Genomic DNA, 56,988 nt, shown 5'->3' on the forward strand with positions numbered 1-56,988 from the left:
GGTTCAATTACCATGTTTTGTGAGCCCCTACACTTTTATCAATTAATAGACAAGATCTAACACTGGCGATGACTAATATTCCATTTACTGAGATCCCTAACATTTTTGAATAAAACCTGATTAATCTTGTTTGTAACCATGTGTGAATGTTGATTTGTAGATTGTTTAGTGTATTGGGTTTCCATGATTGATCACATCATTAGATTGCTAAATCAATTGATTGAGGATTTTAATAATTAAGCAATTATTGATTTTGGATTTTTTTTGTCTTTTCCTCCTCTACCTTCATTGAATCTTCCTGTTAAGTCTCATTGTCTCAAAAAGAGGCTAGGGATTATCTTAATATATGGTAGACTTGGTTGCTTCAACTCCATCAAGAGTCAATGTGTTCACAAAGCTTTGTTGAAGACACACATGATGCCAAAAATTGTGCTTTTATTGAGTTTGGAAAAAAGGATAATATGAAACTCTACATCCCAATTTGGTGTTGATCTCATAAACCCCATTTGTGAGGTTAAATTAGTGTTTTTATGCAACAAAACTAAATTTCAAGGGGCTTAGTTGCATTTTTAGAAGAAAAAAAAAATGTTTTAGATTTATGTAATTGATATATGTGGTCATTTTTGTAAGCAATCAATTATTTGAAATGAAGGAATTTACAAAAATCATCATTTTTCTAGATTTTATTTGAGTCAAAAGGTGGATAAAATATTGGGTATCGACCGCTTAGAAGAAAATTAAAGAACAAGAAACAAGAGAGACACAAGATTTTTAACGTGATTCACTTCATATTCACGAGAATCACCGTTTTCACTATTGTCAAGAATGAGATACAATGAGTTTCCGAGGTCTTTCAAAGTAATAGCCCATGTCACAATATCGACATTATCCCTCCATAGTCTTTACGAAACCATGATCAGACTTCACACAACCTATTACAAAATTCCATGCACACACGTGTGTATACATATTGAAAAATCATTACATATCATGAAATATTAATGAATTCTTTATCCAAACCCAACAATCTAAGATACAAATTAAAAAATTCCCAATTGGAATCAATTCACAATCACATAAAAAAAATCCATGAAATTCTCGTCAAACCCATGAGGGTTTTGAATTGAACTAGAAATCTCAATCAATCCATTTTGCATAAAATTAATTTTCTCTCTCCCAAATAAACTTCATTAGAGGATAATTACATGTTTGATGCATGAAATGATAAACGTAGATTAGTTTGCATATTATATATATAAAACAAAGACTGGAAAATGAGTTGTCCAAAGAGACTCATTAACCATTAACCCCTATTTTGTTGTGAAACGGGGAGGGAGATTCGAATCCTAATCATCATAATGATATATATCATTCTTATCACTCTAATTAGAACCATTAGCCCCCATTATTTGGCCTTATCATTGCCTCTTCCTTAACCTAAAGGAGTGACCCTCCAAGTTGGACTGAAGTGGCTTGACCAATAAGCAAAGCATCACATACTTTCATAGCTGCTTTTTTTTTTTTTTTGAGAAGATCATAGCTTTTTATAATGTATTGTTTTTATAATAATAATAGTGACAGACATCATTGTCAGAGTAGTTCTTGCAACAATTTAGGGTATTTTAGTAAACAGACATGGTCTTACATGTGATATGTGGCATTTGTGTAGTTAAGCAGAAACTCAAGGGTAGTAAGTTAATTACACAGTTGATAAATGTAAGCTTTCGGGGGAGGCAGGAAACAGAACACTGTTGTTGGCTTCTGCTACTTTCTCTCCTCACTTTCCCTGTATTTGTATTTTTTTTTCCTTTATGTTCTTGATTTCAGTGCTTTGAAGGGGAAAAAAGGGTGATCAGTGATCTAGATTCAGACCCAGAAACCTGAGGTACTTTTTTCCTAATGAAAAAACCCAGACCTCGTAGTCCTCAAAATGGTAATAGAAATTTGGTTTTTTAAAAAAAGACCTGTACTTGGTCTCTGTTTCACTTGGTTTTATTGTTGAAATCATTTTTTATAGCAAAGAAACAAAGTTCAAGAAAGATTCCCGAACTGGGTTTTCTTTTACTTGTCCAATTGTATCATCCTCTGGATTTAGATGCAGTTTTTGTTGTGTAAATGCAAGCAATTTTGATGCCAGTCATGTCTGCAATGGAAGTTTAGTTGCATTGAACGAGCAAGCTGATCTTTCCTTATGTGGTTTTGCAGTGAGGAACAAGCAAGTTTGAGTTTAAGCAAAGTTTAGAAAGGTCAAGTAATCGGGCAATATCCTAAGAGGCATTTTGTCAAACACTTCAGGTATTATTGTCGTTGAATTGTCAATAACTCAAGCTTGCAAAAAACTGGAGAAGAGAGGATAAGCTAATGCTTTCTATGTTCTATTTGTGTTATGCAGTGAAGAAAAAGCAACTTTGGTGTTCAAGGAAAGTTAAGGAGATCAAGTACTGAAGCAAACATTCATTTGGGCCACTTTTGAAGGAATTCAGGTATTGTTTTCGTTGAACACTTCAGGGATTTAAACTCAAAAGGAGAAGAGAAAAGGAATGGAAGAAGAATGATTTTTTTTTTGACATTGATGGTTTACAGGCATCTTCTTCAGAAGACATGAGCAGTAGTCTTTTGTACACTCCTAGTTTCAAGTACCCAGATGGGGATTTTCAGAAAAACCAAGACTTCATGGAATTAAATCACCAGCACCATGTTCATCATCATAGTAATGATCATAATCATCACCAGAAACAACAAATCCACAATCAGAATTCTGGTCAAATGCGATTTCGCTCTGCACCAAGCTCTTTCCTTGAGAACCTTGTCAATGGCAGCAATAGCGGTGGTGTTGGCGAGGATTATCAATGTTTTCAATCTTCAAGCCCTGAAATAGACACCATTTTGACAAGATTCATGAATGGTTCGGGTGTGTCGAGCACTCACGATTTTCGTGAATATGGGGAGAGATCAATGAAGCAAGAAATGCCGGATTCTCCAAAGAATCAGAATGGTTTCTCAAATGGAAGTTCAGAGATGGTTTATCAGAGTTTACCAGTTCAGAACTTGGGAAATGAGACAAAAATGGATTGCTCATTTGGTGTCAGGAATTCTATGATGGAAAACTCTATGCAACCAAAGATGGGTAGTGGAAGTGGCAACAACCTTCTTAGGCAGAATAGCTCACCAGCTGGACTTTTCTCCAATCCAGGAGCTGACAATGGTACTTACCTTTTTTTTTTTTAATTGTGAGAAAGTTGTTAACAAGTTCAGCAATCTAGTTTACTTTGTACTCTCTAAAATCTTAATGGTAGGTTATCCAATTGAGCCGTTTAAGCTTTAAATTACATCCAAGTCAATACTTCAATTGTTGGTTATTATTTTGTATTGATAACTGGTAAATACTTGTTCATGACTAACAGGTTTTTCCATGGCTAAAGATCTGAGAAATTTCGGAGCATCTGGTAGCATAAAAGGAGAAGTCTGTTCAATGACTAGTAAGCTGAACAATCCTATGAACTTTGCATCTGGGGCATCATCTTCACGCTTGAGACTTATGCCTCAAATTGCGGAAACTGGGGATGAGTGCATAGGTGCAAGTAGCCCTGAGAATGAAAGTTTGGGGAATTCCAGAACTACACATGGCCATCTCAACTTTGCAAATGATACTTGGGAAGATAGTTCCTTTAATAGCATGAAAAGAGTCAGAGAAAGTGATGGAAACATTTTCTCTGGTTTAAATCCTTTCCAAAGTCAGGTAGCAGCATTTGCCGATTATCTTTCTTCATCAGTTTGCTTTTACTTCATGTTTAGTCATTGATGGTATCTATCTTTTGATCAGACTACTAAATCCTTAAATGGCACCCTTGGCTTGACTCACCATTTAAGCTTGCCTAAGACTTCTGCTGAGATGGCTGCTATGGAGAAGTTTCTGCAATTTCAAGGCACCGTTCCTTGTAAAATTCGAGCCAAGAGAGGTTGCGCCACTCACCCAAGAAGCATCGCAGAAAGGGTACCATTTTTTTATCCGTGCCATCTCAAACAATCTGTTTGTGATTCATGGACTTATATTTACCCTTTTTCGTTGTGCAAAATTTTAGATGAGAAGAACCAGAATCAGTGAAAGAATGAGAAAACTGCAAGAGCTCTTCCCAGAAATGGACAAGGTAGTTTTAGATTTAGATTGTTTTTGTTCATTTTGTACCAGATCATCCATCACTAGAAACTAAAATTTCCTGTTGCAGCAAACGAACACCGCGGATATGTTAGATTTGGCGGTTCAGTACATAAAAGATCTCCAGAAACAGGTCAAGGTAATTTGGAAGCTGATAGCAATCTTTCCTTTAATCAAATTCACACAACCTTCTACAAGCTTTGCTTATCTAATTTTTCACCAATTTCCCCCTTTTTGATGCAGGCGCTCACGGATACGAAAGCCAAGTGCACATGTTTAAGTAAGCAGATGCAATATTCAAATGCTTCAGTTTGATTTTGTCTGTGTACAGATAGTGAGAGGCAGATTGGGAAGAAGAAAAAAAAGGAAACATAAAGCAAAACCAACTGAACATGTGAAGAAGTTTAGGATTGTAGGGGACTGTGTGCTGTAGAATGTTGTATTGCTTTTACACCTTTTATTGTGAGATCTAAAATGTAGTAAAGGCTAATGCCTTTTTGTGTAATATCATTGAGAAATAATGTAAGAAGCAAAGGCTTTTTCCTCCCTCTAATATTTCTTCAAAATTAGTGTTTTGGGTGGGTGATGAGAATCCCACACGGAAGATTGTGGGTTTGGAGTTTAGCTTACAAGGGAGGGCAAACCTCCTATTGTCAACCTAAGTTTTCAATAGAGAGTTAAGTTTAAACTTGTGATACGAGACTTGGGCCCCCATCCCATGTGGCGGGTATTCATCATTGATGTTTTTATTGAGAATGCACGTGTCTGTGGGTGGGTAGACTCACGTGTCTATGGGCAGGCTTGTGGGCTAATACTGTTGTAGGCGGGTCTACCCCAGAGCCCATCCCTTGTGGAGTTGGGTTAGCAGACAGTGAGTTAAATCCATTGTGGACGGATTGGAAAAGAGAAAAAGGTCATTAAAAGGGAAAACAAGAAGAGTTGTTCAAGTAAATGGGAAAGCCCTTATCGATTGGATTGGCAAGGTTATGTGATCTTGACTCACAAGTCTGGGGCGGTAAGTGGGTCGACGATTGAAATGGTCCAGCATTGATGAGAATCTCACATCGGAAATGGTGAATCCCATATCAGAAGATGGTGGGTTTGAGTCTAGTTTATGACAAATTTTCTATTGTCCGAAGTTTTTAATAGAGAGGTAGGCCAAACTTGTGAAACTAGACTTGGACCCTCATCCCGTGTGACGGAATTCTCATCAGTGAATTCTTTCTAAAAAAATAGGAAAGATAATTATCTTTTTCTGGTTGTAAAAAATAATTATATTTAATTTTTTTTAAAGTCATTTTAGCTTTTAATTTCCAAAAAAATTAAAAATTAAAACATCTAACCTTTCTCATCTCTTTTGATATTTACAGTTGTAATAACTATATAACAAAAGAAAAAAAAAAGGATTTATTTTCATGTTGCATGAGTGATGGGAATGAATCGTTGATTCTGGGATTGGTAGAGAATTACAACTTGGTGGACGCAAAATGGGCTTCATCGGCCCAATTATTTGCCATGTGGGCTCTCAGCACCCTTTTTCGTACCCCCTTTTTTTTTTTTTTTTTTTTTTCTCTTCTTCTTATTTTTTTTTTTGAGAAGAAGACTTGATTTCATTAAGGAAAATTAGACAGTACATACTGTAGAACAGATAGAGGACATTCCTCAACTAGATAAACATCATTAGATGAAGAAAAAACCAATCTAACTATGTGATGAGCCACATAGTTGGCTGATATTTTAACATGAGAAAATAAACTGTTATGGAAGAGCCTAGCCTAGGCCTGAATATCATGAACCACCATCCCACATGGGTGCAAAGAAGGAGTCGGATCCTTTACTGCCGAAATCACCTCCAACAAGTTACTTTCCACCAGAATATTTGTCACCCCTAAAGAGGTAGCAAACTTCAAACCAAAAAGAAGGGCTCTAGCTTCAGCATGAAAGACCCCCAAGCCCACTTGTCTCCTACCAAAGCTCGAACCAGAATTCTTCCATTCGAGTCTCTAATAATCGCCCCATATCCATATGAATGAGTAGACAACACTGCATCATTGTTAAGCTTGAAAGTCCCTCTAGGAGGAGGACGCCACACTGCATTAGATAAATTCCCAGAATGAGCTCTGGGTTGAGGGGACCGTAGCACTAAAAGGAACTCCTATCTTGAGGATTTGGCCATTTGGACTATTTTCTTAGGCAAAAAGCACACCTCTTCCCAGATGACTCTATTCCTATTGAACCATAAAAAACCATAACACTCTGACAATAAGGGCAATCTTCTCCTCATCATACATATTGCAAACTTGTTGAAAAGCCTCCAAAAAAGATCTCCCAGTACCGCTCGACAGATGCGGCAACAATCCTAATATAGACCAGTATTGACTAGCCAAAATACAGTCCATCAAGACATGGTATATCGTCTCGTTAGCCAACCCACAAATCGCATAGGCCGGATCAACATCAACCCCCCTACGCACAAGGCCAACCCGAGTTGGAAGACCATGTGAATTACATTTTTTTGATAGCGTGAAACCCATTAACTGCCCACCATATAACTGACTGATAAATCTCAAGCCACATTGAAGACGCTGTAACTCCCATGGACAAGTTGAGACTTGGGCCGAGCCTAATGCGAGAGATAATGTAGGATGACATTAGCACACGCTAGGCTGAGCAATGATCCATCTCGCAAATTACGACAATGGAAGCAACCATAAGACTTGAAGTCACGACATCTTTCTTACACTAAGAATTAGCACGTTCAAGTTCACCATCTCAGTCATCGACCCATTGTTCATGTGAATTACATAAATCATATTTAAACATGTGAATTACATCCTCAAATATGATTTTCTGAAATGACATTCATAATTTAAGCAAATAATTAAGAAGAATTATATTTGCTCATAAAAAGAAGAACAATTATATTTATTTTATCAACAGAATTTGCCTAGTTAAAATATATACTCTTTTTTTTAAGAAAAATAAGTTAAGAACATGAGAGGAATTCAAATTAATACATAAGGTTGAACAAATTCAGTGGCGGCCCTGACGTGGTGTGGCCTGGGCCGCTGCCCAAGGCATTCAAATCCTTAGGACTCCAAATTTTTGTTAAACTAGTTGCATGCCCGTGCTTCGCGCGGTACATATTTTGATTGGAAAATAGAGATGTGTGAAAATTTTTCGATACTTTATTAACATGAAGAGCAGTAGAGCTTTAATTGTAGAAAATAGAGATGATTGTGAGATGAAGATAAAATATGTACAATACTTGTTTTTTAATTTGCTAAGAAATTTTTTTTTCTAGTAGGGTGTAAGAAATTTGATGCATAAGGAATAAGTATGCTAAGAGTTTATCAATTTTTATTTGCGTCGCTAGTATCTACAAAGTGTTATGGGTCACCAAAGACATGTTTATGAGACAATATTGTATGGTTAGTACAACAATCTCTACAAAGTGACATTTAATATCGAGAAGTACAATGTAGCATAAGTAGTATTTTTGAAATGATATTTTTGGAATAAAATTCTTAATATTTTTAGAATAAGATTTTTGAATTTATATTTTTGAAATGTTATGTATGATTGGTAGATTTATGCCTATAATCACTTTGACCTTCAACAACTTATTGAATTCTACCGTGCTTTCCTGTCACCACTTACATGTTCCAATACCAAATGGGCTGAATTTACTTACGCATTAGAACAATATAGCATGAGAAAAGCCTCTCATGTTGTGTATGTTGCAATCCAAACAGACTACTAAACCTGACCAAACTCTAAACATGCACAATACATCAACTAAATACTACAAAAACACACAAAATACATCAAAAACACACTAAATGATAAAAACACACAAAAATTCCCACAAAATGATGGTAATTAATGTCAAAAACACACAAAATGTTTTCAAACTGAATACTACAAATGAATTTCATTAATTGAGTAATATCAAAAGACTTTCATAATTAGCAATACATGACCTTTGAGAAATCAAAACAACATCAAACCACTCCTATGAAACATTAAATTCCCATACAATTCAATATAATTTTAAAATTATTTGAATACTATTAACTGTATAAGTGTGGTTGTGGGTCTTAAAGTGTATGAATGTGGTTGTGGGTATTAAAGTTTTGCAATATATTTATGTGTGGTTGTGGGTCTTAAAGTTTTCTAATATATTTTAAAATTTTCTTTCGTCTATGGAGGTTTTTTTGTAAAGACGTCCACGTGGCACCATGAATTAAGGAGAATCCTTGTGGATCCTTAGTTATATATATATAGATTGATTGATGATATTAATATTAGTGTAGCCCAAAAATACTAACACTAATATTTGTGCAGCCCCAAATCTCTAGGATTTCGTTTTTAGAGTTCGTTCAGAACCTTCGTAGATTTAGGAATGCTACTGAACACATCCATAATATTGTAAGATATTTCAGGAAATAACGTGTAGTACGTGAATTATTAGAATGTGAATGAAAATTTGAAAGCAGCTTATACAAGTCAAAATCGTTAAAAGTCCATACATCATTATAAGGGAAAAAAAATCATAAATGTATATAAGATTTAAGTTTGATTATCAATTTTAATTAGTCCCATAGTTTAAAAGTCTTGTGTCAGATCAGTGACATACCTGAGTCTTCAAGAACCCTAAGCGAATTTTAAAAAATAGGCCATTTTGAGAAGAAAAAAATCATATATTACTTAAAAATATGAATCTTATAAATATTTTGAACTGTAAAATCACTAATTATATTGATATAATTAACTTTTTTTATCAAATCACTTTCAATAGATAATATAGCTAAATTATTTAGTATTTTTTGTGACTATTATAATATTAATAATCTAATACTTTTTCAAAAATATGGGGTCTAAGCAACAATTCTTCTCAGCCGCCTCAGGAACGCCTCGGTGTCAAATTGTAGAAAAGACTTGGCAAATGCGACAAAACACACATCCTTTGCTGTGAAAATTCCCTCATTGGGGCTTGGAAAAGTCAATGTCACGTGTCATCATCACGTGCCAATATGCTTTTCATATGAGTAATGGCTGTGACTTCACTAGTATATATAAAATGAATTATCTTCGTTAATTTGTTTTACTAAGCAAAATACAAATGAATGAAATGATCAATCACAATCACTACACCTAAATCTGAATTTGGAGCTCTGTAATTAGTTTAAAATTATAAAGTTTACGATTGAAATTTAATGGTTTGAAAGGTGTGCCACATCACATCATTTTTTTTTAAAATTTTTAAAACTTGTTTAAATTTTTCTCCACTATTAGATATGAATTGTAGACTCCAAGGAATTGCGCGCGAAGCTCCCAAATCCTTTGTAAATGGGTCTTGTATTCTATTTTGCATGATAAAAAACCCGGAACTAGTCTGAAAAAATCCACACCATCAGCTCTTGTAAAGAATCTCTAAATTAAAGGGTGGCTATAATGCTTGAGGCCTCCAATTTTTTTTTTACCCCCAATGCATGTGGAGTGTTAAATATTAAGTGGGGTCCTACATGTATACTTTTAATCAATGATTATCACACATAACACGTAGGATTTGGTCAAAAACTTTGAAGAATTTGAGAGGGATGAGAATAAGGAGGTGAGAAGTAGAAGAAGCATGTGAGAGAGATTTGGCCCAATCCACTTAATGTATTGTCCACGTTTTGGGCATAAGCCCCAAGTGACTTTGTCCTTTAAAGGTCCTCAAGTGTTTGAAAGGTCCTCAAGTATTTGACGTTAGACTCACACTTATAAATCATATCGTTACCTTACACGAAAATCGATATGAGATTTTTTACATGTTTGAATAAATATCAACATGTCTGCCTCTGAAAAATCAAATTAACATGTTTTAAGATTGTTATTTATCAATTACGTATGCATGCACGTCAGTATTTGAATTATATATATTAAAATTAAAGAATGTCAAGAAAATATTTGTGGATCTATTATCTCTAATATTTTTTCCTCATGAACTTTGAAGAGATGATAAAAAAAAACAATCTTAGTCAATGAAGAGTTGATGAAACATCTTCGTTAAACAATGTCATCATCAATGGAGGGCAACCTACCATTTTGGAGAGAAGAGAAAAAAAAATATCAAAATTTGACTTAATTTCTCGGTCAATTTAATGTTGATTTGTACCAAGGTAAATAATAATGATTTTTTAGCAAATTAATCAAAGATTCCCCTTGATTAATCAAGTTGAAATTAATTTTTTAGTGAAAAAGTTTGGTGGGGTTGGTGGGTATGAAAACATACAATGTACATATACATGTAAAACTAATAACAATCGATCATGTACAAAATCAAAATTAGGTGTACATATATATATATATCACTGCAGAGTTAGTATAATCGTCTGTTTAATGTTGGTGTGTCACCACCAATAATGTAACCAATTTCATGTGTGTATATAACTATATATATGTATAAAACCGACCGTTGACATCCCTACATATCAATTGAAATTTAAAACACCAATTCTTTTATTAATTTAACATACATACACAGAAGCATGATACAATAACAAAACACAACTCATCTCCAACCATCCCCAAGTATAGAGACTAGGACTTCAAGTGGAAATTGAAGACGTAAATTTAGTTAAGTACATGATATGAAAGAGATTAAAAAAAAGAAGAAGAAGAAAGAAAGACAAACAGTAATTAACGTCTTGTTTAGCAAGAAAAGGGATGGAATCGGAGAATTGGACGGCACTGAAGAGGCTCGGCGAGCTTCAAATGCAAGCCGGCTTGCGGTTCCATATTCACTCTATCTCCATCTTTGCCAACCTTCCAATCAAAGCATTGAACCATTGATGCAACAGTAGTGTTCATCAAGGTAAGTGCTAGGGTTGCACCAGGACACATTCTCCTTCCAGCACCAAACGCCACGAAATTGAAGTTTTGATGCGCCTTTTCTTTATTTGAAGACAAGAACCTTTCAGGGATGAATTCATTTGGATTTTCCCAAGCTTCAGGGTCTCTCATTATGGCATAGAAATTGAAAACTACCATAATGTCTCTTGGTATGTCAAAGCCTCTGAGTTCACAAGCTTCATGCGTTCTTCTTGGTAATAGAGGCCCTGGTGGGTATAGTCTTAGTGTTTCCTTCACAACAGCTTGTAAGTATGGAAGATTTGGAAGATCTGTTTCTTCAACAAGTCTTTTGTTTCCAACAACTGAATCTATCTCTTCTCTTGCTTTCTTCATGACTTCTGGGTGATTGATTAGATTTGCCATTACCCATTCCATTGAATCTGTAGATGTACTTGTTCCTGCAAGGAAGAGATCCTGCAAGAGCCAAATTAATAATCAAATTTAGTCCCAAATAAGTATAAATCTCACAGTTGTCATGTTTACTACTTCAACTTTAAACAAGAAAATTTAATTTCATTACCAAAATGAAGGCTTTGATCTGGTTCTTGTTGATCTTGAACTCAGCTTTCTCATCATGATAGGCTTCCAATAGAATATCCATCAAATCTTTATCTTCCCTGTCAACACCACCATCTCTCTTTGCTCTCTCTTCATGCTCCTTCCAAATCCTCTCCAACAACTCATCACACTTCCTATTAATCTCTCTATCCTCTTTTCCATACATCCAAACACCAAGTTTCTTCAAAGGCCCTGCCATGTTTACCATCGCCAACTTCATCCCCAACTCCAACGACCCATCGATGAGCTCCTTAATCTTCTCAGCCTCATTATCTTCCTCAGAACACCTTGTGCTCAAAGCCATCCTACATATAGTATTATTCGTCAGCTTCATCAACTCCGTCCCCAAACTAAAAACCTCGCTTTCCTGTGCTTTTTCTAATACTTTCTTTAAGTATCGGTGTAGCTCCTCTCTTCTAACGTTGTGAGACCTCTGGAGCTGTTTGGATCCGAGAAGTTCAGTCACAGTCATTTTCTTCATATACCTCCAATATTCCCCATATGGAGAAAAAATAAACCCTATGTTGGCAAATATTAACCGGTCCTCGAAGACCGACATGGGTTTTGATGCAAAAGCCACATCGTTGGACTTGAACACCTCGGTCACCACGGAGGCGGATGAGATGAGGAGGAATTTGAAAGAGCCGAAGCGTAGGAATAGCAACGGGCCATACTTTAGGGCAAGTTTTTGGAAACAAATATGGACGTATTTGGTGAGAAGGTGGATGTGACCGACAAGCGGAAGAGCAGGTGGGCTTGGCAGGGGGCGGAGATGGGTGGCTCCGGCGGGTTTAGATTTCTTGAAGAAGAATTGAAGGAGAAGTGTTGAGGAGAGGCAGAGGAGGAAGAGAAAAACATAGTATTGGGCGTCAATGATGGTAGTGGTGGCCATGGCTTATTAGAGTACTGGTTCAGGCTTATGGTACAACAATATTCATGACACGCATGTATTTATAGTAAAGCGAATGATTGCATTCCATATCATATTTTTCAAAGGTTAGTGCCGGCCGTCAAGGTCGTGTTCTGTTAAGATAACACCAAATTAGTTTTAATAAAATGATATACTCTTAGTTTATGTTTTGAAGTAGTATGTATATATGCCAGCAAAACATTATATATATATAGTGCGTGAAGGTCGTGTTTTGTTAAGATAACACCAAATTAGTTTTAATAAAATGATATACTCTTCGTTTATGCTTTGAAGTAGTATGTATATATGCCAGGAAAACAATATATATATATATATGTATGTATGTATGTATGGTGCGTGAACAGGGCCGGCCCTGGGCAAAAAATTATTTGGAGGTCCTTTATACTTAAAAAGCATAAAATATAACACATGAAATTTTTGATGCCTGGAACCTAATTTTGGGAGGCTAGGCCATCACGCCTTGAATTTTATTGGATAAAATTTACAATCAATCATTACAAAAATTGGAAAAGAAAAAAAATTCTACATTTTTAAAATTACATGACATCACATAAATATCTTAGACCTCACAACATTTTGAGATGCAAAATCATCAATAGCAACCTCAAAGTCACACTTATTCAACATATGTTTTTCGATGCATAAGATGGCCAATCCATTCGATCTCTCTTGTGATATAGTTGATCGCAAAAAGATTTTCAACAATTTTGACTTAGAAAAGCTCCTCTCTGCTGATGCAACAGACTGGAACAATTAATAAAACTCTATAAACTATATATAAACATTTGATATACACTTACATATATATAAAAATATATATATTGGGGCCCCCAGATTGGGGGCCCTGGGGGGTCGCCCAGGCCGGCCAGTGCTCAGGGCCGGCCCTGTGCATGAAGGTCGTGTTTTGTTAAGATAACACCAAATTAGTTTTAATAAAATGATATACTCTTAGTTTATGTTTTGAAGTAGTATGTATAATGCCAGGAAAACAATATATATATATATATACATATATATATATATGTATATATATATATGAAAAGTCTTTGAGTCAAGTTGTAGAAAACACTGCACACATCTACTTTGAGCATTTAGCAAGCGTGAGAAATTAAAACACATCATTTACTTTGAAAAGTCGAATTCAGGTGTCCTCTAGTGTATGCATCAATATATTTTTCAATTGCTGCCCTTATTATTTAATTATTAGAATTCAAGGACAATTTGACCGTCCTAATAAAATAAATTATATGTTTTACATAGGCCTGGTAAGGTTGAACAGGAAAACAGATAACGACATTTATGTAATGAAAATATTAATCTAGCCAAGGGGGACTGATTTTTCTGCGAAAGTGTTTATCTATCACCAAATTCCATGTATAACTTGACAGATGACTTAGAGATGTCGTGTCAAGGATTATTTTATTTAATTACTTGACAACATTGACATTTGACATACGTGCGTCCAATTTTCGATTCCAATGAAAACATATTTCTTAACGATATTTTAAAAAAAATAAAACTTATAGGTTTCAAAGCAATTTATTTATTCTATATGTTGAATATATGTGTGTGTCCAGGTGAGGAGGTGACACATATATATATTAGGTATTTATGTGCAATGCATGATTTTTAATTAGTTTAAGGAAACATATATAAATAGATATTAATTTTCAATGCTCAAATAGTATCACCTAGAGATTTTGACCATTGGCAATTGCGACTCGAATTCATACATCGCTGGAATTCCGTGGGACCAACATCTCTCGATTTGAATCCCATGTTTTAGGACCAACTCTCTTAATTCCTTTTTTAGCGGAATATGCATATATATATATATATATATATATATATATATATATATATATACATATAGAAATTCTCCTGTGCAGATGTAAAATGTGAATCACTCTTTAACTATTAATTTGGAAATGTGATTCCCAAAATACTGAGTCCCATATCCACACCTTTAAAAAGTGGTCCGCATTTTAAACCTGCGTAGGAGAATTCCTACACTACAAGAAACAAGACATTTTGCGGCGGAAAATTCCGTCACAAAACGAAGAAATTCCGTCGCTAAATTCATTAGTGATGGAATTGGCGGCGGAAATTATGTCGTTGCTAAATTGTTCGTCTCAAAATTTTAACGACGGAATTTAGTGACGGAAATTTATCGACGGAATTCGTGACGGAGTAGCGACGGAATAATTTTGCGACGACATATAGCGGCGGATTAGTCATTGCCAAATTAGCGACGAACTATATTTCGTCGCTAATTGGCATCGCCTTTATCGACGGATATTCTGTCGCTAATCAATTAATAATTTTTTTCCTTATATTTAATATTATTACGATATAATTTTAGCGACGGACATTCAGTCGCTAAGTAATTAAATAATGTTTCTTTTATTATTTTTAATAATAATATAATATTACTTCAACGACGGAATTGTAACAAAATTCCGACGCAAAACTATAAATTTGATTTTCTAAAAAAGTGTATTTATTGAAAATTGAAAAATAGAATCAATTTTGTGACAAAATATTTCTGTCGTTAATATTTTTAATTATTTTACAATATTTAGTTTCTATATTTTAATATTTTCTAAATTATTATCGATAATATAATTAATATTATTAAATTAAGATACTTATATTAAAATGACAAAAAATAATTTAAAATAAGTAAAAATTATATAAAAATATCTCCATAACAGATTGTCAATTATCTTAAATTAAAACAGGTATAACAAAATAAATTCAACCAACCAGGTTGAACAAAAACAAAACAAATTCAACCACTTAGGCTGAACAAAACAAATTCAACCACTTAGGCTGAACAAAACAAATTCAACTACCCGAGAATCTCATTCTTATCCTCATCTTCATCTTCATCGTCATCATCCTCAGCATCATCCTCGTCATCATCCACAGCATCATCATTATTATCGCGGTTTTCGACGGGGCCAACACCAGGGGTTTGTTAGGTGTAAAATACACCTAGTTTTATGGGCTTAAAAGTATTATTTTTCTATGTTGATTAGTGCAAAATACTGCCCATATTGGTATTTTTATGAACAGGTACTGCTGGAGAATAAATTCATTACTGGATAGAATTTGTAACCTGTTCGCAACATGTGCGGCCGCAGATCGCGGGAATCAGACTTGTGTGATTGAGTTGCTGACGTGGCAAGAATAGATGGGCCAGTTTAGGGCTTGCTAAAGACTATATAAAGAGTGTTAAGCTGAGACAAAGAGGGGACTTTACTTTGCGCAGCCGAAGACCAAATATTGAAGAGAGGGTGTCGGCAGGAAGGAGGAGAAGCAACATCAAAGCTGGGCACATCAATTCTTCAGTAAATTTCTACTCTTCCATTGATTTGAACATTGTCCATGAGTATTTATACTGTTTTAATTATGAGCATGTGTAGCTAAACTCTTTTCTAGCTAGGGTTTGGTGATTCTTCTACCATAAACCTTGTGCACAGATTTGATTGACAATCAGACTAAGTTTAATTCTTTGTTCTCTGGATTGATTGCTTATTTCCTATTTTTATGCATGCCTGATCAACATCATAATTTTAGAAATTGTTAGTTAAACATATTCGGCTGACCATGACCCGGTGTTTGACGAAGTAACAAGAACTTGCGTAAGATCCAAGTTTTGGGAACATAGGACATAATTGATTGGGTAATAGACCATTATCCTAGATTGTGCAACTGTCGATTTCCTAGTGCTTATGCTTGTCTTAGGAAACTCTTAGGATAGACCAACCAAGACTCCTTTGATAAGAAAAGATCTTGCAACTGGACCAAAGTCAGGATCGTTGTTTAGGGAAATCTAATTGACTGCAGCTGGACCAAGGCCTTTCAATTGACATTGTTAGACTTTTAAATTGTGTGATTGCATATTAATCTGTGTGCACAGGTGGAGGTAGTTGGCAAGCCAAACCCAAGCTAGTTTTTCATCAATTGATATTTAGTTAAATTTTTATTGCTAGTTAATATTAGAAGCTCTGATATTTATTTACACTATTGTTAGCAGTTATAGTTGGTAATTAATACAGTCCTCGTGGATTCGACCCCTTTCACTATTATACTGTCAGTTGGCACGTACACTTGCGATTGGGATAAACCCGTTGGTATTGAGTTGCAAGTATTTCTTGCAATAAAAAGTATCGAACAAGTTTTTGGCGCCGTTGCCGGGGACTGTTAAGTTTATTATCGGTTGTTTCTTACGGCAATAGTGTGTATTTACTTATTTATTTAGTTGATTTATCCTACTGAAACTTACTTTAAAAAAAAAAAAAAAAAATTTCTTGTGCAGGTCCAGAATTGTTGCTTACATTGCATGGTCAATACTCGTTCTCAACATCAACCATTAGAAGAATTTGACCCAGAAATTGAAAGAACTGCTAGAGCTTTGAGGCAAAGAAACATGGCTGAAAATCCACACAATAGAGAGATTCAAATTGCTGGTGGTGCTGGGAATGCTGGGGGTAATGTGCGTATACCCATGATGAACAGATATATCCCGCAGAACATTGCCCAGCCATCATGTATTACATATCAACCTACGGGAGCTGCCAATGTCAGCCTGTCGCCTCAACTGCTGAATTCTGTACCACATTATGAGGGGCGGTTTGATGAAGATCCACACCAACATCTGAAGGATTTTACTGATCTTTGTCGAACTCAACACATGACAGGGATGTCTACTGACAATCTGAAACTGGTACTCTTCCCCTTCACTCTTAGAGGAGGAGCCAAGATGTGGTACAACTCTATTGAAGCAGGTACTATTGGCACGTGGGAGCAGATGGCAACTAAGTTTTTAAGGGAATTTTTCCCAGCCCATAGAACTAAGCAGCTGGCGCGAGAAATTCAGAATTTTCAGCAAAAAGATGGTGATTTATTCTATGAGGCTTGGAAAGATTTTAAGAGCCGCTTAACTCGTTGCCCAACTCATAATCTGCATAAGGATGATGTTGTGCTGCACTTCTATGAAGGGTTGAATGAGATTAATAGAATGAAGGTCGATTCAGCTTGTAATGGAGTGTTAATGAGGAAGAGTAGTGAGGAAGCGATGGAGCTATTCGAAGAATTGAGCGAAGACTCTCAACAATTTTCTACACGAGGTAGAAGCTCAACAAGGAAGCAAGGCATGTACGAAGTCAGTACCGACACTATGGTACAAGCTGAGATGGGAAATATCAATCGAAAAATTGACATGATTGTTGAAGCCATGAAGGGAATGAATGTGAAAGCTTCGGTGCCAACAAAGCCAGTTACTGTGTGCGCTATTTGTTCAAATCATGATCATGTGACTGAAGCCTGTCCATTGACTTCTATGACGGACCAAGAACAAGCCAATTACTTGGGGCAAGGCAATTTCAACATGAGGAATCAAGCTTATCCATGGCGTAATCACCCAAATTTCTCATGGAGGAATGAACAAAATATGGCTGAAACAGTAGCTCCTGCACAGCAACCAGCAAAGAGGAGTGACTTGGAGACCACAATGATGCAATTCATGCAGCAAACAACTCAAGCCATTCAAAAGTTGGAGACCCAAGTGGGACAAATGGCTAAGGAGATGAGTGAAAGAAAGAAGGGAGAGTTACCTTCACAGCCCTTGAATAACCCAGCTGGGCAACTAGAACAATTGAAAGCTGTCACTACTCTCAGAAGTGGCAAGCAAATCAACAAGACAGAGCAACTGCAAACAGAGTCTACAAACTGCAGTAAAGCTACAGACAGGGTACAAACGGGCCGCAAAACTGCACCAGTGGAGACACAGGAATGGGAAAGAGATCCTCCACCTTTTCCGCAAAGGTTTGCCAAAAAGAAAACAGATTCTAAAGCATTAGATATTTTTGAGAAATTACGTAAGGTGGAAATTAATATTCCATTGCTTGATGCTATTAAACAAATTCCATCTTATGCTAAATTTCTTAAAGAATGTTGTACTCAAAAGAGAAAATTTGCTGCTCATGAAAAAATTGCTTTGAAAGAAGAGGTCAGTGCTGTGTTGTTAAATAAACTCCCACCAAAGCTCAAGGATCCTGGTAATTTTACCATACCATGTAAAGTGGGAAATCAATTTTTTGAAAAGGCATTGCTGGACCTAGGGGCCAGCATTAATTTGTTACCTTACTCTGTTTATGAAAAACTTGGGTTAGGAGAGCTTCAAGAGACTTCTATAACACTGCAACTAGCTGACCGTAGTGTCAAAAGACCCAAGGGGATTTTAGAGGATGTCTTGGTAACTGTGAATGACTTGATCTTACCTGCTGATTTTGTTGTGTTGGATATGGAGGATAGTCCTAGATCCTCATCTTTACCTATTATTCTTGGACGACCTTTTATGGTTACCGCTGACATGAATATTAGTGTGAGAAAGGGGACTGTAACTATGCAGGTGAATGACAAAGAATTGGAATTTCGTGTGTTTGATGCTCTCAAATCTCATGATGATCATAGTGATTGTTTTAATAGTGATACTATACATGATCTTGAGAGTGAGGTGTTTCAGGTTACTAGTATTGATCCAGTTGAAGCAGTGGTGGCGTCTGGTTTGAATGAGAAAACAATTTCTGAAGGAATTTTGGAGAATGATGACCATATAGAGGAGGTTATCCAAGCATTCCAATTGAACCAGCCCTATGGTGGTAAGATTACTCCTCCTTTTGAGCAACTGACGCCTACTAATACATCTTTTGTTCCTTCAACAGTTAAAGCACCTAATTTGGAGCTGAAGCAGTTACCTAGTCACTTAAAGTACATCTATTTGGGTGATAACAACACTGTACCGGTGATAGTAGCTGCGAGTCTAAGCTTGGGGGAGGAAGAAAAGTTGATCCAAATTTTGAGGAAGCATAAGACAGCTCTTGGGTGGACCATCGCTGACATAAAGGGGATTAGCACATCTAGGTGTATGCACCCGATTTTATTGGAGAATGATGCAAAGCCCACTAGAGAGGCACAAAGGCGATCGAATCTACATATGAAAGATGTTATCAAAGCTGGAGATAAGCGTCGCTTGCAACTAAACGAGCTTGAAGAATTGCAGCATGAAGCCTATGTGAATGCAAAGTTATATAAGGAGAGAGCCAAGAGGCACTCTGACAAGAAGCTTGTGCGGAAAAAATTTTCTGTTGGGCAGAAGGTGCTGGTGTACAACTCTCAGTTGAAACTTTTTCCGGGAAAGCCCAAATCAAAATGGCATGGCCCGTATGTGATACAAGCTGTGTTCCCTCGTGGTGCATTAGAGTTAAAACATCAAGATTCTGATCACACATTCAAGGTTAATGACCATCGAGTGAAGCCTTATTGGGAAAATGTACAAAGTACCGTGGATGAAGTGGTATATCTCCACTCAACTGATCTCTGACAGCGTTCAAGACTATGTCCGGCTGAAGACAATAAATTTAGCACTTCATGGGAGGTAACCCATGTGGAAGGGAAGCATAATTTTGACAAGTAAATCAGCTAAGTCTCTCTTCCTTTTCGTTCACTTCATTTTGTTATTTATTTTCGTCATCACAAATTGTCGTTTTGTTCTTTCTTTTTAAACATTGAGGACAATGTCAACTTCAAGTTTGGGGGAGAGGGAATTTGCTTTTGCCGAAAATTTTCCGAAAGTTTTTGAAATTGTTTTGAGAAGAGAATTGGCATACTTGTGCTTAATTGTTATGAAGTGCTTTTGAGACTGATGGTGTGATTATTTGCATAATCTTTTGCAATGAATGTCTACTTAGTTTACACATTATTTGCATCACCAAGTAACTTGTGAGGAGCCTTCAGAAAATTTTGTGTGCTATGAATTTCATGACTGTGTATAGCTAGAACTTGCATTAGACCATCTGAAGTAAATACTATGTTTTTGTTCTTTGAAAGTGATGAAGGCATTCTTTGTCAATTTTGGCCTACCTTGGACCTTACCTCTGTTCTCATTCCTTTGATTGCATATTATTCTCTTGCAATAAACCTTCCCATCTTTGTGATGTGTTATGCATCTTTCATAAGTCATAAAAATAGAATTCATCATGAGACTATCGTTTGGAAGGTGATTGATAAGATGAGGAGGAGTTTAAGTGTGGTGTTTGAAAGAAGGCAGTTCTGAATATTAAAAGATGTGTATAACAGAGTTCTGGGGAATTTGCAACCTGTTTGTAACCTAAGTGCTACATGAAGCTCACACAAAAATTGGAGACTCAAATCTGAAGCAGCCAGTTAAAAAAAAAAAAACAAAAAAAAAAAAAAAAAGAAAAAAAAGAAGAAAGAGAGAAGCTGAAGTCTCTCAAGAAAAAAAATTCTAATAAGGTTTGCTCATGATTCAAGATCTATCTATGGTTACTAGAGGTTGAAAGCAGCAGAGATTTGAAGCTCAACAGAGGGAGATGTTTGATTTGATTCGTGACAGGACCTCCTTACTCTGATTTTATTTGGTTGATATGTTGATGATCTGATTAGTTTTGGTGATACTCTGACTTGTTAGTTTGGAGGAGTGGAAGCTCTTGTTATTCTATTATGTTGGTTGGTTAGATGGAGTTAGGATTAGTCTTATGATGGATGCCTATTTTTGAGACTCTATGGTATATGGCATGATCATCACATGTTTTGTTTGAACCGTACCTTTATCTAGCCTATGCTATTCCTTGAAGTTTATCCTTGTTACATTGAACTTACTTGTGATTGGATTATGATGACTTTAGTTTGAATCCAATTTATATTTATTTTGTGCATTTTTGAGCCTTCCTTAGCCAAATTTCTTGCTCCCAATAAAGTCCTTCTGATTCATTGAATGAGAATTTTAGTGTGAAGTAAGGTTGGTGGACATGCAAGCATATGACTGCAGGTTATGAGTTCATACGAGAGTAAACACCACCCTTATACACTTGAGTGAAAATTTTCTTCTATATATTATGTGTGTACCTTGGTGAGGGTGTGCGAAAATAATTGTGTAGACTAAAGTGGTTGTGAGCAGAGTTGAGGCGGTGCAACTTTCTACCGGATGTCAAGATTGCATTGAAATAATGAGAGAGTACTTGTAGTGCCAATTCTTGATTGAAGTTTTTCAACTGATGTTTAAAGGATTTAAACTTTCTTTTGATTGATTGCTTGCTTGAGGACAAGCAGGGTTGAAGTTTGGGGGATTTTGTTAGGTGTAAAATACACCTAGTTTTATGGGCTTAAAAGTATTATTTTTCTATGTTGATTAGTGCAAAATATTGCCCATATTGGTATTTTTATGAACAGGTACTGCTGGAGAATAAATTCATTACTGGATAGAATTTGTAACCTGTTCGCAACCTGTGCGGCCGCAGATCGCGGGAATCAGACTTGTGTGATTGAGTTGCTGACGTGGCAAGAATAGATGGGCCAGTTTAGGGCTTGCTAAAGACTATATAAAGAGTGTTAAGCTGAGACAAAGAGGGGACTTTACTTTGCGCAGCCGAAGACCAAATATTGAAGAGAGGGTGTCGGCAGGAAGGAGGAGAAGCAACATCAAAGCTGGGCACATCAATTCTTCAGCAAATTTCTACTCTTCCATTGATTTGAACATTGTCCATGAGTATTTATACTGTTTTAATTATGAGCATGTGTAGCTAAACTCTTTTCTAGCTAGGGTTTGGTGATTCTTCTACCATAAACCTTGTGCACAGATTTGATTGACAATCAGACTAAGTTTAATTCTTTGTTCTCTGGATTGATTGCTTATTTCCTATTTTTATGCATGCCTGATCAACATCATAATTTTAGAAATTGTTAGTTAAACATATTCGGCTGACCATGACCCGGTGTTTGACGAAGTAACAAGAACTTGCGTAAGATCCAAGTTTTGGGAATATTGGACATAATTGATTGGGTAATAGACCATTATCCTAGATTGTGCAACTGTCGATTTCCTAGTGCTTATGCTTGTCTTAGGAAACTCTTAGGATAGACCAACCAAGACTCCTTTGATAAGAAAAGATCTTGCAACTGGACCAAAGTCAGGATCGTTGTTTAGGGAAATCTAATTGACTGCAGCTGGACCAAGGCCTTTCAATTGACATTGTTAGACTTTTAAATTGTGTGATTGCATATTAATCTGTGTGCACAGGTGGAGGTAGTTGGCAAGCCAAACCCAAGCTAGTTTTTCATCAATTGATATTTAGTTAAATTTTTATTGCTAGTTAATATTAGAAGCTCTGATATTTATTTACACTATTGTTAGCAGTTATAGTTGGTAATTAATACAGTCCTCGTGGATTCGACCCCTTTCACTATTATACTGTCAGTTGGCACGTACACTTGCGATTGGGATAAACCCGTTGGTATTGAGTTGCAAGTATTTCTTGTAATAAAAAGTATCGAACAGGGTTTGCATAGCAAACTGAGCACATATATTCTGCATCATCTGACTTTGTGCAAGCATCTTTTTTTCTTGTTCAATCATCCTCTGGTCTTGTGACTCTAACCGTTGCTCCAGGGTAACAATCGTATGTCGCTGATCTAAAAGTTGTTCATGTAACTCGGCGTTCATCCGAGCCACGCGCTCCTCCATCTCCTGCTGGCTATACTGAGACTGTGATCCGAAGGAGGGAGATGATGAGTAGCGCAAACGACGCGACTCTGATCCAAGACCGTAAACACGACCTTTCTTGTTGTACCCCCCAACCGCCTCTATGAATATTGAAGTCTCATCCGCTGGCTGAAAAGCTGCCTCGCTACCAGCATCAGAGCTCAATGATCGAGAAGCCATCAACCTATTGTAGTCATCCTATATTAAAAGTAAAAAATTAATATAATATTTAATTCATGATAAGGGATCGATAACAGTGTGTGAAATATACAATATCTGGTGAAAAAAGTTACTAGCATAGCTTATGCTCAAAGATCATCACAAAGTAAATATTATATTATATATATTCAAATTGTATATCTATCTTATATATAAGTTGAGAATGAAGGTACTGTAAATTAAAAGAAATCAAATAACAGAATTTTACTTAAAATAACGTGAGTCTACAATAGAAACAAAGATCAGTAGAAAATCAAGTAATTAAGTAATGTGAGTCTAAGTTTATAATCAAGTAATAAAGTAACGGGTTGTTTTTTTCTTTTGAAAGCGTTAAACCTTGAAGTTCAATGCACAAATAGTATAGTGAACACAAACTACTCACCACTACTCACATCTCCACATATAGTATAATATTTTTATACAAACAAACTCCCTTGCAACATAGCAGACAACTCTAATGGATCAGACAAAGAAAAAAAAAATATGCATGCTAACATTATAATGCACCTGCCAGAAAGACTCAAAGCTAATGTTGGGCTTCTTTGTGACCATTAATCGGTGCAAACAGAACATAAAACACATATCATGCTGCAACAAATATAAAGTGCATTGATTTTTATTTATGACAGCAACTGATGATAAAATATATATTACTTACCACAGCTTTTGTTGCTCGTGTATCGACGAGATCTTGCGTACCCTTTTTCTGATGGGTACGAAGAAAGAGCTCAATACTGGTGGGTTCCCGACCTAATTCTTCTAGCTGCAATGCAAGTTAAAAGGTAAGTCAAATTTTATTTTATATTAGACTCATCATTGAAATATAAACTTTATTAAAAATTTATAATTTTTACCAATCTCTTATAATGCTCTGAGTGTGAAATAGAGCCGCCAGTATGAGTGGTCCCACCAGCGCTAGAGGAGCGGTTCATCTTTCCCTTCTCCCTTTTCTTCACATACTCTGGATCCGCCCAAATCTCGCGAAGTTGACCTCTAATGCTCTCAGGAATCCATTCACCAATGTCATCCCCCTTCCGAACCTTCTCCATCATTCCCCGGAATAACCCCGCATTCTTCATATTCCACACTTTTATTACTTCACACTCATTTGCAGGATCCCATCTAAAATTTTTCTGCAAAATATAAAAATTCAGTAAACATAAATTATCATATATTAATTAAAGGAAAAAATTTTGTAAGATATTTATACTTACTGTGAACTCCTCAAAATATATATCCTTTTGCTCTTGAGGAACACTCTTCCATGTGTTGCAAAGATGCTCGTACTTGCTCTTCAAAATCTTAGTCATCCTCCTATGAATGGAAGAAGGCTCAAAACTAAAAATTAAAAAGAAGAACATATTAGTAGCGTCAATATTTATGTAATTGAGGTATAAAAAATAAGCTAGGTAATGAAAAATGTACTTACGCAGAGTCGGTATATGGTCGTATCCAGATTTTATGATCCATATCTGTCGCCCCAGCCTGCTGGGATGAGGCACCAGCTGCTTGCGTGTCTGTTGGCGGGATATTGGTGGTGGGTGTAGGTGGGGTAGGGGGCATGTTTTGAGGGAAGAAGGGCGATGATGGATGCTGCGTCCACATCTCAGAGGTGTATAAATGGGGAGGTGATATCCTGTGTGGATAGGATGCGATATGCGGGTGAAGTGAATTGACAGAGGAGGGAGATGCGGATGTGCTGTGAGGCGAAGTATGATCCACTGACAATCTATTGGATCCAGGTTGATGATGATAACGACCTCGACCTCGACTAGATGGAAGATGACTACGATCGCTGGTCTGCTCCCTAGACATCTACAGTTAAACAACACCAAAATTTAAAACATGGTAAGAAAAGATGCCGCTACTTGGAGTGCAATGGCTACTGTATATAAAAATAACAAAATGCATCAGAGAATTGTTGGCATGACTTTTGAATCATATTACCAAGTGTTTTTTTTTACACAAAATTATGCTTCTTTGTAACGCATTTGCAAACAAATATTGGATTCTAAAGTCAAAGCCCTTTTCATAAATTGTTGACATGACTTTTGAAGACTCAATTCCAGCCATTACAAAAGCTAGAATCCAAACTTCAAAACAACAGCAAAAGGGCCCAAGGAAGGAGGCGCTGTAATATAAGGAAGGCACAATAAGAATCCAACGAAAAAGTCATACAATATGAATTAGATCGAAAGAAATAATTTATCAGTGAAAAAGGCACAATAAGAGATTAGATCTAAAAATCCCTAAATATGACATCTAGGAACCCTAGCATAAAGAAACTCCAGATATGATATTGTAGAAAGAAATTGGACCAATTAGATTCAAATGGTCTATAATCTCAATTAATCAGTGCATAGGATCATGAAAGCAAGAACATCGAACTTTCACTTACCTCAACCAACAAAAGTAACACAATAATTACCGTTCGTTCTCTGGTTGTACACGGTCGGTGGTGGACGGTGATCTCAGTCGTGGGTGGTGGCTTCAGTGGTTAACCGTTGCTGCAGTGGTGAATGGCTGTGGGTAGTGGTGGGAGGTGAGAACAGAGAGAGAAAAGAAAGAACAAGGACAACTTCGTGCGAAATAGCTTATTTTTATTGCCTCTGACCTTTTTTTTGCTTAATAATAGCAACACAAAATAGTTCGTCGCCATTCAAATTTCATTCGTGACGGAAATTGATAGTTCGTCGCTATTCGAATTTCATTAGTGACGAAACTTTTGTCCGTCTCTATTCAAATAACATTAGCGACAAAAATTGATTCCGTCACTAAATTAACAAGAGTATAATATTTTTCTTCTAAATAAGATTTGTTGTTGTATAATGATTTTAAAATTTTTTGAATTTGTACAAAATAAATTAAATTATAAGTAAAGAATTTTTTTAACTTCTAAATTTTCATTTTTTATTATATAATGATTTTTTAATAATTTTCTCTTTATCTACAAGAAATTAAATAATAAGTAACATACAGTAACGTCTTTGTTTTTACTTCTAAATTCATAAGATAATTATATAATGATTTTTTTAATTTTTTCTTTGTCTACAAGCATTTAAATAATAAGTAAAGTATTGAAAAATAAGCAAATACACATTATTAATCATCTTCATAACATTCTTCACAATTTTCTGACTCTTCCTCTGTCTCCGAATCATACGATTGCAATTCTTCATCATCTTCATCATTCTCTTCCTCAATCATTAATTGTCTTGTAGAGTATTCGTCCAGAACTTCCTCGAGTTCAGCTTCATTGTCTACTAGAGAATCCAATTGGTCAGTGTCTAGTCTAACTGGCTCAACTGGAACTTCATCATCTTGAAAGGCATCATCGACTTGGTTTGATTGTCCAGTAATTGTGTGCTTGGCTTTTGTCTTAATCACGGCCAACCAATCTTGTCGATCACGTATCCCTTCTGGATAAGGATTAAAGTAAACTTGCTCCGTTTGTTGTGCAATTATAAATGGATCAAACTTGTTGTACCTTCCTCTATGTTTAACCTCGACAAGACCATTATGTTTATGGATTCGCATACCTCGATTAGGAGTTGGGTCGAACCACTCACAATTAAAAAGAACAATTTTCTTTATCGGTAGTCCTGTTAATTCCAATTGAACAATCTCTTTCAGTACTCCATAGTAGTCATTTTCTGATTGTCCATAATCGGTCCCCCGTATGCATACACCGCTATTGATTGTTGACTTGCCTTCGCTCCTCACATCGGTGTCGAATTTGTATCCATTGACATAACACATATGCCAAATCTCAACACTCCTCAATGGTCCTCTTGCCACACTTCGTACTATGTCATCGGTTATCCCATTCTGTGGCTCATGAACCTTAAACATGAAAAATATAGGTTAATCAGCATATATTATTTTATTTTATTAAAACTATGTCATGTTATTATAATAAGCTAATATTTACGTATTGTCTGAACCATGATGCAAAACCTATCTCAATTTGATAGTCGATTGCATCGTCATTCAATGCTGGCGCTGATGCTCGCACGAAATTCGTGTACATGCTACAACAAATTAAAAATATCATTTAGAAATTCAGTTAGAGTATGATTACTTAACAAATTTTTTTAACAATTTATAATAACTTACTTGATAAAAGGTTGGACAATGTCACAATTCAGAAATAAGTATAATGTTGCTGCACTGTATTCTCTGTCAGTGAGGTAGCGCCTACCAGCTGGTCCAACAAGACGACCAGGTTGATTGAAGATTGAAATTCTAGGATACTCCTGATTGAATGTACCCCAATCTTCATTTCGAGGAACTCTGGATCGTCGAGAGCTCACATTTGGTTCAAAATAATATGAACCAAACATCGATGTCTCTTCGACGATATATGCTTCACAAATGGATCCTTCCACATGAGCTTTATTTTTAACCTTCTTCTTTAAGAAATGAAGGTACCTATTGTAAAATTTAATTGAACGTGTCATTAAATAATTGATACAGTAATAGCAATACGAAGTAAATAATACCTTTCAAAAGGATACATCCATCTATATTGTACTGGCCCACCCATCCTTGATTCGAACGGTAGATGTACAAGGACATGTTCCATAGAGTCAAAGAAAGATGGGGGAAATATACGTTCCAATTTGCAAAGGATCACAGGAATGTTGTCCTCCATGATGTGCAATTGATTCTCCCGCAGCATGGTCGAACATATATCTCTAAAAAAGTGACTCAGCTCAGTAAGGACAGTCCAAATGGGCTCGGGCAATGCCCGAAATGCAACTGGAAGTAGGCGCTGCATGAACACATGGCAATCGTGACTTTTCATCCCAAATAACGTTCCCTCCCTCATGTCTACGCATCGACCAAGGTTGGATGCATAACCGTCAGGCAACTTCAAACTCGAGACCCAAGCACAAACAGCTCTTTTCTAGTCCATGTTGAGACAAAATTGTGCTTTCGGTTTGAATGATTTACCGTTGTCATGCTCCACCAACTCTAAAGCTCTGCGTTTACAATAATTCGAAAGATCCATCCGGGACTTAACATTATCCTTGGATTTCCCCTTAACGTCCATACAAGTGTTGAAAACGTTATCAAACACATTCTTCTCAATATGCATGACATCAAGATTATGTCGTAGCAGATTGTTACACCAATAAGGCAGATCCCAGAAGATGCTCTTCTTTGTCCAATTATGTTCTTGGCCATATCCCGGTAATGATAATGGCCCAGTTTCAGTAATCTTTGGATAGTTCCAAACTCGTGCAAGCACTTCTTCACCAGACAAACAAGGAGGAGGTTCTGATTTCTCCACTCGATTCTTGAAAAATGCATCCTTGTTTCGTCTAAACGGATGCTTCATAGGTAAAAACTGTTTGTGACAATCAAACCAAGAATTTTTCCTTCCATTTTTCAAGGTAAACGCCTTTGAACGCTCCATGCAGCAAGGGCATGCTAACTTCCCCTGTGTCATCCATCCAGACAGCATACCATAGGCTGGAAAGTCATTGACAGTCCACATCAACGTAGCTCTCATGATAAAGTTTTCTTTCATGGCCACATCGTAGGTTATTACACCCTCGCACCACAACAGTTTCAGCTCGTCTATCAACGGTTGGAGATAAACATCGATTCTGCTCTTCGGATTTTGGGGACCTGGAATGATTACTGTCAGGAACATAAACTCCCTTTTCATGCACATCCCAGGCGGTAAATTATAAGGAGTCAAAATGACTAGCCAACATGAGTAGTTCTTTCCAGATTGTCCAAAAGGAGTGAAACCATCTGCACATAAACCTAATCTTATGTTCCGCGGTTCTGAAGCAAAATCTTGATATGTTTGATCAAAGTGCTTCCATGCTTCTCCATCAGAAGGATGACACAACATGTCGGCCGCACTTTGATGCTCATAATGCCACCTCATCTCTTTTGCTGTCACTGTTGAACTAAAAAGTCGCTGAAGCCTGGGAATTAGTGGCAGGTACCACATACGTTTAATCGGAATCTCCTTGAAATTTCCACGTCCAGTTCTCCGAGGTTTGTAACGGTCTGCCTCGCAAAATTTGCACCGCTTCTCATTTGCGTCGTCTTTATAGAATATCATACAACCATTTGTACAACAATCGATTCGTTGATACCCAAGTCCGAGCTTAGACACCGACTTCTTGGTTTGATAGAAATTTGCAGGCATCCTATTATCTGTAGGCATCGTCTCTTTCATAAGGTGGACGACATCATCGAAACAACCCTGCGGCATATTGTAATCAGCTTTAATGCTTAAAAGCCTCATCGCAGCAGACAACTCTGAGTGCGACTTGCATCCATCCCACAATGGAGCTTGGGCAGCAGACAACATGTCAAAGAAACCTTGCACATCGGGATTAGGAGGTTCCGGCACAAACTGTTGGTTGTAATTATCTCCTTGTAATAACTCATCCCTAACCGATGGTCCAGCAGCATCCATTACCATCTGCTCGTATGGATTGAAATTAGCTTGATCACCATCTTGCCAGTAATAATTTGCAGCATCTTCTGGCACATCAACAGCCGCTAGATGGGGTATGTTCGACATTTCTTCACCATGAGAAGTCCAATAATAATATCCGGGCTGAAAACCTTTTTTGTATAAGTGCATCCTTATATCATCCAAACTCCGAAATCGAATGCATTTGCACTTCATACATGGACACCTTATCTTTCCTGTATTTTCAAATTCTGAATTTTTTTTACTTGCATAATCAATGAACTCCTCCACCCCACTCAAGAACTCATCAGTAATTCCCACCCGACCGGGTCCAATTCTGTTGTACATCCACGTCCGATACTCAGGCACTTCCATAATAAATAAAAAACAAAATGTGAAAGGAAGAATAAGAAAGAGGGGTAGCAAGGAAGATGAATGGGATGGAGAGATTAAAAAATGAGAGAGAATGGAGCTAAGAAAATGCAAACATGAGAGAAGGGTGCAACTGGCAATGAAGACATAAAGAAAGATTTTCTGTATAAAAAATTAAAGACGAAATTTAGGGGTAGCAAAGAAGAAGAATGGGATGGAGAGATTAAAAAATGAGAGAGAATGGAGTTAAGAGAATGCAAACATGAAAGAATGGTGCAACTGACAATGAAGACCTAAAGAAAGTTTTCTGTATAAAAAAATTAGTGACGGAATTTCAATTCCGTTGCTAATTATGCAAGAAAAAAATTTTTCTGAATATTGTCAGAATATTCAATGCTGAAGAATCAATTTTTATGTCCTTACGTCCGTATAAAGCAAAATTTTATGTCCTAGATGTCAGTATAAAGCAAATTGATTTCTTTAGATAAAGCTGATTTAGCGACGGAATCTAGTTTCCATCGCTAACGTTAGTGACAGAAAGTACAATCCGTCACTAATTCAACCAAATATGCCAAAAAAACTTTTTGGCAGAAGTCAGTGTACGAAGCTTTAGCAACGGAAATTATATTCCGTCGCTAATGTTGGCGACGACTATTGTATTCCCTCGTTAACTTCGTAAAATTGAATGATATTTTTAATTCAATTGTCAGTGCACGGAATATTTGCGACGGCAAATAAGTTCCGTCGCTAAAATTGTGACAGAAATCCAATTTCGTCGCAAATATTAGCGACGAAACATATTTTCCGCCCCTAATTTTACAATGTTTTCAATTTAGCGACGGAATAATATTTCCGTCACCATATTTAGCGACGAAAGAAAATATCCGTTGCCAACTAACGCGGTCCGAATTTGTGAGGGATTTGGCGACGGAATATATTAGCGGCGGAATTTTCCGTCATTAATTCCGTCACTAAAATGCCATTGCTTTTTTTGACTTTAGCAACAGCAAGTCAATGATTTTCTGTCGCTAATTACTAATTTAGCGACGGAATAATTTCCGTCACTAAATCTGTGTTTTCTTGTAGTGCTAATCTATAGGTATATGTTAGGAAGTCTCTAATAATGTCGTTATTTATCAAATTAACATGTTTTAAGATTGTTATTTATCAAAGACGTAAAATATTTACAATATATAGTTTAAAATTAAACAGTGTAAAGAAAACATTGTTGGATCTATTATCTTTGATTTTTCCTCATGAACTTTGAAGAGATGATAAAAAAAAAAAACAACAAAAATTGGCAACCTAAAAAGTTAGGCTATGAAGAATCACAAAATGATAAAGATTTCAATAATAATCACGTCCCAAAAAACATTTCAACAGTGTATGACACTCATTCATTGGATGTGATTTTTAATGGGCCCTTTACTATGACGATACCATACCCAATAAATGAATGTCACACACTACTGAGATGCTTTTGAGATGATTATCACTGGGATCCCTAGCATTATTGATGAAGAATCAATCAAAAATCTTCGTTAAACGAGTTGTGATTGTTGCCTAATTATGGAAAACCTAGTATGTGAAAAAAAGGTTAATTATTATGATATGTTATCATCAATGGAGGGCAACCTACCATTTTGAAGAGCAAGAAAGGAAACAAAAAGAGTAATCTATAAAGTATTTAAAAAAACAAAGTGATAAATTGACTTAATTTCTCGGTCAATTTGATGTTGATTTGTACCAAGATAAATAATGATTTTGTAGCAAATTAATCAACATCGATTAATCAAGTTGAAATTAACTTTTTAGTGAAAAAAGTCTTGCGGGATTGTTGGGGGATGAAAAGATACATTGTACATACATGTAAAACTAATAACAATTGATCGTATACAAAATCGAAATTAGGTAAACATGTTGGGGTGTCTCACCACCATTAACATCTAACTAATTTCATGTGTGTCTATATATATATATATATGTGGGGGGACTTTATTAATGTGGTGGAATTTTCCTAGGTCCAAGCCCCGTCCACACACAATAAGTTATTGTGCACTTTGGGTTGTGTCCACACGTATTTTATTTCAAGAAATAATTTTGCCTTCCCCACTAGAATCATGATCTCTTGGTGATGAGAAAGTTACTATCTAGACTGAATGGTAATTTGGGTATTCACTTTCGACGGTTTATTGATTTTCTTTTGGTTGCTTGCATTTTTTTTTCCTGATTGTAGAAATGGATCGGCTTGGTATTTCTGTTTTGGACCCATTGTTTCCCTACTCTAAAAGGCAAAAACCCTAACTGATTTTGCATGAGAAAACCCTAAACTGGTCATGCAGGCCCATCCTGTAGGGTTGCCCTTTGTTATTTAATAAAAGGTGCTGTACAATGACTTTTATCTTTAGTCTCTTTGGGGTTTTTTTTTGTTTTTAGACCCACATCCCAATCCATTGGAACTTGAGAGCATCTGAGAAAATTCCATAGGCAAGTGGAACTTTGAAATTGTTCGAAGGACGCCGCTACTGACCAAGTCAAAGGTCAATAAAATTAAAGCCACCTCCAGCCAAGCCACGTACTGCCAGCTTAAACGAGATTCAGAATATCTTGATGCGTGTGTTGAAAGTAGTTGATGAAAGGGAGAGAAATTGACACATATAAATGAAACACTTGTTGAGGAAATATCTTTTCATAGAAAACATGTATAGTACTCAACAATGATATACACATCATTTAAGTGTTGAATTTTGATCAAAATAAACAGTACTGAAAAGACAAAAGAAAAACCTACCTGGCAGACGAGGAACTATCCGGACAGTTTCAGGCAAAACGCAGATAGAAGACAAACTGGAGCATAACTAGTGTTCGGATAGCTCGAGGAGCAGTCCGAACAGCTGACGGGCTGAAATAGTTCTGGACAGTTTTAATTGCTATGAAAGAGTCCTGGTTGCGACGAAACTCGTTTTTCAAGTTGGTCAATAATTAAGAATGTGATTGATATCATATTTGTAATCAGCGGCGAATATAGAAAATAAATTAAGCGGACTTGGTTTCGTTGAAATTTTTTTAGGGTTATTTATTGTAAATATCTATACAGTCATTAAATTAATGAAATATCTATATACTCATAGAAAATGTCTAGATGGTCATTAAATTAGACTTCACAAATTAACATATAAAAATGTTCAAGAAAACAAAAAACAATAATTTAGATTGTGTTAGACGATTTTTTATTAAGTAGAAGATTTTTCATTGAGTAGAAATCTATCATCGTGTATGAGTGAGTATCAATCAATAATCGTTCTCTGCTATGAGTGTCTATGAATTAATAATTATAATTTCTATATAAATCATATATATTATATAGTTATTAGAAGGGTTTTGTTTTAAATTTTAAGGTTATCAAACTCTATCAAAAGAGGAATAAAAAGTTGTTATTAAAGCCCACTATTTATAAAACCCACTAATAAAGTCCATTGTTTTTAACTATGTAAATAATTTTAGATATATAAATTACAAATATAGAAGTAGTTTTTTTTAAAAAAAAAACAAAATTCGAGGGGCTTGAGCCCCCTTTGTTATATGTAAATCCGCCACTGTTTGTAATTAGAAACATCTTGGGAGGGATTCCTATGTAGAATTGAATTAAGAGATTTTGCACTACTATAAATACTAGTGGTTTATTAGTATTTTTGGTAGAGAGAAATCAAAGGGCTATGTGCGGTGAGCATTGAGAGAGAGCAAAGAGGGTAACTTTGTGATAATCTCTTGGGTTTACGTGGGTTTTTGTTGTGAGAGAATGAGTGTATGGTTTCATAAATTTTCTACATAGTGAATTTTTTTTTGGTTGTCTTTTGACAACACCCATGATTTTTCTCCAGCTTTGAAATTTTCCATGTAAATTTTTATATTGAAATTGTTGCACTTTTCTATTTCATTTTTCTCTCTATTCGTGTGTGATATTTTTTAAGATGGGCAAATTTCACAACATTAAGATCAAAGACTGTTTCTTGTGATCAAAGTTGAATTTAAACCCCCAACAGTAAACATAGCCCACTTGAAAGGGCACCTGCATGACCGAACGAACCCCTTCCCCCGATAGCTGCAGCATTTGCTATGAACACCAAGAGGATAACAGCTCTTCATTATACTTTATCTGACGCCAACCTGTACATAAAGGAAGTTCTAATCTCTCACAGGAGGTTGAGACCCATGTACAACAACAAATGCTCAGCCTGTGGAATATTACTATGATTTACTCTTGCTCATCAATGTAGGGGGAACATAGACGATTCCAATATTAGGAACAGAGTGGCAACTGAGCTAAAGTTATATAGATCCCCAAGTGATTGTAGCTCACTTGAGCAGCGAACCCCCGCTAAATTTTTTTAGACGAATCAATATGCAGTAGTCCATCTCACGTTCAGAATTCCTAGCTCCGCCCTTGTCTGGACTCTTGAGAGTCAAAAAAACAACGTTGACACAACTTAAAAGAAATAGATAAAAGACTGAGGGAATAGACACCAATTTACCTCCTATTCAAATATCCTTTAAGTTTGTCTTGCTTTGCTTTTTTTGTATATTTCATTGAAGAATAAAACCATAACTTAACAAGGCATCACTTGAAGACGAGCCCAATATGGCAGAATAATGAAGGCCTAACATGAATGAATGAGGCCCAAACAAGAGAATTAATGAGCTTCACCTTGATCATCATATTGAAGGGAAAGCACGATTGAAACCTAAAACCAAAGAAACCAATTCTGCTTCTCAATGATTCCATGCTCATCACCCCCCTCAAGCTGATCATGATTTTGAATCATGTTCAGTTTGCGAAGATTTAAATACATCAAAGTAAAAATTTTAAAATTAATTAATTGGTGTCGTTTATAAAGAAGAGAAAAAAAAAATCTCTACACGTACAATGACAAGATTTTAAACTGATAATTAACTATATAACATGCACTTAGATAACCAACGAGAGGTGGTTCGGTTAACAATTAATTGAGTTAGGCATATGTGTACTCAATGTTCGATTCTAACTGCAAACATATTTCAGTGTGGTATTTCAAAAAAAAAAAAATGCACCTACATAGATCATGCGTTAAAAAATTGACTATTTTCCCTCAAAAGAAAATATGAAAATTTAAAAATATTTTGATTTCCTTGAAACAAAGTCGGGTGTTAACTGACTGGTCGTAGGTTCGAATCCTCTCCTCTCTCTCTCTCGTGCCTGCTTGTACCTCAAAAAAAAAAAGCAAAGGAAATAAAAATAACTAAAAACTGTGTAATTCTTTTCATTTTTTTAACATGGGAACATGCAACTACTATGGAATCGCTCCCGCATGTGCAATTGCTCTCCCTAATCACACATTATCAGCATCTTGCAAACACAGACTTGAACTAGATATCAAACTCACAGCCTGGACCATGTTCTCGATCTCTTAATAACGTTTAGTTGGAGTAAACGTATATACGCGAACCACGATGCATTGACCTAGCTAGCTTCTTCTCACAGTTCACGTCACTCAATTCCTAAATAATATTTGCAGACACCGTCGTACTCGTTGAGGGTGCATGTCGGCTCCGTCTTCAAGTATGTCCTCAGGGCTGAAAGTCCTCCCCGTGCTTCGGGACGTTATGTCGAGCACAACACAAGGGTCTTTCTAAAAACCCATGCACATGAATCGTGATTCGTGAATCACTAAATGTCAATGGTTGTGAGGGTTGAAACGATCCGTTCTCTGCGGTCTCTCCTTCAATACCGTCTCGACTTTCGAATAATCTTCTAAACCATGCTCCACGAGTCACCTAAACACCACTGGAACTTGTACACGAAAGTGGTGAGGGTTATACTCGTATATATTTTTCTCACAAAAATACGCCGTGTGTTTCACAGAGTAAATTCCTACTCATGTCTCATATTCCCTCTTCACTAAATAAGCAGTGTTTCATAGAGTAAATTTCTACTCGTGTCCCCTATTCCTTTTTCTAAAATAGGTAGTATTTCACTGGTAAATTTCTACTTGTGTCCCTTATTCTTCAATTTCTCATGGATTAATTCCCACCCGTGTCCCATATACCATGACCGAAATAATAGTTTTTCGGGTAAATCCCAACTCAGTCGTATCTGTCTCATTTCATTTTTGTACACCCATTCAGAGTTGCATCGTTATTAAAGGGCGTCATCTCTTATATTCGAAAGTCAAAATATATCCTCCCATCATAGGGTAATGTGAACTTGAGGTGAAACATTCGGAATACAACCATATTTTGATTTTTCTTTAAATTTATCTCACTTTTGACTCTAACGGTGTACATGTTGTCACATTTTTAGTGGTAATGGAACAATAAGCATCCCTTGATCTTTAGATGGCAACTATCCCCTTGGGACAGATGACGTATATGGGGTGTCTAACACCTTCTCCGTGCATAAACAACCCCTAAACCCACATGAAACTCTAGACCAATAGACCAAGCCTTACCCTTAAATGTCCAATTATGTCTATAAATATCAATTTAAGCTGTATAGATATATACACACACCCATATGCATGTATTGTGTGTATGAAAATATCATCGTACTCTATCAAAAGAGGAATAAAAAGTTGTTATTAATGCCCACTATTTACAAAACCCACTAATAAAGTCCAATGTTTTTAACTATGTAAATAATTTTAGATATATAAATTACAAATATAGAAGTTAAAAAAAACAAAATTCGAGGGGCTTGAGCCCCCTTTGTTATATGTAAATCCGCCACTGTTTGTAATTAGAAACATCTTGGGAAGGGACTCTTATGTAGAATTGAATTAAGAGATTTTGTACTACTATAAATACTTTAGTGTTTTTGGTAGAGAGAAATCAAAGGGCTGTGTGGGGTGAGCATTGAGACAAAGCAAAGGGGGTAACTTTGTAGTAATCTCTCAGGTTTACGTGGGTTTTCATTATACTTTATCTGACGCGAACCTGTACATAAACGAAGTTCTAATCTCTCACAGGAGGTTGAGACCCATGTACAACAACAATGCTCAGCCAGTGGAATATTACTATGATTTACTCTTGCTCATCAATATAGGGGGAACAGAGACAATTCCAATATTAGGAACAAAGTGGCAACTGAGCTAAAGTTGTATAGATCCCCCAAGTGATTGCAACTCACTTGAGCAGCGAACCCCCGCTAAATTTTTTTAGACGAATCAATATGCAGTAGTCCACCTCACGTTCAGAATTCCTAGCTCCGCCCTTGTTTGGAGAGTCAAAAAACAACGTTGACAGTTGACACTACTTAAAAGAAATAGATAAAAGACTGAGGGAATAGACACCAATTTACCTCCTATTCAAATATCCTTTTAAGTTTGTCGTACTTTGCTTTTTTGTTTATTTCATTGAAGAATAAAACCATAACTAAACAAGGCATCACTTGAAGACGAGCCCAATATGGCAGAATAATGAAGGCCTAACATGAATGAGGCCCAAACAAGAGAAATGAGCTTCCCCCTCGATCATATCGAAGGCAAACTGGGAAAGCACGATTGAAACCTAAAACCAAAGAAACCAATTCTGCTTCTCAATGATTCCATGCTTATCACCCCCCCTCAATCTGATCATGATTTTGTATCATGTTCAGTTTGCGAAGAAGGTGATCGATGCGATGCACAACTAAAGGCTTCGTGAGGAGATCTCCTGGTTGGTTCGTTGAATTGAGGTGAGTGAGTTTGATGATGCCTTGCTGCAATTTTTCTCTTGTATAGTATAAATCTAGTTGGATGTGTTTCGTTCGTTCATAAAAAAAAATTGGATTTGTTGCTATATATATAGATAGAAAACTGATTATCACAATGTAGCGTCAATACGTTATGGCTGGATTATAATGTTACTGTTTTAAAATAGTAACATTAGACTTATGTTTACCTGAGTCGCACAATTAATAACATTGTGTTTTCTTAAGATCATTTGCTCCAATAGAAAATATGACACGGGTATTATTGTTACTATTTTTTTTTTTTTTTTGAAAAAGTAACATTATAATGTTGGTCTTGTTGTACAAATGACTTGTAGCAGTGGTGACCAGCCAATTATTCATTTATCAGGAAATACTTGAGTTTGTTACAAGGGATACAGAAACCTCAAAAGCCCATACAAACCTACGCCAAGTGTCGTTGAACACTTAAAAGGCCATACAAACCCAAATCATGTGTGGTTGAACAATTAAAAGCCCATACGGTCCAAAATACTTTTCAAACTCAATATCAAAATTGCCAATATTTAAATACATCAAAGTAAAAATTTTAAAATTAATTAATTGGTGCCGTTTATAAAGGAGAGAAAAAAAAATCTCTACTCGTACAATGACAAGATTTTGAACTGATAATTAACTATATAACATGCACTTAGATAACCAACAAGAGGTGGTTCGGTTGGTAATTGATTGGGTTAGGCATATGTGTGCTCAATGTTCGATTCTAGCTGCAAACACATTTCTGTGTGATATTTCAAAAAAAAAAAAAAACATGCACCTACATAGATCATGTGTCAAAAAATTGACTATTTTCCCTCAAAGAAAATATGAAAATTTTAAAATATTTTGATTTCCTTGAAACAAAGTTGGTTGTTAATTGACTGGTCGTAGGTTCGAATCCTACATGGGGAAATTTGATTCATTCTAAATTCTTTAATTTGGAATGAAAAGGGTTCGCTTTGACCGTTAAGAGTAGGTAACATGTTCCCTCTGTCTTTGTTTCTATTGCATTATATCTCATCGTATCGCATTCTATTATGCGATATTTGAGAATCACCGTCAATATCTCGATGTAGGTAAATCCAGGATAATCCTTTATTACATAGTTTGGGGCTATTGACAACTAGCCAATTAAGAATTCTCAGATGTACTAGCAAGTGCATCTTTGATGCAGTCATTGATTCTCCCGAGAGTCTACAATTACCGCGAGCAAACATATAGGAGGGTGTTTTTTCTATGCTACTACTACTTGTACTTGCTCTGCTATTCTGCCCAAGCTTGGCTGAGGAAGGGTTATGAGTCGTAAAACAAAAAAATATGTTGATTCGGGCCGAACATACTTTATGTAAAGTGGCCCCCAATGGCCATATTAGCGATAAAATATAAAATCAAAATAAAAAGTAAGGTCATTCCATTTCGACAAATTAAAGACCCACACCCAAGTTCCATAGTTTTGGATCCGCTATCCCGATCATGATTTTCCTACCCCAGAGGGAAGGGTCCTTCCCTTTTTGATCGATTGTGGGCGAGGAGGGATTCGAACCCACGACACCGTGGTTCATCGCTACGTGCTCTAAAGTATTTTGCATTGAAGATATTTATTTACATATTCTTACATTATTGTTTTTTGAATGTCCCATTTAAAAGCAATTTTAGACAACCCTTTATTCTTGAATATTTTATGGGTTCACTATCCTAGACAAATACGAATTTAGAGAGGGCTACTAGGACCATCTTCTCCCTTCCTCCAAAATAAGTAATATACATATATATTCAAAAAAAAAAAAGAGTTATGTGGTACGAATCACTCCAATCTTTACAATTAACAAATATTATTAAATTGATTTAGACACTAATTAATATAAGTAAAATAATCAAAAAAATTTGTAATATCAACACCAATATCCTCTTATAAGCTTTGATATTGGTGTTGTATATATGTACTTTTGTAGCCAATTTACTTTTTTGACCTAATATTGTATGTGTACTTTACAATTTACATACCTTTAAATTTGAAAAACACTATTGATATAAAAAAATGCACCAATATTATTACTAAATAACTATATGTTTTGTACTATGAAGTTGATTAAGCATATATATGATAGCGCATATATAACATAAATATTTTTTAAGAATTTAAGCATTACATAACATAAAATTATCACAATGATAAAATGTAATTATATTTAAAGACGATAAGTTAATGGAAGAACATGACTTAAAATTAAAAATTTTAAATATAATATTTCAACAATCTGATAAAATGTCTCAATTTAAAACAAATTCATACGTGCATCAATGTGATGAATTGTTTTTGGTATCTTTTATTTTGAATTCATTTCCGGCCAACTCAATCAGTTGTGTTTTAGAGTAAGAACGACCATTACAATAAAATACTAAAGATTCTGTTCATCCAATATGTAGGGTATATATTTATCCCTCTACAAGAGTTCTCTTATGCGCATTTAAAATACGTATCACTTTTTAAAAGTACGGATGAATGAAAATTATGCAATGACAAGTGGTGTCATTGTTTTGGGTCCCACATGTTTTAAATCAATGGTGAAAACATAGATGCGCAAGTTAGGTGCGCATAAGTGAATTCTTCTCCTTCTCTATACCTATTATTTAAAGTGGGACATTAAAGAAAAATTTTTGGCCCCAATTTTTGTTTATTGTTTTAGATTTGATTTTTACTAAAGATATTGAAATAAAATTTACTATATTATTTTTATTTTTTCCTCAAAATAAAACATTCTGAAAAAGATAATTGATCAATCTAAATTAGTAAATTGTAGTTATTTTCGAATTTAAATTTTCATTATAGTTTTATTTGTGAGTAAAAATCATTTCAAGGGGAAAAAAAACCTAGCCATAGCAGCCCAAACCAAAATTCCCTGTTTTGTTGCAGCAAAGAAGCCCAAATCACTCTCTACCGCTCCCCTCTCAACATATTTTCGCCGCCCCACGACTTCTCTCCACCCCTACTGGCTACTACTAACTCCAACCCTCTCTACCTCCGCACTTCCAATCTTCGTCTAGCTTGCGCTTGCTACACATATATTGGTCGCTATTAGTTATCTATACATATAAGCATCCCTTCTGTTGGTGCTGGACTTGGTATTGAACAGTTGGAGATGCAATTGCAAGCTGTTCTGTGATTGGTAATACATGTCCCTGCTGCTTTGTTTTGGCATATCCGAGAATTTGAGTTTTTTCTGTTTTGTTTTTGCTTTTAATAGAGTAATGGTTTTAGATTATCTGGACACCATTCAATATATACTCTGAACAGCAGTAACCTGGGAAATTTTGAATATGAAGTGAAATGGCTGGGAAATCTAATAAAGGGAGGAACCGGAGAGGTTCAAGTGGCTCTGCCAGTAATTATGCGGAACCAGCGGTCTCGTCTGATGCTTCTGCAAAGGATAATGTAAGTGCTTCAGAACCCACCAGCGTTGTTGCTAATGGGGTAGCAGGTGGGGAGGAATCAGTTAATTGCGTACCAGGTGGGGAAGAATCAGCTATTGCAAAGCCTGAAGTGGAAGAGTCGGAAACAACAAATTTGACCAGCCAACCAAAGCAAGGTGCTTTTTAGTTTTTTCTTATGTGTTAATTTCAAGAACTTGATTTAATATTCTTTAGCATATTGGAATTACATTGAACTCTGATTGTTTTTATTAGGAATCTCAAATGTTGGACTTCTTTATAAATCTGTCCACTCTTGGACAATTTTGGAAATCGCCCTCTGATCATAAACTCCAATTCTTTTGTAAACGTAGAAGAACAAAATTATAAGTTTATGTTTTCCTTTGCGGACAGTGATTTAAAATTCGATGTTAAGGGGGTTGGCTAACTGTAATCAAAGTAAAACCATCATGCAAACTTACAACATTAAGTTTTACTGGAGTTTATGGCTGTTATGCAGTTGAGTTTCTTTCTAATTGATTGCTTTTCTGCTGGTTCTTAAGCATTGTTTTTGTGCTTTTGCTGTAGATTTTATATGGCTTTCCTCTCCATGTGCAGGTGATCTTAATCTTTATCCTGTTCCTGTTAAAACACAGATCGGGGAGAAACTTGAGCTACAAGTGAGTTAACTTGATCATTATGAATTGTGAATGTTATTTCGAACCCGTTTAATTTTGAATTGTAGGATACCCTAATTTTGTTTTTCCACTTGTTGACAAAGAATCTTTTTGATGATCCTTTTTTTTTTCTCTATATATTTCATCTAGCCTTCTTGTGTATTCTTGAATTCACTTATGGGTTTTATTTACCATATCAAATTAATTCTTAACGTAGTATAAACTTTCAGTTAAACCCAGGAGATTCAGTAATGGATGTGAGACAGTTCCTTCTTGATGCTCCTGAAACATGTTTTATCACATGCTATGATTTATTCCTGCACACTAAGGATGGTTCAACTCATCATCTAGAAGATTACAATGAAGTTTCTGAAGTAGCTGATATCACAACTGGGGGTTGTTCCTTGGAGATGGTAGCAGGTATAGTAATTCTACTCGCTTTTTGTTACGCAAAATCTGTTTCTGGTTTCTTACATGGTAACATGTTGTGCAGTACTTTATGATGATAGATCTATCCGGGCTCATGTTCATCGCACAAGAGAATTGCTCTCGCTTTCCACAGTTCATGCCTCACTATCGACATCACTTGCATTGCAGTATGAGACGTTGCTAAATAAAAGTCCAACTTCAGGTTATTTGGATCTGGGCAGGCTACTGTACTTCTTTCATATTTAATTTTCGTTTTGGGATGTGCGGAACCAACATTGTTTGTGGATTTATTGTTTTCCAGATGCCGTTAGAACAGAGGTCCCAGAGCTTGATGGCCTGGGCTTCATGGAAGATGTTTCTGGTTCACTTGGTAAATTGCTATCATCTTCTTCAAAAGATATCAATTCTGCGGAGAGTATTGTATTTTCATCCTTCAATCCTCCTCCAAGCTATCGAAGGTTTGCCTCCTTGTCACCTCTTTTGAACTAATTTGATTAAAAACAAGTTCACTTGTTGTGAAATCAGAATTTCCAACACACTTGGTGTTTTTATCTGCCTCAGGCTTGTTGGGGATTTGATATATCTGGATGTGGTAACATTGGAGGGCAACAAATATTGTATCACAGGATCAACAGAATTATTTTATGTCAATTCAAGCACAGGGAATGTCCTTGACCCAAGGCCTAGTAAAGCTACACATGAGGCAACCACATTGATAGGGCTCTTGCAAAAGATCAGCCCTAAGTTCAAAAAAGGTATGGGGACGATATAAGCTTTCCATAACTTCATCATTTATTGTAAATTTTAATCTAACTTCCTTTGTTTGCTTTTTTAGAATAAAGTACTAACTTTTTTCTCCTGCTTTCTTATTATGAAGCTTTCCGTGAAATTCTGGAGAAGAAAGGCTCTGCCCATCCTTTTGAAAATGTTCAATCTCTGTTACCACCAAACTCATGGCTGGGACTGTATCCACTTCCTGGTAAATGTAATTTTGTCACAATAATTTGGTGTTATTTAATTGATACAATTTAGAATTTTGAAGATGTGGAAGCACTTATACAGGGAAATGTTGGAGGTTTTAGAAACCGTGTTTCTTTTCTTTGAAGCCAGTTTTCTATCCATTTTGGTTCAACAGTTCTCCATCCTTTCCCTCTTGCAAAACAACTTCTGCAGCTTTATGCCAATATGCCATTACCTTTGAGATTGGGCCACTAGAAAAACGTGATGATCTTATGGCATGTTTAGTTGGCAGCCATAGAATGCCTTGGTCAAATTTGAAAATTTTCCCCATATGGTTGGTAAAGTTTACTACTCATGCAACTTCATTATTTGTGGAAGAGATTTTACAAAGGTCTTGACATTATTCTCGAGGTAGGAAGCGAAGTGCCAGAATGCCACTTTCCTCTATCAACCTCGTCCTTTGTTCTGATTCTTTCCTTTATGTCCTAACCTTTTTCTATTTCCAAGTTCCATTTAGCCCACCTTTCTGCCAAAAAGAGTAGAGGAGCTCTCTGCTTTTCAAGAGAAGTTATTAATGTTATCTATACTGCCTATGTCTTACAATCTTGTTTACCCAGATGAGTTCTTTCCTAGGTAGAGAGTAGCGGATCCTCCCCTGCAATTGCGTGATGTATAATTCAGGGATGAAGTTAACTTCGTGATATTAGCTTTAGCACCTTTCAAGTTGTTTGCTTAAATTTATTCTCTGGTTCATTTGTCGTTAATTACTGGTTGCATACCTTCGCCAAGGGGGTAATGGAATGATCATTATTGCTTACTCTTGAAAAAGTGGAGAACTGAGGGTTACGCTGATTTTTTGTTTTCCTTACATTTGAATGGTCACTATGGTGCTTTATCTTCAGATCATAAACGTGACACAGCCAGAGCGGAGAATGCACTGAATCTTTCATATGGTAGTGAGCTGATTGGTATGCAAAGAGATTGGAATGAGGAATTGCAAGCTTGTCGGGATTTTCCTCACACAACTCCTCAAGAAAGGTTTGTATTAGTTTTAGATATCACTTCAATAAACTTGTTGCCTTAAATTATTATTATTTTTTTTAAAAATTCTGATTTTCGGTTTGAGTGCTGCACGGGCTCATGGAGAGATTATTTTTTTCAGGATTTTGAGGGATAGGGCTCTCTACAAGGTCACTTCCGACTTTGTTGATGCAGCAATAGGTGGTGCTATTGGAGTCATCAGCAGATGCATACCCCCAATAAATCCAACAGATCCAGAGTGTTTTCACATGTTGGTGGAACTTGAAAATTCTTCTATAACTTTCTCATATGCAAATATCCTTTCCTGGATTAGGTTTCTTTAACATATTTCTTAGAAAAAATAGTGTATATTCTTCCTTTTGTTTCTAATAAAATGCGTATACTATTGTCTGTCTTTAATTGGTAAATGTGTATCTTTTTTACTTCAATGTTTCTGACATAATTCTCACCGTCTCTTAGACTTGTTTGCACCTGTTCAGTATATTTACTTTCTTGTTCCTACAAACATATTTTGTTGCATAAATGAATTTAAAAGTCTATCTCTTGCAGTTTGGCTTTCCTTTGGAGCAACTCCTCTGAGGCCAAATTGATTGATGAACACTTTTGCACTTTGCCAATGTGGAAAAATTGTAACTTTTGGCAGTTTGATCGATATTGGTTATTTTCTCAATGGTTTAGGCTACACTTTCGTTTTAGTATGTGATAAAATAATAAAGGAAATTAAAGGGAACCAAGGGAATGCCACTACTACATCGAGTACTTTAAGCTCATTTACAACTGACCAAAAGCTTACTATCCCAAATTACACTAATTGTTCGTACTTGTATATGACTTTTATACAGGCGAGCATGTGGGCTAGTGATAGAGTTGTAGGGGTGCAACCTAGAAATCAGAGACTCATAGGTTCAGTTCCTGAAAATAGCCTCTTCACATATTATGTGGGGGTAAGGTCTGCGGACATCCTGCTTGTCCATGACCTTGCCTACTGTGAGAGCCTTGTGCACGAGAGTTTTTTTTTTTTTACCTATATGATATTTCATGGTGTCTGCTGCGTTTACTTTTATACTAGTTAAAACCTACTGCTGCTTAACGTCTGTGTTTCGGCTCTTAGGTATGTTCAGAACAATATATTCTTCAGTTTTGCTGTGGATGGGGACCTTGAGCAGCTACCCAAGAGACATGCATCAGACATTAATTCAAAGACCGAGAGCTGTTGTTCATCTTTTAAGTCATCTGAAAAGGGTTCCAAGAATTTGTTTCAAGGTAACAATGAAATTCCCAATGGGGAAAAATGTGACAAATCAACTGGAGTGGAATGTGTGGAGGAGGTGTCTCCTCAATCTTCTGCCGAGACACCAGTGATGGAGAGTGAGCAGGCGACGTATGCTTCTGCAAACAATGATCTAAAAGGCACGAAAGCATTCCAGGAAGCTGATGTAGCTGGAATTTATAATCTTGCCATGGCCATAATTGATTACAGGGGTCATAGAGTGGTAGCTCAGGTATGTATCATAGATGCAATCATGCCGTAAAAGAACAAATTATTGAACAACTGAGGAAGACACTATTGTGAAATGTTTCCCTTGTTGTTTAGTTTCTGGACTCTATTGTTGGGTTGCAGATTTTTGTTACCCATTTTCATCATCACTTTTTTTTTCTGCAATTGGTCATTTCTTGCACATTCTATCCCCTGATATTTTTGTTCTTTTAATGCGTTTGTTTGCTCATGCTTGCTATTGTTATGAAAATTCTTGTCATGAGGTCATATTATAGGCCAAATTGCTTGTTTTGTTACTTTACAATGTTGTCGATTTGACTTCTCTCTTAAGTTGAGAAAATCTGTCTATGCTTGGTAGCCTAGAGTGTTTCTGGTTGTCCTGTCTTTGTGTCCCTATGCTATTTTGATGCTTTTCTTATGTTATGTTTTATGCTTATGTAGAGTGTTCTACCTGGTATCCTTCAAGGTGACAAGTCAGACTCCCTTCTTTATGGTTCTGTTGACAATGGCAAGAAAATATGTTGGAATGAAGACTTTCATTCGAAGGTGAGGAGCATATGGAATTTGTTTACAATGTTGGCTTACCCACTGAAATAATTTAATGCTCTGTGCCCTCATTTATCTTAGGTACTAGAGGCTGCAAAAAGCCTTCATTTGAAGGAGCACACAGTCCTTGATGGATCTGGGAGTGTTCACAAATTAGCTGCACCAGTGGAATCCAAAGGTATTGTTGGAAGTGATGACAGGTGAGTCAATTCCTTTTAATCAGTTTGTTAGCTTTAAAATCTCTCTCATTACTCATCCCCTTTTCAGCTACTAGGTGTGATTGTATCCTCTTGGCTAATAAGGAAATTGCTTGAGTTTTACCATTCTGGAATATATGTGTTTCATCTACTGCATTAGTTGCTAAAAAAATGTTGAATTTATTAAAGGATACCTTTGAGCATGGCAGTTAATTGTCAGAGGTTGACATTATCTTTGCTAACACAAGTTTCATGTTCTTAGATGACTAATTGAGTTTTTAGACTCCACATCTATGAAATGTGCTTAATGAATTTATGTAAACTTTGTATGACTGTGTCGAGCTTTCTCATATGCCCATTCTCTCATCTAGGCATTATCTTCTGGATCTGATGAGAGTGACTCCTCGGGATGCTAACTATACTGGGCCTGGCTTTCGTTGTTGTATCTTAAGACCAGAGCTAGTCACTGCGTTTTGCCAGGTATGCTCTTCTTTTCTTCTAGTGTCATCTTTGGACTGGTTTAAGATTTTATGTTTCTTATGGTATTGATGTGATGGGACAAGGCTGAAGCTGAGAAGATATCAAAACGCACATCTGAAGCAGAGGGAGCATCTGTTGTGGCCTCTGATTCTTCAAAAGTTGCTGGTGTTGATGAAGAGGTAGAAGCTGAGGTTATTGGAGCTACGTCTGACAACAATGGTCAGGTATGCAGCATTTCTTGCTTTAAATTGGAACATCCATCCTTTTAGCAGGAATTTTGGGTTTCCTAAAATACTTAGCAGGAACTTTATGTGCTGATGTCTGACTTGCAAGGTTTGGACTCTAGAGTGTTTCTCTTTTATATCTTATTATTTTTGCGCATGTACAGATTCATTTAGTTCCCGTGATGGTCTAAGTTATAGTAAGCAATCTTGTTTCTCGAGGCCACATGTGGCATGACATGGTACATGTCCAAGCTCTTGAGTTGGAGATGTGGTTTTATACTGGATGTCGTTAGTTGAAAAGGATAAGGACTACTTATTTTTTTCCCAGTTTGAATTCATTATGTGATAGCTGTCATGTTTCTTGCTTGTATTTCTAAAATACAGTTTTTCATTTTCCATATTTGCCCTGCTCTTTTTTCCCAATTTGCTTCAAAGCTTTCTCTGGCTTTCTTTCTTTCTGTTTATCTTGTTTTTGGCTTTATCTTGTATCTTCTAAAGGGTGAACCTTGGCCTACTGCTAAAGTTGCTATGACACAACCTAGAGGAAACAGCCTCTCTGCGTTGCAGTGTAAGGCTGCATATATTTGCTTTTCTCTAGACCCACCTCTGTTGCGAGAGTCTTGTGTATGGGACTTCTGTAACCTTTTAAAGCTTTCTCTTGCTTTTCGTATGTGCATTTTGCATCCATCTATAGTAAATTTTTACAATTGAAAACCGCAAATCACAACTGATGATTGAGTTGCCTTACGTGTCATGATGAGGATGACTTACTTAAATTTCCAAGTGCTTATTGGTGCCCATAGTTTGAAGAATCATTTTAATATTCCTGACTTTCTCATATTAGTGCTGCAAAGTAAAGGTTAGAGGGATATCCTGTAAGTATGTGGCTGGTTTAAATTACTGAAGCTAGTAATGCAACTTGTATTTTTTTTCAATGTGTGAATTATTTTTATTTTTCAAGGGCTTTTCTGTTTAGAATATTATAGGAACATCATTATTCTCTCCTAGCACAAAAATAATTTGGGTTTACATGATCCTTTGATTCGCATTTTTCTGCAGAAGGTAATCGAAGAAGGGAAGAGTGAGGCAGTTGAAGAATCTACTTCTGATCATGTTGGAAGTCTTGAATCATGCAAACAAATAAGTTTTAACCCTAATGTTTTCACCGAGTTTAAGTTGGCTGACAGTCAAGAGGTAAACTCAATTTTCTGGTTTTCTTGTCCTGTTTATGTCCACCAAAATTCATGGTATTGAGATACATTTTATTTGGTGCTTTCCTCTGCCATTGATCAGGAGATAGCTGCAGATGAAGAGAATGTGAGGAGAGCTAGTACACATCTGGCAAGTGTTGTGCTTCCAAAGTTTATACAAGATCTTTGCACGCTTGAAGTTTCACCTATGGATGGTCAAACATTAACCGATGCTCTCCATGCTCATGGAATTAATGTCCGCTACATCGCAAAAGTAAGATTTTGTTGTCCAGCAAATGCTCTATTTTGCTGTTAAACATCTTGCCTTAGAATAGTTTCTCTTAGGTTAGCCAATATTCATATCCCACTTCAAATTTGTGGACGGTGAGTCATAGTCACAATCTTTCATGAATTTTCCTGCGTTAAAAATCATTGCCATTAACAGAGTATTTCTGCAGGTAGCTGAAGGGACCAAGCACTTTCCTCATCTATGGGATCTTTGTTCTAATGAGATTGTTGTTAGGTCGGCGAAGCACTTCCTTAAGGTGACCGACCTTATTTCCTATTTAAATTTCCATATGGACTATGGAGGCTCTCTTTACAGGCGAACATGTGGCCATTGATAGAGTTGCAGGGGTGCAGCCTAGAGGTCATAGGTTCAATTCTTGGAGACATTCTCTCCACATTATTTGGGGGTAAGGTTTGTGTCCATCCTGCTTGTCCCCGACCCTGCCCACTGAGGGAGCCTTGTGCACTTGAGTAGTTTACCTTATGGCAGCTCTCTTTTTCTAGTTTCATGTGACATGTTAGTGATGGGATTTTCTGCTATCTAATTATCTTTTGATGTGGATCTGGGTGTTGTTTGTGGGGGTGGGGTTGGAGTTCTTGATATTGACCATGTGGTACTGTTTATATTGTCCTCTCGATGCTTGATAATTCATCCGGGATTCCCATATTATTAAGGAGTTCTTGTTTCTAGTTTCATAAGTTTGATTTGGTTCTTGTCTGAATATGTAAACCAAACATGCACCTATTTTTCCCCATACTATCACTATTCAAACTGCATTGATACTCCCTCACTGAGAGTGAGGGACCTAATGCGGAAAGTATATTTTGAAGATACTTGAAATGGACATGTGGTCCCGAGGTAGAGTTGCAGGGGTGCAATCTAGAGCTCACAACCTTTTTGTATCACACACAAACATCCCCAGGGTAACTCTTTCTATCTCCCTTGCGCACCTCACGAACAAAGCCAGACCTGGAAAATAAGAAAAAGAAAAGAAAAATGGAACGGGAGAAAAAAATTTAATGTTGCGGAATGGACATTTACTGATACCTTGACCTTAGGTACACCCTCAAAGATCTCTGAATTATTGTCATTGGTGAATACGGTCTTGATGCAGAAGACTCTGCATTGCAGTTCACAGTTTGGATCTTTAAATTTAATTTGAAGCATCTTGTGCTAGCTTTAAAAATATTATAATGCACAAAGATGAGCTGAGATATCTTTTGGAGCTAGTTTTTGGTGTTAAAGACTACTCAAACTGTTACGCTATCCTGTTTATGTCCTCAAATTAACTTAAATAAGAAGGAATTTGGTCAACTATTTATTGAATGTTCACGCATGAACATTTTTGTTTATAAAAAAAAAGGATTTTTGATGGATTGAGCCTGTGAAATTTCTTGTTCATAGCAGCTCTTGTGCTTGGCGGGTGTGTCTAGTTTTAGAAATTCCATATAAGACAGAACACAACAACAAACTAATATTTTTAATAGCTAAAGTAGTATATGGTTTTCTTCGTTTGTTTAATATGTAGCATCTCTAGTCACTCTATCTGTCATGGTAAAATGTGTCCTTTAAACTTTTGTCATGCAGTGAGTGGTTTGAACCTTTCCTTTTGGCACAGGATGTTCTAAGGGATACGGAGGATCATGATCTTGGGCCTGCGATCTCTCATTTTTTCAACTGTTTATTTGGACATTGTCAAGCTGGTTCGATAAACTGTATCCAGCCAAGATCCCAAAAGAAAGTATGTTCTTGCACGGATGAAGTCATTTGAATTTTTGTTATTTCTCTGCTCACAGTGTCTTGGTTTTCAATTTTGTCTACAAATTCTTCAGGTGATGCAGGCTAATTTTGATTTTGTAGGAAATGAATTAGAGTATATCCAAAACTTGACATATGTTAATAATAAAGAAATTGTTGAATTACTCCTCATCTGCCATTTTAATGAATAATTTTGTCTACTGGCAGTACCCCTTGAGAAGCAGCTTTTACTCACTGTTAACTTTTACAGGACCAACCAGGCCATCAATCTTCAGGCAAGTCTTCCAGGGGACACACAAGGGGGAAAACAGGTGCAGCTGTGAGGAAGAATCTATCTTCATACGTGAATGTTAGCTCAGAATCTCTCTGGTCTGACATTAAAGAATTCGCAAAAGCGAAATATCAGGTATTTCTCACCATTGACTTAAAGCAGTTGCCCACGAGAACCATTACATTGTTTAAAGTTGGATTTACATGAAGTTCAATACTTAGTTTGCTCCTCATGAGAGGAGGGACGAGAAAAGTAGTGCCTTCAAATCCTGACTACTTTGTCTGGTCCTGTGGAAAGATACGAACAAAAGAGTGTGGAGGAGTAGGATCCTCAATTCAGAATCATTCTTGTGTTTTTGTTGAGGGGAAAATTTGATGTAAATGAGAATATGTAATGTTGGATGTAATTGACACTTCTTGTTTTAGATGACTTGGGTATTGAGAATGTTTTGAAATGACATATAGCATGTCATTTGTGGCCAATGCACCACAATGGTCCACAGTGAGCTAGATTGGAATTTCCTCCATTTAACATCAAAGCAACTTTTCCATGATTTTTCTTCTCTTCTCTACTTATACCTGAGTTAACCAGTTCTGGTTCTTTTGATGAATTCCCCCTTTTTTTAATGTAATCGTTACTTGTTTATTTTTGACCTGTGTTAAAAACAAGTCCCATTGACTCACATGTTTTTTGTGATTTATTCAAACTTGTTCTGAATTTGCTATGCAATCTACTGTCTGCTATGTTTTCTAGCATGTTGTGGAACTGAATGATTGCTTATTATACTACTTGACTAAGGATTTCCTTGATATAGTTTGATTTGCCAGAGGATGCTAAATCACGGGTGAAGAAAGTTTCAGTGATACGCAACCTTTGCCAGAAGGTAAATATGAGATCATTTCTCATCCTATTGATTTTAGCTCTCATTTGCAAATGTATTATGTCTCACACTCAATTAGTGAAAATTCACCATCTGAATAACCCTAGCTTCTGCTGAATGCTTTATTTCATCTTTCTTGCTCCTCGTGCTTGTGCAGCTTTTGATGTCTTCAGCTATTCCTTGGATGATTGGACTTGATCACCTTAAAAATTATACTGCTTTGACCTTCTTGCTGCATGATTATTTGTTCTCAAGTTTACTGTTTAATTTTTTTCTGTAGTAATGTAAGATGGATTGGACATGTTTACAGTGTAGTCTTATAGTGAAACGAATGGCATAAGAGAATCCACGTCATAGACTCCAACTAGTATTTTCTTATGGAGTCATGTAGGAACCCCAAATTGTTAGAGACTAGGATTCTGATGATGATGATGATCATGGACTGAAGCTATTGGTGGTATTATATTCTGCCATCCACTTAGTTTGATTTTTATTTTCCTCGACATTATCTTTGGATATCTATATTCTATGGTTGTGTCGCAAGTCGTCTTACATTTATCTTATGACATGGCATTTTCATGAAAAGTTTCTTTTCACTTGATCAACAGTACAAGTACAGAACTTGCATGAGTTTAGCAGTAATAATTCTAACCTAAACTTATCTCCCTGTCCAAGTTCTTACTGAAAGGTCGGTTTGAGATCCTGGAAACAGTTGTAATCTTGCTGAAATCTGCTGTAATAAGTGTGCACAATTGCCCTCTACGTTTTTCCTCCCCACCCCCGCCTCCCTCACCCTTTTAGAATAGAATGGTGCGAGAAATCGTATGCACCATTTGTTTCAGGATCTTCAGTAAGGTTTTACGATCAATGCCTGAGGAAATGTTTAGTCCTTAATATTCAATTTATAACCTATAAACTATAAATAACTATCTATGTTAATGTTTACTGTGCATACTTAGCTGTACGTATCTTTGATGTATGTGCTTCTGCAACTTTAGTTAGGAACTCCATTGTGGAGTACATCAATAAGCTATACTCTAACGTGGTTCCCCTTACAGATGGGCATAAGCATTGCGGCGCACAAATATGATCTTAACGCTCCAACACCTTTCCAAACGTCGGATATCTTGAATCTTCAACCTGTGGTGAAGCATTCTATTCCAGTATGCTCAGAAGCTAAGGATCTTGTGGAAACGGGAAAAGTCCAATTGGCTGAGGTATGTGCTGAGGCTTCCTTACTATTCTATAACATTAGTAAGATATGTTTGATTCAGCGATTATAAGCTCCAGTGGATTTGCCAACCAAACACCTGTAAAGCTTTAAGCTGACAATAAAAAGCACTCTTGACAAGAGCTCATTTTAGCTTATAAGTTCATGAAGTTTGTGTTTCTAGTAATATTCCAGCTTATAAGTTATTTCCAGTTTCACATTGACCAGTCCCCTTTCAAACTATATACACACCCTAAGTTACAATGGCTGTGAACTGTCAATCCAATAATATATTTGAAGCTAGTTGTTTTTCAGCTCCTTGTTTTCAAATCAGTAGTTTTTGTGATATTCATCCATACATTTTCATTTCAGGGTATGCTTAGCGAGGCCTACACATTATTTTCCGAGGCATTTTCAATACTTCAACAGGTAAGTTATTTTCTTGGCTTAGCCTTATGAAAATTATGTGGTGTATATTACATCGTTCTTTATAATGGATTTTAGGTGACGGGGCCTATGCATAGAGAGGTTGCTAATTGCTGTCGGTAGGCATCTAAACCCAACCACCATCCATCTTCGTGGTTCTTCTCTGTTTTTAGTTGGTGGCATTTAAGTTGTCATAGTTAGCTTTCAGCTTCTTATGCTTGGGTAGTTCAAACAATGAAGCATCACATTTCAATGGAGAGGCTAAATAAATTTTATTTCATTATTTTAACTCATGAATTAATTGTGAGTCCATGTGCATAATGTTACTATGCTTCAGTGCAACTATATTCAATTTATATACTTTTTATTCTTCCAAATTGCTTGAAGTTCAACATTTAAAATAGTGCTCATGACGATGACTGTTGAACTCATCTCAAGGTTCCTTTTGTCAAAATTTCAGGTATCTCGCCATGGTTTTGTATCACGCAGGAGACATGGCTGGGGCGATAATGCAACAGCACAAGGAACTGATTATAAATGAGCGATGCTTGGGATTGGACCATCCTGATACTGCTCACAGGCATCATTTTTGCTCTTCTATTCATGTCAATGCCATTTAATATGATATTTCCTACACAATTGTTGCTCATTCATGATGTTTTCTACACAGCATTTAATGTTGAATACTTTTATCTCAAATCAATACCAAAGAAATTGAGCCTTACTCAACAATATTATGAATTAAGAAAAAGGAGCTGATATGATTTTAGCATAACTATTGTAGATTATTGCAAACCGATCTTTCCGGTATTTTTTCTTTGACAAGTTATAGGATTATATTCTTAATTTTTTGGGAGGGGTGAATCGAACCTTGCACCTTGTAAAAGGCTCCAGTGAGACTTGAAGGCTTATTACTCAAGATGTAGCCTAATCAGTGTTTGTTGTGGTATCATTTGGTATCTTTTGTGTTTTCTTTTCTTGAGGTCTGTCAATTTGTAGCCGTGTTCTCTCAGGGTTGCACTATCTTTGTGCCCCTTAAATAAAGTTGTTTTGCATTCCTGTCAAAACAATAATAGATAGATATATAAAGTTCTCTTGCATCCAAATTTTTTCTTTCTTATTTGATTTGTTTATGAACTCGTAACTGTCCCTGTTATGATTACCTATCACAAACCATAAACAACTTCATCACTCGTTACTAACCATTGAGTGCCCCTGATTCCGGCTCTTATTTGTGTTAGTTGAGCCCTAATTTGAGGAATCACCCCTTGATTGGGTGGTAGAACTCCCACATCATTGGTCCATGTGGCCAAAGTTCGAAGTCCCAACCCCATGCCCCGGCTTATAAAAAACCCTGGAATTTAATGCACTGGCTGCACTAATCTACAACTTCGAAAACCCCTCTTTTTAAATTTTTGCCCTTTTCAATTATCCTAAAATTGCTTCTTTTGTTTTTTATCTTCCATTCGATTTTGGCCAAAAAAAAGTACTATAAAAAGATCTGGGCAGCAGAAATAGAAGAAAACTTGGGCAGTTTATCCTGCCCTACCAGTTACTTCTTTCCTTTATATCTTCTCTTTGATTTTGTAACCACAAAAATAGAGGGAAAAGCCTTCATTCTCTATCTGACAAGTAATGATCCTAACCCTGAGTTCATGTCTCCTATATTACTCTCTTGCAAAATTGTTTGCTCACTTGTTTTGCGTTTTTTGTGATGCAGCTACGGGAATATGGCTCTATTCTATCATGGACTAAACCAAACAGAACTTGCACTACGGCATATGTCTCGCGCATTGCTCTTACTAAGTTTATCGTCAGGTCCAGATCACCCAGATATAGCTGCAACTTTCATAAATGTTGCAATGATGTATCAGGATATTAGTAAGATGGACACAGCTCTTCGTTATCTGCAAGAGGCTTTGAAAAAGAACGAGAGGCTTCTCGGTGAAGAGCACATTCAAACTGCTGTGTGCTATCATGCTCTTGCCATTTCCTTCAACTGCATGGGTGCCTTCAAGCTCTCTCACCAGGCATGTATTATCTTGCAAAATTTTGTTGCAGCCTTACTGGTTGCCCTACTGAATAATTACTGATTGCGACGTCTTCACTGCAGCATGAAAAGAAGACGTACGATATACTTGTCAAGCAGCTTGGTGAGGAGGATTCGAGGACGAGGGATTCACAGAACTGGATGAAGACATTTAAGATGCGCGAACTTCAGGTAAGTGCATGGCTTGTTAAATGTTCTTCTGCTTTGTTTTTCTTTTTCTTTTTTTTTTTAATTTGGATTCCCTGAGTTTGCAATCTTATATTAACAGATGAATGCACAGAAGCAGAAAGGTCAGGTTTTGAATGCAGCTTCTGCTCAGAAGGCTATTGATATCTTAAAGGTAATTTTGGAGCCCCATTTTTTCACTTTCGTTAGAATAACAAGTCGGTGATGACATTTGCTTTGCATAGCCAGGCCCATCCTGACCTGATACATGCATTCCAAGCCGCTGCTGGAGGATCTGCTAGTTCCAGTGCTTCTGTCAACAAATCTCGTAATGCGGCAATAATTGGTGACAACCTTCCAAGAGCCAAGGGAGTTGATGAAAGGGCAGCTCGTGCAGTAGCAGAAGTTAGGAAGAAAGCAGCAGCAAGGGGCCTCTTGATTCGTCCTCACGGTGTACCTGTTCAAGCTTTGCCTCCACTTACTCAGCTTCTTAACATCATCAACTCAGGGATGGTCCCTGATGCAGTTGAGAAAGAGGAAACAAATGTGTTACAGAAGGAAGGCACTAACGAGTCAAATGGCTCTGCTGACACCAAAAATGATCAATCAACAACAGGGCAACAAGATCAGTCCCCTGTTGGATTAGGTAAAGGCCTGGCTTCTCTGGAACCTAAAAAACAAAAGGCTAAACCTACGGCTTCATCATGAAAGTTGAGTGTGAGATATAATTTATTTGGCAACACCACCTGGATTTTTTTTGCTGTATGAGTTGATATATGACAAACCGTCTATATCTTTTTTTTTTCTTTTGCCAAACATTATTGCTTATGAATTATACTTTGACAAGTGCACATGGCCAAGGAATGTATGTACATACAGATTAATGCTCGTCATTGAGTTCTAGGGTGATGCGATTTCTCATTATTTAATGAAACGTCAATTATGTTTATTATTGGAAATTTGTTTCATGTTATTATAGTGATTGTCTGCCATGTGAGAAGCTGTTCTGAACCGGTGGTTTGCTTCCCTTGTTTTGTCATGTCATCAACTGCTTTTCTTGTTAAGGTCATACATGAATGACTGAATTTCGTTGCCTGCTTTTACTTTGGGTAGGCTATTATGGTTGGTATCGGAGTTGAGGTCCTAGGACGGTAGGTGTGGGACTCACGAGAACGTGAGCCCTTAAGGGGAGATTGTAGATCCGGATTTGAGTTGGCACAGCCAAAAGTCTCTGTAATATCAAGGTTTGATGGTGTTGAGCTATCGAGTGGTGAAGGAGTCCAATGATCTAAATCTCGCATTGCTTTGAAATACATAATATAATAGGTCAAACTTTCAAATTAGTCAGAAGTGTTTTTACTGGACTCAAACTAATATGAGTTCGTGTTGGGTTTTGGAAA

At 36.4% G+C, this 56,988-nt stretch overlaps 6 protein-coding genes across 9 annotated transcripts; 2 read left to right on the forward strand and 4 right to left on the reverse strand.

Moving 5' to 3' along the window:
• The first annotated feature begins 1,705 nt into the window (after positions 1-1,705).
• Positions 1,706-4,709, forward strand: LOC120007950 (transcription factor bHLH130-like). 2 transcript variants are annotated; one of them, XM_038859246.1, is made up of 9 exons: positions 1,706-1,933; positions 2,206-2,295; positions 2,393-2,483; positions 2,584-3,205; positions 3,405-3,739; positions 3,824-3,994; positions 4,083-4,148; positions 4,227-4,295; positions 4,400-4,559. In XM_038859246.1, exons 4-9 carry the CDS (start codon positions 2,602-2,604, stop codon positions 4,469-4,471), a joined length of 1,317 nt encoding a protein of 438 aa, XP_038715174.1. In that variant the 5' UTR covers positions 1,706-1,933; positions 2,206-2,295; positions 2,393-2,483; positions 2,584-2,601; the 3' UTR covers positions 4,472-4,559. The 2 variants fall into 2 exon arrangements, with proteins under 2 accessions (XP_038715174.1, XP_038714616.1); XM_038858688.1 differs by having other exon boundaries at positions 1,707-1,885; positions 4,400-4,709.
• Positions 4,710-10,639: 5,930 nt separating this feature from the next.
• LOC119985814 (cytochrome P450 705A5-like) lies at positions 10,640-12,541 on the reverse strand. The gene is made up of 2 exons (XM_038830252.1): positions 11,577-12,541; positions 10,640-11,470 (listed from the first exon to the last, which is right to left on the reverse strand). The coding sequence occupies exons 1-2, from the start codon at positions 12,504-12,506 to the stop codon at positions 10,856-10,858; spliced, it is 1,545 nt and encodes a 514-aa protein (XP_038686180.1). The 5' UTR covers positions 12,507-12,541; the 3' UTR covers positions 10,640-10,855.
• A 2,817-nt stretch (positions 12,542-15,358) lies between these two features.
• Positions 15,359-23,265, reverse strand: LOC120000747 (prothymosin alpha-B-like). Its single transcript, XM_038848867.1, has 2 exons — positions 22,910-23,265; positions 15,359-15,520 (listed from the first exon to the last, which is right to left on the reverse strand). Exons 1-2 carry the CDS (start codon positions 23,092-23,094, stop codon positions 15,397-15,399), a joined length of 309 nt encoding a protein of 102 aa, XP_038704795.1. The 5' UTR covers positions 23,095-23,265; the 3' UTR covers positions 15,359-15,396.
• On the reverse strand, positions 22,974-25,161 carry LOC120000734. 2 transcript variants are annotated; one of them, XM_038848852.1, is made up of 5 exons: positions 24,761-25,161; positions 24,546-24,669; positions 24,186-24,464; positions 23,990-24,094; positions 22,974-23,296 (listed from the first exon to the last, which is right to left on the reverse strand). In XM_038848852.1, the coding sequence occupies exons 1-5, from the start codon at positions 25,144-25,146 to the stop codon at positions 23,267-23,269; spliced, it is 924 nt and encodes a 307-aa protein (XP_038704780.1). In that variant the 5' UTR covers positions 25,147-25,161; the 3' UTR covers positions 22,974-23,266. The 2 variants fall into 2 exon arrangements, with proteins under 2 accessions (XP_038704780.1, XP_038704786.1); XM_038848858.1 differs by having other exon boundaries at positions 22,974-23,309.
• A 3,079-nt stretch (positions 25,162-28,240) lies between these two features.
• Positions 28,241-30,151, reverse strand: LOC119996398. Its single transcript, XM_038843017.1, has one exon. It carries the CDS (start codon positions 30,149-30,151, stop codon positions 28,241-28,243), a length of 1,911 nt encoding a protein of 636 aa, XP_038698945.1.
• A 10,621-nt stretch (positions 30,152-40,772) lies between these two features.
• Positions 40,773-56,547, forward strand: LOC119998271 (clustered mitochondria protein-like). 2 transcript variants are annotated; one of them, XM_038845565.1, is made up of 29 exons: positions 40,773-41,056; positions 41,214-41,476; positions 41,916-41,977; positions 42,205-42,394; positions 42,468-42,605; positions 42,705-42,861; positions 42,965-43,158; positions 43,281-43,382; positions 44,266-44,401; positions 44,526-44,654; positions 45,516-45,906; positions 46,344-46,448; positions 46,530-46,648; positions 47,017-47,125; positions 47,209-47,349; positions 48,409-48,543; positions 48,643-48,813; positions 48,998-49,084; positions 50,447-50,569; positions 50,837-50,992; positions 51,672-51,740; positions 52,796-52,954; positions 53,320-53,376; positions 53,452-53,492; positions 53,834-53,953; positions 55,094-55,403; positions 55,487-55,594; positions 55,692-55,763; positions 55,838-56,296. In XM_038845565.1, exons 2-29 carry the CDS (start codon positions 41,218-41,220, stop codon positions 56,294-56,296), a joined length of 4,299 nt encoding a protein of 1,432 aa, XP_038701493.1. In that variant the 5' UTR covers positions 40,773-41,056; positions 41,214-41,217. The 2 variants fall into 2 exon arrangements, with proteins under 2 accessions (XP_038701493.1, XP_038701485.1); XM_038845557.1 differs by having other exon boundaries at positions 40,774-41,056; positions 43,281-43,388; positions 55,838-56,547.
• Positions 56,548-56,988: the final 441 nt, after the last annotated feature.

This window comes from Tripterygium wilfordii, chromosome 1, assembly GCF_013401445.1.
Source record: "Tripterygium wilfordii isolate XIE 37 chromosome 1, ASM1340144v1, whole genome shotgun sequence".
In the NCBI taxonomy this organism is placed as follows: Eukaryota; Viridiplantae; Streptophyta; class Magnoliopsida; order Celastrales; family Celastraceae; genus Tripterygium; species Tripterygium wilfordii.

Coding starts and splice junctions, on each gene's coding strand:
- LOC120007950 (XM_038859246.1), top strand. CDS start 2,602: ATGAGCAGTAGTCTTTTGTACACTCCTAGTTTCAAGTACCCAGATGGG. Junction 3,740..3,823: donor TAAATCCTTTCCAAAGTCAG/GTAGCAGCATTT, acceptor TCTTTTGATCAG/ACTACTAAATCCTTAAATGG. Junction 3,995..4,082: donor CAAGAAGCATCGCAGAAAGG/GTACCATTTTTT, acceptor GCAAAATTTTAG/ATGAGAAGAACCAGAATCAG.
- LOC119985814 (XM_038830252.1), bottom strand. CDS start 12,506: ATGGCCACCACTACCATCATTGACGCCCAATACTATGTTTTTCTCTTC. Junction 11,471..11,576: donor AGATCAAAGCCTTCATTTTG/GTAATGAAATTA, acceptor TGGCTCTTGCAG/GATCTCTTCCTTGCAGGAAC.
- LOC120000747 (XM_038848867.1), bottom strand. CDS start 23,094: ATGGAGGAGCGCGTGGCTCGGATGAACGCCGAGTTACATGAACAACTT. Junction 15,521..22,909: donor GCTCAGTTTGCTATGCAAAC/CCTGTTCGATAC, acceptor CACCTAACAAAC/CCCTGGTGTTGGCCCCGTCG.
- LOC120000734 (XM_038848852.1), bottom strand. CDS start 25,146: ATGTCTAGGGAGCAGACCAGCGATCGTAGTCATCTTCCATCTAGTCGA. Junction 24,670..24,760: donor CGACCATATACCGACTCTGC/GTAAGTACATTT, acceptor TTTAATTTTTAG/TTTTGAGCCTTCTTCCATTC. Junction 23,297..23,989: donor CACGAGCAACAAAAGCTGTG/GTAAGTAATATA, acceptor TGACTACAATAG/GTTGATGGCTTCTCGATCAT.
- LOC119996398 (XM_038843017.1), bottom strand. CDS start 30,151: ATGGAAGTGCCTGAGTATCGGACGTGGATGTACAACAGAATTGGACCC.
- LOC119998271 (XM_038845557.1), top strand. CDS start 41,218: ATGGCTGGGAAATCTAATAAAGGGAGGAACCGGAGAGGTTCAAGTGGC. Junction 47,126..47,208: donor TAGTCACTGCGTTTTGCCAG/GTATGCTCTTCT, acceptor TGATGGGACAAG/GCTGAAGCTGAGAAGATATC. Junction 53,954..55,093: donor CATCCTGATACTGCTCACAG/GCATCATTTTTG, acceptor TTTGTGATGCAG/CTACGGGAATATGGCTCTAT.